The 57,609-nt window shown below is 37.0% G+C and overlaps 1 protein-coding gene across 4 annotated transcripts; it reads left to right on the forward strand.

The window, feature by feature from the left end:
- The first annotated feature begins 10,418 nt into the window (after positions 1 to 10,418).
- Positions 10,419 to 44,383, forward strand: MAP3K7 (mitogen-activated protein kinase kinase kinase 7). 4 transcript variants are annotated; one of them, XM_010024763.1, is made up of 17 exons: positions 10,419 to 10,529; positions 12,202 to 12,267; positions 13,192 to 13,237; positions 13,872 to 14,010; positions 15,331 to 15,455; positions 18,338 to 18,466; positions 21,034 to 21,164; positions 21,559 to 21,640; positions 22,819 to 22,970; positions 23,607 to 23,766; positions 26,405 to 26,485; positions 32,012 to 32,079; positions 37,683 to 37,791; positions 39,697 to 39,783; positions 40,611 to 40,672; positions 41,218 to 41,333; positions 43,326 to 44,383. In XM_010024763.1, exons 3-17 carry the CDS (start codon positions 13,204 to 13,206, stop codon positions 43,504 to 43,506), a joined length of 1,656 nt encoding a protein of 551 aa, XP_010023065.1. In that variant the 5' UTR covers positions 10,419 to 10,529; positions 12,202 to 12,267; positions 13,192 to 13,203; the 3' UTR covers positions 43,507 to 44,383. The 4 variants fall into 4 exon arrangements, with proteins under 4 accessions (XP_010023065.1, XP_010023066.1, XP_010023067.1 ...); XM_010024764.1 differs by lacking the exon at positions 39,697 to 39,783; XM_010024765.1 differs by lacking the exons at positions 10,419 to 10,529; positions 12,202 to 12,267; positions 13,192 to 13,237; ... (6 more) ...; positions 23,607 to 23,766; positions 39,697 to 39,783 and having other exon boundaries at positions 26,372 to 26,485; positions 32,015 to 32,079.
- The last annotated feature ends 13,226 nt before the right edge of the window (positions 44,384 to 57,609 follow it).

The raw sequence follows: 57,609 nt of genomic DNA on the forward strand, positions 1-57,609 counted from the left end.
AAGTCGAGGTGCCAGCTTACTTCTGCCAGCCCTGGTGCTGGGTGCTGTACTGTAGGGTTTGTTTAAGCGGGGTACATCTATTCGGGACCTTTAAATTGTGAAGTTTCGACGCCTGTTTTGCCATCTCCTTTAGTATGTGTGGCAAAAGCTGGTGTCAAACGCGGACAGAAGAGGGAACTGTTAATTCTGATACTTCTTTTGGATCTCTATTTCTGTATGCCCCTGCTTTCTCCTGTTGCCACATAACTGGACCATTGTATACATAATCATCATACCGGTGTTAATTATTTGCTAAATCTAGAGGTCTCTTAGCTGTAAGGACGTACAGATCTTTTTTTATTATTTTTTTTCTTAACATAGCATCGTGATTTTGCAGTCATGGATCTGTAACTTTTCGTTTGTGACCTGTGCATGTTAACCCAGGAAGTGACATTCAGTTGTCATGTAACATAGTTAGAAGCAAGTATTTGTTCTTCTTCTGTGGAAAGTTTCATAGTAAAGTTACTGTCCTAAATTCTTTGAGGCTGCAACGGGATTGGTAAAGTATAGAATGGATGTACCTCTCATCGGTGTCTGTTTCCTGTGAAAGCAGGATGGGAGTGATGTAGGACAGCTTACATGCTTTACTACAAAAGCTCAGTGGTATGCATGTATCACAATGTTGTTTACCTCTCAGAATCACAAAAATAATTGCTGCTGTTGAATTTCTTCCTCCCCTGCTAATTCATCTACAAGAATGATGTAGCTTCACAGAGATCCTGATTTTGATGAAATCAAAAATCCACACTGAATTTGATGAGGCCAGCTTGTAGATTCTGGACCTAACAGACACCCAAATTTGCTGAAACTGTCTTTGTGCTTTTATTCATAGAGGAACATATTTCTCTCTCATTAATAACTGCTCTCCTTAAGAAGTTTATGTGGAAGTGAATTTAGTTTTGAGGTGTAGGCTTCGTAGATATGACAGCCAGTATCTCACATTTTTAAAATTGTTTGTGTGACAGTATTTGTTTGTAATTACAGTGTTGGGCTCACATGGCCTGGGAGAGTTCGCAGAACATAAAATCTCCAATACTTTCATAGTACAACAGGGCACTTCATTGTGTTCAAGTAGTGTTGTGGAAACTTTGGTTTTCACCATAGAAGACACTGTCTTCCAAAAGATTGCCTTTTCACCTTTCCTATGGCAATCATGGCAAATTTTGATTCTAAGTCTGATCTTCCCTTTATGCATTAAACTGTTCAGAAGTGGAAAATTTCACAGTATTTGGGAACTGAAAGTATTTTTGCGTTTGATGTTTTTGCAACACTTAGTAATAGACAGGGATCAAATCACATGTTTTGAGAGAAATGTCATTTCTCACACGAAGAAAATAAAGTTCATATGAATTTATCCATCATAAAGAAGGTGCCCAGGGATGGCTCATAGAACAGAGTAGCACATATAATATGTTAGACATAGCACTTGAAATTAATAAAATGCTATACAGATCTTTAAGCCTCATGACACCCTTAGGAAGGCTCTTAGCAAGACTTATATTGCTATTTTACATACAGGAAATGTGGAGCTGCATCGTGTGTGATTGGTGTAACTAGAATTTGTCATTCTAAGGCTTAGTGTTTGGAGCTTGTCTGCATCCTGCATACCTGTCTAGCATCCTCAAAGACAGGGCTATATGCACTAAAATGTATGTAGAGACAATGCCTGAACAGTAATTTGTGCTTCATTTAATGTGATTGTTGCATTATCCTCAAAGCAATATCTCTGGTGGAGATGACAGAACTCATGTCATATAAGCAGGAGACCTCTGATAAAGTGTTTGCTCCATGAGAAACTGATGACAGCTGATGTAGCATTTTAAGTTATACTCGGTATACCTGTCTTACCAGAAATTCTTGTAGGCAACGAGGTTACCACAGTACTGAACACAGTCTAAAAGTCATTGAACAGAGGAAGAAATAAAATCTACTTTACAATAAAATAGCTGAATTGGAGACCATACTTAGACCTTACTTTTCTCAACTGTGGGTGTTGACCTCTTACTAATAATGCAGTTTCAGCACAAATAGTCAACTTTGCAGTCATAATAAAACACATAGTTACTTAGGATTTTCTGTGCTCTCACTTCAGGCTTGGAAGTTTTCAATGACTTTTAAATGGCTGTAAGGACTCAAGATGGTCAGATTTTAGTATGCTTGGCAAACTTCAGGTGTTTCAAAATGGATTGTCAACAGATCTACACTGTTGGGAACTCTAATGAATGCTTGTATAATCGTAGCTTTGCTGTTGTATTATCAAGGCTGTCTTGTCAGCAGATAGCAGTCCCACTCTGCCACTGGTTTATTAATAGATATCGAAGTTCTGGAATAGTTGCAGGCCCTGAGTACTTGCTAATAAATGTGAGATCTATAAGTGTGCTTTCATTTAGGTTTGGCTGAACTCTGTTGGATAAAACCAAGAATATACCATCTTTCGTTTTAGCTACTATGCATATGACTAACTGTGCTGTAATGTTGTTTCCCACCAGTCAAACATGTCTCCAACTTTAAGCTGCCTTTTCATTATTTAAAGTGCTTAGATTGAAGTAAAATATAGAGACAATTATGACAAACGAGTCAGAATCAAGTCAAAATCAGTGTGTCACTGTGGGAGCATCTTCGAAACTAGGAGAAAAACAGTATAAAACTTGGTTTCAACAGAAATAAGCCCTACTTTACCATGGAAATTCTCGACTGTTAGAATGTCCTTTCTGAAGTTTTCAGGTATTAAATAGACAAATCATTAGAAACTGCATAAATAAAACTACAGAATTTATCTGAAAACTTAATATCACTGAAATCAAGTTAATAGCCCTATTTTAAAACCTCATATTTAAATCTAGGCTAAAAATTGTTGTCTTTTCTTCCCAGAGGAGCTTTCACATCTAAGCAATGAACAGACTTTGGTTTTTGGATTGTTCTGGCAACCTGCTCCCTGCTACTCTTTCCTGAAAATCCCACAGTCCTTCCTCGGTCATGTAACTTGATAACAATCCCATACATGACCAAAACGCAGACCTCTGTATCACATGGTGTGTGTATGCCTTGCATGGCCAGAAGATACATGTCTGGTCATGTATGCTGTGGCCCTGCCCATCACTGTCTGATGTCACCAGGCTGAAAACCATTGCCATATTTGTGTAAGTGCAAGTTACTTTTGAACAGTCTGAAAGCATAAACTAGTCAAAAACTGTTGTTTAATGATCTGCTGGTAGACTGTGGTATTCCAGTATAGACTGACATTTATTTCAACAATCTAGTTAAACAATACTAGTTAATTCTATAGGGGGTTAGGGTAACTTTTTCTTTAAGATGAGCAGGCAAGCTTTCTAAATATTTATTTTAGAAATGCTACTTAAGGTGCCAGCAACTAAGGAGATGCAATTTATGGCATGTTCTCCTACCTGAGACATTTTCGAAACAGTTGAATAATTTCATTAACTGAGAAGCGTGCTGAGAACTGCATGTGTACCTTGCAATTACAGAGCACAGCAGTTCAGAGACGAGAATGAGGAATACATCGAGACAACTGGTATTTGCTCCCCTTTATAGTAGTTAATTTTTAAAAAGTTAATGAGATGCAGTGACTGATTAAGTCTGTTTCATTACAAGGTAAAGCAGATGTGCATCTGCTTAAGCTGCTTCTGAACATGGAGTTGTTACCCCCTCCATTGTTTTTACATCCTGGGGGATTGAGTCCAGTTGTAGAATACCAATCTTCTTGAAGAAGTTGGGATGAGAATCACAGGTATGATTGGAGATCTGAACAATATTCTTGGATATCTGACATCAATGCAAAAGGCTTGGTTCTCAAGAGCCACGGGTAGTTGTTAAGAATCTGTTTGAAGTCAATCACCTCTACAATTTCTCAGCCTTTTTTCAGAAAGTAAGCCTTCAAGATGCAAAGTTGGGCATCCAGGAGGGAAGGCAAAAAGTTAGTACATGGTGAAAATGTACTCCAGAATCCTCTGTGATTTTACTCTAAATACATTTCTGATTTAATTCAAATCACTATTTAAATTTAGGTTAGTTATACCAGTAGAAGATTCTGTTCATTCATCTACAATGAAAAATAGCTGAAGTGTCAGCTGGAATGTGAATTTATAGTGGCAGTTACACAACACCAATTTCATGCAGATGAAATTTAGTGTGCAGTAAGTGTTAGAAGATGGCTAGTAAGCTAGTTAAACTGTTAACGTAAGACTTCACACTTATTTCTACACATACAGATACATTCAAAGAACCAATTTGCTTTCTGTAAAATAAGCTTGTATTTTACTCTCATAAAGAATGTATGTGAAAGAAATCTCACAGGCTTTTCTATTCCAGTGATGAAAACAAGATGTGTTATTTATGAGAAAATAAAGTTCCATGTCTAATGCAGCAGCTAAGATCACAACTGAGTGACAGTGTAACTGCTATCAGAAACAGGAGTAGAAGGCCTTTCCCTAAGAAAGAACTAAAACAACAGAACAAACTCTGTGTGTCCCTTATTTCTCCCACCCCGTGGATCCTAGCAGTATTGTACTGACTGACTGCAGAATGATTATTTGTTTTCCAAAGACCAATCTTTCTAGACTGTACCAGCTCAATAAGCTCAACTCATTCTGGAGTCTCTCCAGTATTTTGCGTCTTAAACTAGAATCTCCTCTGGGCTGCTGTAACAGAACAAATGGGTTCATACTAGAACATGAGGCAAGTGTTATATTAATGTTTTTAACTCAAGACAGACGTGTAAAAGGCTATCAGTATGTAAAAGCTGGAATGGAAGTATGACCTTGATAAATTGTTATCTTCGCTTGAGATGTGCACGTTTCTTAGAATGACTGAGCTATCAGTGCAAGGGGGATTGGTTGTGTGTTTAGAGCAAGTGAAGAATTTCTGGAAACACCCATAACTTTAGGAACATATATGATGGTACTTTGATGCTCTATGGCATGTTCTGAAGAAGTTGAAAAGAGAGCGATTTCTTAAAACAGAACTGCATTCAGATAGCCAGGTTGCTAAATAATAACTGTAGAGTGCTGTGCCCTAACAGATGATGACCTAAATATGGACCAACTCTATTAGTTTTGGGCAAGAAGTTACGTATATTTGTTGAGAATATAACTTTTTTTTAATAACTGGGTTTTTTCATCAAGAAATGTGGGTTGGTTGGTTGTTTTTCTTTTCCTGTGGTGTTTTGCATAACTTTGAAGTTCAAACTTGGAAACTCAATCTAAACTAAATTATTTAGTTTACTTAAAATTAGTGGGACTGCTTATGGATTGGGGGGAGACAATAGACAATTTTGGGGTTTGGGGTTTTTTTTCTTGCTGTATAATTCCCAGAAAGTGAAAGCAATATTTAGAAATGTACAAATAAATTTAACCAAAGAACATAGCTGTAAGAATTGCCAGATCTGAACTCCTTCCTAAAAGTGCTGCCGGGTGATTGGCCACAGTCATTTGTGGCATGGGGTCGATTTGCTTCAACCTGCTTAATAAAGCATAGCACACAGAGAGGAACCAAAGTTGGAATTTGAAGCTGGTTGAATGAATGGTAGAAAATGTAGGCATGTATTTTTAGGGGCTGTAAACTGTTGTTCATGGCTTCTTTTGGTACTTCTTTTATCTATATCCTTTCCATGTGTTATACAGGCAGACGTGTGAAAAACTGAAAATATTAGTATGCTATATTGGTACTGCTTGAACTCTGGTAGGTCGAAAGAATAGAAGAAACTAAATTTAAAAATAGTTTCTGCTTTTACAAAGCACTGTATAATTTTTTATCTATTTACTTTTTTAACTTGCACAAAGTTCAGTTTGCATAAACCTTTCATTTGCAAGTATACGAAAGGGACATAGATAATAAAGATAATTTAGAGACTGCTGTCTGTTGGGAAGCATGGGTTTTGTTTGGTTTGTGTTATGTTGGGTTTTTTTTAACTGCTTGTCTTGCTTCCCAAATTCGTAAACAAACATGGCATGTAGATACTGCAAATTATGAAGGTAATTCTCCGAAGAATCTGCTAACCAGGGAGCTATTATATTTTATTGCTGTCTTATATATCCAGCAAGGTTTTTTTAGAATGAAAAGCACTAGGTATCCAGCATGCAGAGCTAACTAACATGGAAACTTCATGGATAGAGATGTAAACTTTGCATCTTCATATTTTTGAGTGAATGCTAAACCCGTGCTGTTAATGCAAAGGTGAAATTAATTCTTCCTGAGTTTCGACATTTGACAGGGGAATAGGGTACATCTGAATAAACAGATATGGTTTTGGTGGTGGGGGGGGCGAATATTACTGGTCACATCCCTTAGGACAAAATACATGCTAAGATATTAATGTATCCACAGTCTTTCCTGCATTTCTAGTCAACATACTTACTGGTCAGTATAGTCTACATACTTACAAGTCAGTATCATGTATCTTTGTTTATGTACAGCATTTGATACTATTTGTACACAGAGGCAGAGGTAATGTTGATTCCAGGGCTCTTGTATGGTTCGTATTCTTTAAATAAGACTCTAAATACATTATCTGGAAAACATGCACTTTTCTTTCACCATGTCACTCTGTTGCACAGTAAAACAAAACTTTTTATTGGTATGAGTTTTACAGGGAGAATAAATTTGTGTATACTTTTCAATCTTCAAAGCTCTTTAAGCATTTCTGCCAGTTTAAAATGTATCTGTTTTGTGTACTAACTAAGTGGTTCTTGACAAACTTAATTCTGTTCTGTGGAAAAGTAGAAGCACTGGTGTTCTATTTCTAAACATGTCATCTGCCCTGTATTTTCCTTTTTTCTCCTAGAAGATATTTAGAGGTCCAAAATCTTTTACCAAAAGAATGTGTTTATTTTTAGATCATTTTCCAAACATACACAGTGCTACAGATCAACTGCTGTTTATTGATTTGTTGTGTCAATAATTCCATTAACTGTGCTTCATATAATTCAGAATATGCACTACTGCACAAACATATGGTGTGGCACCAACAGCAGGGGACAAGGAGGAATGAGCATGAAGAAACTAAAGTTCAGGCAGTGCCTCCCTCCTATGCTATTAAGTTACTTAGTTCCAGCACACGGCGTTGAAGTGTACGTAGTGTTTAAATTGTTCTGACAAATTCTAAGACTTATTTTTTTAAATTTTTAGAGGAGTAAGTTCAGTGAAAACTTAAAGGAAGAAAATGAAATGTAAGTGAAATCCACCATAAGCTGCATTCTGTCAATTATAAGGGATGTTCTTATGATGAGTAAGGTACTTTTTCCAGGTTAAGTAGGAAAGACATACTGGGCTTTCACACATGGTAAACTCCAAGTTTGGGTTGGATCCGTCATTGCTTTTGACAGTTGCTCCTTTCGTATGCTGTCCAAGAGCTGAGCTGCTTTACTGGAGGGTCAGCTCTTCTCTGTTTTCCCTGTATCCTAGGTAAATATGCAGTGCATTCGTGTCCTCTTCTCAAGTTCAATCCTCTGCCTAAGCAGGCACCAAGTCACTGATAAATTGTTACGAAATCTTGACTGCACAGTCATTTATCAGGCTCTTTTCACCAACTGTAAAGTTTATATATCTGATGATCTCTCGCAACTTTCTATTATGTAATTAAGATTTAGATTGCCTGGTAAGCTCTTCCTCTTGATGCCTGACATTGATAATTTATTATTGTTGTTTTGTTATTTTGCTATTATTATTGGTTTTATTTTCAGTCATCAGCAGGACTTCATAAAGTGCATCTGATTGTTGCAATTTATTATACTTTTCAACTAGACCCCAAGTATTGTGACATTGGGAGGTATACTCATTTATCTTAGTTTCTTCATTGAATAGAAATGTTATTTAAAAATATGTCAAAATCAGAAAATAATTTTTTTTCAGTATATAAACTGGAAATACATGTATTATCTCTTGGTATTAAACTTTCAAATAGTCAGGGGAACAGTATGCAATTATACTGGCTTATGGGTTGAATTTGACCATAGAATCATAGAACAGGTTGGGTTGGAAGGGACCTTAAAGCTCATCTAGTTCCAACCCCATGGACACCTCCCACTATATCAGGTTGCTCCAAGCACCATCCAGCCTGGCCTTGAACACTGCCGGGGTGGGGCATCCACCACTTCTTAAGCAACCTGGTCCAGTGTCTCACCATGCTCATAGTTAAGAATTTCATCCTAATACCTGATCTAAATCTCCCCTCTGTCGCTTTAAAGCCATTACCCTTGTCCTATCCATGCGTGCCCTTGTTAAGAAGTCCCTCTCCAGATTTCCTGTAGGCTCTCTTTAGGTACTGGAAGCTGCTCTGAGGTATCAGTATCCCCAGAACCTTCTCCACACTGAAAGAACCCTAGCTCTCTCAGCCTGTCTTCATAGGAGAACTCATGACCCTTTGTTCACCAAACCAGCATCACTGGATTAAATGTAACTGAGCTGTAGTCAAAAACCATGAAATTCTAACAGGAGTCTCACTCAGCCTTGCACCATAAGGCCAATTGTATCTAGCTGGGAGAAAACATTATATGCACGCTTCCTTCTCCCAAAGTGGCAGGGAGAGTTTTTCACGGTTACTTGGTCAGTTTGGTTTCCTTCATATTGTAGGGGAACAGCTGTCTTGGAACTGAATTGCTGTTGCCAGTGCACTTTGTCCTGCCAGAGCTCCTCTGTAGCATCCTTCTCTTGTTAACTGTCCATTCTTAGTGCTTCCCAGATGTGAGCAGAGTGCTCTCTGAGTTATGTGTGCTTGCACGGTGGATGCGATCAGTAAATCAGCACTGCTGTGAAATGCAGACTTAGGGCACAGACACTGAGTGACAAGATTTTCCTTGAACTGTAGGCTGGTCATTTTCTATGTGAGGTGAATAGAGGGGTTGTAATGGGCAATTCTTGTGCTGGGGGCGGGGGCCTTGCCAACCCCAAGAAAGTGGGCAATTTTATTCAAAATGTGGTCTGAGAGAGAAGAGGAAATGCCAAGGGAGAATACTTGTACTTGGAACATTTAGGTTTTCCAGTGACTCACTGTTTCCAATTTGTTTGTATGTACTATTTTTGTAGGCTGCTTGACTATCTTTCATAAGGCTTGGTGTTTCCAACCTCAGTTGTGGACTGCAAGAAAATAGTTGGTGTGTGTTACACAAGTGAAGAATCGAGGCCCTCTACTGTAGGTGGGGGAGGAGGTTACACTCAGCAGGTGCCTTTTCACATGAGGCAGAATGGAGCATGTTCTGTGGATCTGCTGTGTATATCTTGTGGTAGACTCAGTCTATGAACCACTGTTGTTGGAGGGTAAAGGTGAGAAGCCAAGAACTCCTGGAAGGCTAAGTGCATGCTGTAATATAGAAGAGAAAAATAGTTATTCGTGTGTAGTAAGGAAACCAGAAGGGGAAAGTGCTGCTGATCGCCATTGCTGGGCAGCGTCTTTCCTATCCATACGAAACCCTTCAGAATATTGAGCATACTTACCCTTTTATCATCTTTCTTAATGCAAATTCTTGATTATTTTTTCAGTTTTTCTTTTTACCTCCCTTCAAATTTGGCCCTTGACTGCAGACTTCCTCATATTCATTATGAAGGTTTAGCAGGTCTTGAGCTATGCACCTGCAGACTTTTCCACCCCATTCCCAGGGGAAATCAGCTTCACTATTTATTTATTCATTCATTAGGAAAGCATGTAGTGGGAACCTAACCCAAGCATGGTTTACATAAATGATAGTCAGTTTGCTTTGACACGGAGCTTTGACAAGTACAGTCTGGTGCTTGTACATTCCTAGCTACTGAGTTGCTTTCTCTGGATCAGCACTGTTAATTTATGTTCCAGATTTTTACTATATTGGGGGACATTAAAAATAAAATATTAAATGTTATTTCCTCAAAGGATAAGCATTCAGGCAGAAGGCAGTTGGCACTGTTTCAGCATTGGGAATGTGTGGTCATTCACTGATCTCCTACAAATCGCTTTTCTTTTAAGAAGCCATCCTGGGAAGGAGTGAATTCACTAGTAGGCCTATTATAAGAATAACTTCAATCTCGTTGAGCACCTTGTCATGACTTCATCATAGTCTTGTGCAATTGTTTGAGTTCCTGTTACTAGCAATAATAAAAAAATACAGTAGATAGATGTAATTTCGCTGGTCAAATCTATAAAGCTAAATTTGCCATCATTCCACTAATTTTTTCCTGAGCAAATCTTTTTGACAAAATTAAGATCGTATTTTGCTGAAATGCTGCATGTTAATAAAATGTTTGTATGTTTTCCAGTTCTTCTGTAAATGATCTCTGGAGGAAGCTTAGCTAAGCACTATTTCTAAGTTAAATTTCTTTTGTGTTCGTAAAGTCCTATGTAGTAAATAAAACCATTTCAAGTTAAAACTCAAGTGTTTCATATTTTGTTCTAGGTTGTTGGAAGAGGAGCTTTTGGTGTGGTCTGCAAGGCAAAATGGCGAGCTAAAGATGTAGCCATTAAACAAATAGAAAGTGAATCTGAAAGAAAAGCCTTCATTGTAGAGGTACAGTAAGTTTGCTGGAAAATACAAGGTTTGGTATTTTCTTAAATTCATGGGTGCATTCAGTACACCCACCTACAGACATTTATCTTGTCTGTATTACAAGATAAATGCAGCCTGTGGTACCCAGTACAGTCCTGGACCCCTTGTCTTACAGAACAGGACACCTGTCAGAGCACATTGCAGCTCCTTTAGTTTGTTTCCCATAAAAACTGGAAAGCAAGTGGGGAGAGTGGAGGGCACACAGTTGGGGAAACACTAGTTCCTAGATTATGTCCCAGTGTAAAGTCAGGGTGCAGCTGAAATACTCACCAAAATCTCAGAGCTGATTAACACTTCCAGGGGCTACAGCATGGGGTCTTCATACAATCAGGCCCATACTCAAAACTGTTTCTTTGGTTTTTCAGCAGTTCTGATAATTTTGATCTTTTTTCTTACATACAAGTTCATGAATATGTGTAACTCATTTAAAGGCAATCACTCTTTTCATTCAATGTCTACTTCTTCAGAAAAAACTTGAGTAGTTCAGACATACTGATAAACTTCTGAAGATATGCAATGTTTTCTGAAATCAAAAGTTAGACATGTAATTTAAATGAGATATGATATGCTGCTTGGTATTTAGTCAGTGAGAGTCTAGGATATTCAAGATATACCAAATATGTTAAAAATAAATCTCAATTTTGGGACTAAAAATGTAACACACTGAAGGGTTAAAGGAAGCATATTTGTAATAGGCCTTTCTGTGTAAATGTTTATATGTTGTTCATTACCATGTAAAATTTTTAATGTTACTTATCTAAGTCTAATTTAATACTGAGTAGATCTGATCAGTGTCTTACCATTTTTGTGTTAGAAAGAGATCTGAGAAGATAATCCCGGAAATGCTACAGTAATTACTGGCATTCAGGATGCTGTACACAGTGCAAGCATCAGTTGTAATACTCCATTCCATTTTTTAGGATTTATAAAGTAAACAGAAAAAATAGCGTTAGCTCACTAGACAGTGAACAGCATAAGCTGCCTCAGAAGTCTGTGTAAAGGGGAAAAAAATTCATTTAGAATTTTTTCCTGTCTACTACCTACTAGTAAAGAAAAACTCAGTGGAATATAGTCAGATTGTCAATTAGTACATGCAGTAGTAGGTTCTTGGAACTATGTCACATTAATATTAAACTGGCTGGCTTATTTTACAGGGTTTTGGGTTTGGGGGGATGGTTTGGTTTGTGGTTTGGTTTTTTGGGGTTTTTTTTTTGGTTTGGTTTTTTTTTTTTAGAATAGTATTCTATATTGTGAATAAAGCCAGTATGATTCAGATTTTTTATGTAGTCAGACCATCAGGATTCCAAAATTGGAGGCTTCAGGAAGACCACAGAACTCGTAGAGGTCATAGTTGCACAGTGCTTATGACTTGAATGATTCTAGTACACCATGAAAAAAATACTTTCTTTAAATTTAATTTACTCAGAATTTCTTTTCTAATACAGTTCCAGTTAGACACAACCCTAATTACATAAATTAAAATGCAAATAGTAATACCTAAAATCACCATCTAGGGTTATGCAAATGTATAAAACTGTAATTGCTGTTATGATGTTTGAATTACAGATGTCAAAATAAAGCATTAACCTTATTTTTTCCCGTGATTTGAAATAAAGTGTGATTTGTATTGCAGCTTCGACAATTGTCACGAGTAAACCATCCCAATATTGTCAAGTTATATGGAGCCTGTCTAAACCCAGTAAGTTATATCTTTGTCAGTATGGCAAAGGTGACTAGTTTAACATATGCAAGCACCACTGCACCAGATGTGTATTTTATATACAAAAAATGTTTATTTTATATATATATAGTATGTTTTAGCCATAATAAGGAAACATACAGATACGTAGGTTGGTTGATATTTTCAGGGTTTTTTTTTTTTTTTATTTCCCCTGCTATAAGAAGTAAATTCTTTCAAGAAAACCTCAAAGCTATTTTTAAACACCAGTTATACTTCAGTTTGTCAGAATGGCATCTGGTGTATTACATATGTAATGTCATTCATATCTACAGTCCTATTAATTGCAAATCAGCAATAGGAAAATACATTAGCAACACATGATTCATAGCTTGTACATCAGTTCCTATTCTTACATATATAATTTTCAGGATTTGCTTTCTTTCTGCCACAGCTGCAAACAGTCCCACAAATTCTCACAGCAGAAAAGCAAGGACTGTGACAGGCCAGATGTATCCTTAGCTAATTCTGGTATGGGTGATTTAATTGGTTAAAGTAATGCTGCATCCCTTTTTTCTTAGTACTAGTGGAATTCTTTTTACATAGTGTTTAAAATCTGTTGTAAGCCACGAAAGTATAGGCAAATGAAGAAAGTATAGGCAAATGAATTGTCGTTTGAAGACAGCGTTTGCTTTTCAAGCTTGAGGGGAGGGAGGTCATTCTTTCTTAACTTACAGTGGGTACTAAGTATAAAACTGATTTCTGTTTCTTGTATGTAAATATGTACCATTCAAACTGACTCTTTATCTCATAGATAATTTTTCCATTAGCTTAGATATGGAGACTTTGCAGTTCCCCTTAAAGAACTTTTCCTTTCAGTTTAGAAAAGCTGTTTTCTACCCCTACGTTGAAAACATTCCTATTTTTTTTGCCCCCCCCTCCAAGGTGTGTCTTGTTATGGAGTATGCTGAAGGAGGTTCTCTATACAATGGTGAGTATCACTTCAACATAGTGACTCCTGCTAGTGTTAGGGTAAGCATGATCTAAAATATGTGTTGTTTCATACATATGTCTCCATCCTTGGAGATACCCAGATGCCACCGGGACACAGTCCCAGGCAATCAGCTGTAGGTGGCCTGCTTGATCCTGCTCGTTGGACCTCCAGAGGTCCCTTCCAACCCCAGCCATTCTGTGGTTCTTTGAAATTCTTAAAATAATTTTAAGGAGAATGAACTCCACTGATTTGTTGCTTGATACCAGTTTGTTACATTTTATGCAAGTAATTTAAGGTTTTCTGGTGGAACATCTTTAAAGATTCCTCCTTAACTTGTAAATGCCCTGAGCATTTGCTTAATATTGACTTTACCAGGGATAGCTGAGAACAAGCAACTCCTTTCATACTTAATTTTAACATAAATGGATATGAATAACATACTAAAAAATGGAAAATATTTTGACATTTCTATTATTTTAACAGTCTGCAGAAGGATATTTTCAGCTTCAGGATTGAGGCATTGATAATTACTTAGATTCCGTAGAGCTTTATGACTGGTATGTTGTTAACTCCATTGTATCTGTTGTAATATACAATAAAGTTCTTTTTAGTTTGTGCCTTTGTTTTGCAGTGCTGCATGGTGCTGAACCTCTGCCTCATTATACTGCTGCACATGCCATGAGTTGGTGTTTACAGTGTTCCCAAGGAGTGGCATATCTCCACAGTATGAAACCAAAGGCTCTAATTCACAGAGACCTGAAACCACCAAAGTAGGTTTATGTCTTATATTTCATATTTTCTTACAATTGGAATTTAAGATCATTTATAATAATTTCATTGCATTTGAAAGAAATACCTTTAATTTACACTAACTTTTTTGGATGTACTATATGTATGTGGGAGTGGTGAGGCACTGGAACAGGTTGCTCGGAGCAGTGATGGATGTCCCATCCCTGGCAGTGTTCAGGACCAGGCTGGATGGGACCTTGACCAACCTGGGCTAGTGGGAGGTGTCCCTGCCCATGGCAGAGGGGTTGGAACTAGATAATCTTAAGGCCCTTTCGAACCCAAACCATTCTATGATTTTATATTCTAAATGAAAGCTGTGCGTTTGAATCTTCAGTTACAGAATGATGGTGCACACTACAGGAAATGAACTGTACTGTTACTTTCTGTTGAACAGGAAAAACATCCTGCTTCTGCCCTGCATCATGGAAGAACATTTTGATAGGGGTAGGGCTTCTAATCAGAGGCATTTAAAATGCCCCAAATTTACAGTGGGCTGTGGTGTTCAACGTTAGGTGGGGGCAGTTTTTTGGTTGCTTTGTTTTGACATTATATTTAATCTGACATATTAGAGCTCTTTCCCCACATGACATCCTCTTCAATCCTCTCTGTCAGCCTGTTCCACTACCCCTGCCAGAATCTCCCATCATTTTCCACCAAAACACAAAAATAAGTAGCTTTGTGCCCAGGCAGTTTGTTGATGTGATTCATTTTACAGCTTCAGATCTGGCTCCACAGACTAGGTGGGAACAGATTTGGGGATCAGCAGGGTCATTCCCATTTGGTGGTAGCCTGCAGATATTACCAGATAAAATTACGATGTGAAACTACACTTCAATTCTTTCTTGCATTCCCAGTTTTGATTTAGAGAGCTGTTAACATGTAACTTCAAGTGTTTTCATTTAAATAAATAGCTACGTTGACTGACATTGATGGGAGTCTTGATTGCACTTCTTTTGATAAAATTGTTACAGCACTTGTTTTTCAACCTCTGGCATCAGAAAGACTAATTTTGTCAATTTATGCTTAGTGGCTTACTGTGTCTAAAGAATCTTATTTAAAATCTAGCATGTAGAAATATTAATGTATTACAACATATTTGATTATTTTAAAATGTCATCTGTTCATATTAGGCACAAGTGACCTTACTTATTTCTCAAGTTGTAAAGCTAAGCATTGAGAAGCAAAGCCATAGATATTCAACTGTATTAGAATGATAATTGTTGGGATAAAGAAAATTGGTTTATTACCAGATTATTTAATCGTATGATTAAAAATTTTTATTTTTTATTTTTCTTTGACAGTTTGCTCTTGGTAGCTGGGGGGACAGTTCTAAAAATCTGTGATTTTGGTACAGCCTGTGATATTCAAACACACATGACCAACAATAAGGGAAGTGCTGCTTGGATGGCACCTGAAGTTTTTGAAGGTAATAATAATTTACAGTGTCGATATTATGTGTTCTTTCTTGGGATGCAACTGTAAATTAATTGGGTGCAGGAAATAAGTTCATTGTGTAATCTTCCTTTCTTTCAATCAGTGTATTAAAGTTTGAGGTAAAAGTTGGAAGAGCCTTGACAGAATTCATTTACAAATCTGTGTGATTGTGTATTGCCAAATCATTATGCAGAGTTTCAAAGAGCAGCACTGAATTGACTCTGTTGTGTTAGTATTAGACAGTTAATTACATGAACATGTGGAACTTTCATTTGTGTTATTGCTGAGATTTACATGAGGAGTACCTTTAGACAGCTGCTCTTATTTTATAAGTAGTAAAACATAGCCAGAGGGCTATTTCCCCATGATTGTGCTGTTTCCAAGATTCTTAAGTAATTTCAAAGTCTTCTGACCTTTAAATATACTGTCATTACTTTAACTCCATGTTCTGATCAGCTTTTTTTATCTTTAGAATTTTCCTGTTAGTGTCTCTAAATTGAACATAATTGACTTCATTTTCAATCCTCTGCTTTCTTGTAACTCCGTCTGCTTTTTGTGTAATCTAGAGATTTGATGTGCTTCCTCTTTCCTACATACTGAGGAACTTGATATTAACAGTTAATTTAGTTAAGTAGGAAAACAAGCTATTTCTTGGAGTGTAGGTGGGGAAGACTGATGACACTTGGTAATTAGATAGGTGTAATTGCTGCATGATTATAAGAGAAATAATTTAGTCAATATTAGATTGCAAATTAAACACCTTTTAGCCAGTCAGTACCTTAAATTAGCACTGCAATTAGCAGAGTGGCCTGGAGAGGCCATCTTCCTGCTTTAGGAAGCAGGTGTCCTGGCTTTGATATAATATTTGGGAAGTGCCTCTGTGCAGCAGTGGTTTCCCAGATTCTGGATCTAAGTGGCCTCTTTTACTGTCCTTATTCTGGAGAGGAGCAGCAAGTTATGTATGTTTGAATTCAGCAAGCCAGAACAAAGAATTCTTTTATTGCAAATTTATTGTGGGACAGAGCAAAAACCTTCAGTTTACAGTTGGTTTTATGTACTTTTATATGAAAGCTTTTACAGAAAATGATACAAATCTTTACACAAGAACAAATACCAAGGAAATAATGGAATCTAGTAGCTTCTGTGATGTAGTGTATCAAATTACTCTTGAAACAGTCATGAAACTACTACAATAATCATATCAAATATCAAAATTGTTAAAATTTGTTTGCTTGTGCTACTGCATCAGAATTCAACAATGGAAACAAGGATAATATTATTTTAGTACTGTTCTAGTACTAACATTTTTAGATGAGAACAATAAAGGCACAAGAAGTATTGTTTGTAGATGGCAAAGGGTTCATTGAAGTAGTTGCCCTAATATTAAGATCTGTTCCCCTCCACGCACCCCACCCATATTAAATATTAGGGCACCTAAAGCCTTGTGCAGATCAAACAACCTAAATTAAAATAATATTTCGATCAGGATAAAGTGGAAGAGAGCCAAGTGTCCAATCTGGGAACTCCATTTAGAAGAAACTATTTAAAAATGGCTTTTGGATAATAGGATAAATCGAGGAATGACTGTGTCAATGTGTCTATCCTATCGTGGTCTGTTACGTAATGAAACAATACAGAATACTCTTTCACTTCTTTTGGACTCAGTTTTCAGAATTAATTCAAGGCTTCTCATCAGCAAAATAAATTTCATTAAATAGGAGAATAACACTTCACACATTCCTCTAGTTTGATAAAGGTGTAAGGAGTTTTGGAGATGCCAAGTTCTTAAATAATTTTGTAAATACAGTAGCTGGGAGAAGTCCAAATTAGTGCCTTAGGATCTGATATTTGTGCTGCAGCCCATCTCTCCTATCTGCCTTGCAAACTGGCTTGTGTGGAAGAACTGGCCTGAGAACGTGCTGCTTTCCTTGCACAGTTTGTCAGAGTTATGGGGCAGAGGAAGATGGCTCATAGGTAGAGTGCAGGCTGTTGCAACTGGATGCTGTATGGTGCATATCCACATGAAATTAGGCTTCTTTAATCCTGCTGTTTATGAAGTTGTCTCGATGATTTCTGATTACATATTAACAAAAAAATCTCCTGGCCACTTGATGCCAATTTGATCCTTGTTTGAAGACAGAAGAGCAAATCTCTGTCATATTCACACATTTATTATCATGTCATTAGCCATTCACATTTATTTTTAGTATGTGCATAAGTTATGGTTACACAGCATACATTCTTTCTTCACAGTGTCTGAACATTTTTATTCATTATTGCATATACCTACGTGTTTTCCGCATCTTCAGTGGGAGTCTTGGAAATACTGAACTTTTTGCTGAAGAACTTTTAGTAATGATGTGACAGGGAGGAAATAAGATGGTGAGGAGTTGAGGAATCTGCCAGTTTGTACATATGGTAATTTACTAGTACTGCTAAAGACATATAATAAAGAGCAGTGGATACAACAGAGATGTTGTTGGCTGGCATATTGTGACTAACATGGAAGAAGTGAATTGAAAAATATTTAGAGGAAGCAAGCATAGTCAGTTAAATCCTAAATGCAAGAGATCTTTGAAACTTAATAAATATTATAAATATGATATGAGAAAACTGACACATTTTATCATTTCAGGATAACTCCAAGTGAAAAGGATTGATTTCCAGAGAGAGGCATTCTGAATGATCCTATGGTTAAATGATTTCAGATTTAAGTTAGGGTGAATCAGCCATCTTTAAAAAACTATTTTTTCTCAGCAAAACAAATGTGAAGTGAAAGGAAGCATACGTAGAGCTATTTATCAGCTCAAACTGTTCTTCTATTTAATGCATTATATAGAAAAAAGACAAATTATATTAATGGCTTTCTTCCAGGTAGCAATTACAGTGAAAAATGTGACGTTTTCAGTTGGGGTATTATTCTCTGGGAGGTAATAACCCGTAGGAAACCTTTTGATGAGATTGGTGGTCCAGCTTTCCGCATAATGTGGGCAGTTCACAATGGTGAGTTGAAAATACTTTATTGCATTCGTAGTTGTGAATTTGACCTATGCATTTGCTAAACACTCTTAAATGTGTAGCTTTAAATTACTAGGTATTCTATTTTATACTTAAAACATGCATTTTTGTCATGAAGACTTAATGGTTAGACATTGCCACTTTTGTGTCAGTATGTGTTTTATGTTATTTGGCAGCTATAGTGCTTGCATTTCTTGCCCATGTAACAAGCGTATGAACAAACAAGCGAAACAAGTCATGTTCTTTTTGTTATGACACTACATTTTAAAGGTGATCTGAATCATGTGCTACAAAAAAAATCCACAACCCCTCTGTCTGGATGAAGATTTTATTTGCCAAGTTGTCTTCCCCCCCCAGAATAATAGACCGTAGTTATCTTCATGCTAATAATAGACCGTAGTTATCTTCATGCTAGTGGTGTAACTTTCTTAATAGTCTGGGTTTAGGTACCATGGCAAAGCAGTTTTCAGAAAAGTAATGGTAATGAAGTAGTTCAGTGAATGTCTGCAAAGAGTTTCTGCCATTTGTGAAATCAGCATCAAAGCAAGCACAGACTTGTTTGGAAGATGTAATTAACAAACAAGTAGTGAAGGTCTATACTCTGCCTAAGTGTCATTGCTTCAGTTCTAAGCGATAAAAGCATAAGGTGAGCACAGGCATCCTGTTTGATGAAGAAGAGAAAGGAGCAGTGTTGCAGATGGAATGATGCACTTCACTCGTAAGAGAGAAATAGCAGTATGTTTATTGATATAACCAGTTTATTTCTTTAACAAAGTTTGACAGTAAATGCAACAGTGGTTTAACAAGATTCACTTACAAAGTACGCTTGATTACATACTGCATAGAGGAACAGGGTCAGACAAAATTGTCAGGGAGACGTTCCATTGAGTCACGAGGTTCAGAAAGGACCTCTTTGTATTCTGAACTACTTCTCAGAGGGTAGTTTAGGTGCAGCTGAATCCAGACTTGGTCTATGGTTTATGTCTAAAAGATTGTATGTGCATAATGAATTGTTTTTATCACTTAGCTAAGATTTCAAAAGTTTCAGCGCACTTATTCCCAATTAATTTGTCAAGTAACTGATACAAGGATTCTCTCAACCTCGAGGAGTAACCTTGAGAGGCATCCCTACTCAAGGGGAGATCCTGGCTCGCAGCCCTCTGCCGTGCAAGAGAGCTTATGAGCCCTGGACTGTCCACTTCTTACGGAGTAAGAACTCCATATGAGTATGACTCACAGTGATATTTGCGTAGTGACTGCAGATATTGGTTTCTTCCAAACTTGGAACTTAAGTTGCACCTTGACCAACACTGTGGTTAGGTGGGTGCATTGCTTAAATTAGCCCTTGGCTATTGTGGTGTTACCAGTCTCCCCTTGAATCCCCATTGAGTCAGCTACAGCCATCATGACCAGATGCATCCAATATGACCGCCACTGGTGGTTATCACTTTAGTGGTGTTACAGGAAATAAAGGTCAGGTTGGTGAGGTATCACAGCATCAAAGGGAGGCAATGATATGTTGGATCAGCATTACAGTCATAATAATAAACAAAGATAGATGTTTGCGAATGGCATTTTTGAATGAAAGAACACATTCTCAATTTCATTTTTGCAAGGGTACGAGTCACTGTGGTTAAGAGTGATGAGTGCCTTGCATCAAAGCATTACCTGTGCAAGGAAGCATAAATGTAGTGGTCATAAATCGGAAAGCTTTGGTAAGGTGTGGGAGTATCCTTTAGGGGAAGACAAATTACCTATCTGTCCCTATTTTTGCTTCAAAAATGTCTCTGTCTTTTTTACACACACACCCCCCCCTTTTTTTTGTCTTTCTGTATTACTTGTTATGGTTAATATATTTTTAAATGCTTGCTGCTTTTTATGCAAAATGTCACTGCATCTCATGTATTGAGCACAACTAGATGTCTACTAATTGTAATTGTACTCATTGTTGAAATACTAAAAGGAGTAGAAACTTGAACCAAAAGACAGCTGAATAGTATTTTACTTTAAGCATTGTGTAACAAAACTAGAAATGTGTATAGGTCAGTGCTTAATAATTTTTCAGGAAATTCTTAAGAACAAAATGAGCCCTTAAAAACACACACTCCCCCCTTCTTTTTTTTTCTCCCCCCCCCCTCCCCCCCCCTTTCCTGTGAGTATGGCATTAGGAACCAAGTTACTACTTGATTCCTTTGATTCCTAGTTTGGTCTAAATCCTTATTCTTTAGAAAGTGATAACTTATTCATTAGCCATGGTGATGCGTTGTATTTGGTCAGTCCATGAATTTATTCAAAACATTACTGAAGGAAAACTTATTTTTCTTTCTATTTGTTTGTAGTAATTGTAACTTGTTTGAAATACAAAGGAACTTTTTCCAGTTTTTTATTTGTAAGAGAGAAAATCAAGTACAGGCCAATTCTTTCAGACTACAACTAACTGTTTGTTTTCCTTTGTTTATTTAGCAAAATACCAGAGAGAGATCAGTCTCTGACTGTCAGTCATCTTATAGTCTGTTTAACAAATCAAGTGTTTTTTCTAATTTGAATTACAGGTACTCGGCCACCACTGATCAAAAACTTACCTAAACCAATTGAGAGTCTAATGACCCGTTGCTGGTCCAAGGATCCCTCACAACGACCATCCATGGAGGAAATTGTTAAAATAATGACACACTTGATGCGGGTATAAAAATTTATTTTAGTATCTTAATAGTTTCTTAACCTATGAAGTTTGGAAGTGAATTATAAAGGGCATGCCTTTTATCGCACTCCAAAGGTGGGCTTGCATATTTTCTCTCTCCTTTTTGATAAAGATTATCAAGTTATTACAATAGAAAAGGGAAATCATTCCTCTCTTTATGGGAGAAGTATACTAAATCATAACAGATTTTTGGAAATTAATAAGAAGAGTCATAGATGTATTTAAATGCATTACTAAAAATGATTAAATTTATTTCTCTTCTAAATAAGTTATGCTGTAATTTATATTTACAAATTATTTTAAGAGTTACTATTTAAATAATTTTAAAACAATTGTTAATTACTTTTTTTATCAAATCATTGCTGTTTTTTCACAGTACTTTCCAGGAGCGGATGAACCTTTGCAGTATCCTTGCCAGTATTCAGATGAAGGCCAAAGCAACTCTGCCACTAGTACAGGTACATTTGTATAAATAGAAGAACAGCAACATGAAATAATGCAGATGGATTATAAAGCACATTCTCATACTGATTTTGAACTCAAATTGGGAAAGCCAACCTTTCCAAAAGCTTAAGCATTGGCAGGAATCTTTCTTTTCAAGACCACATGCAACATCATATTTAGTGTTCTCAGCCAAATGGTTTGCTGGAGAATACGCGTATAATACAAGCTGTCTCTGAATGTCCAGGTCCTCCTTTTCCCCCCCACCATGAAGGTTGCTAGCAGTTGACGCTATTTCATTCACATGTAATGTTTAGGAGTTGGCATTTTTAAATTTTTTGCCGTTCTTGAAAACTGCACCTGCTTTCAGTTATGTTCTCCACAATTGAAACTTACAGTCATTTTATGTTCAGATACAGGAAATGCAGTAATTTAAATTTAAGTGCAAGGAAATCACTAGAAAGGAGAAGGGAACAAACTGTGCAATAGATTTTCAGGTAGTCTTGCCTTCAGAGGAATCCTTTTAAGAATAGAAAATAAAAATTGTTTTCTCACTTTTTAGAATAGAGTTTTCCTACTTCAGTTGTTTTTAATTTTAGGTGTCTTTACCTTCCACTGCTTGGTTGTGTTGGTTTTTTTTGTTTGTGTTTTGTTGGGTTTTTTTTCCCAATCTCCAAACAAATTGCTGTTATTTTGCTTAAAGTTTCCTTGGCTATTTTGCAGCTTAGTGACCTATATATTTCAAAATCTTTTCACCTGTGACATTGTACTGACTCTGCTAGCTGTTCTCCACCTCTCAGCACATGACTTCAAGATAAAATTTACCACTTGAAACTTTGAATATATATTGCCTGGTATTTTTCAGGTATTTGTGCTCCTTTATGGTTAATGATGGACTTTGTGAATTAGATTGCTGGTCGTGTTGTTACTGTAACATCTACAGAAACAATCTGAGAGCAAGATAAAGATTGACTTTGGAATGTCATCATAATACTTACTCATGCATTCTTTTTTACTCTTTTTACTTCTTACATTAATGGATCTGTTGCAGTCTTGCAGCTTGCCTTTCATTAAAAGTTCTCAAAAGTCATGCTTTAAAGCAGAGTTAGGATTCTGAGAATGCTCAAGTGAAGAGATGCATTTTAGTATTTTTAATGGAAATTCTCAAATGTTTTTCTTTGTTACTGCATTCTAGGTTCATTTATGGACATCACTTCTACAAACACAAGTAACAAGAGTGATGCTAACATGGAACCAAGTGACTTCCAAGGGGCTTCTACAAATGACACTATTAAACGTTTAGAGTCAAAATTGGCACAACAAATGAAAAATACTGCCAAGCAGCCGGTAAGCCAACACATGCATTTTGAACCATAATAATGAAATGGACAAAGATTGTCAAAAGTGTTGTAACATCTTTCAAAAATACTACAAAATTGGAGCCAGTTAGTTATAAGAAAAGAACGTGAAAGTGATGAAGAATAGTATATGAATTCAAAAAGGAAAATTGGAAGTCTCTAACATCATCTCAAATGAAATAAAAAAAAACCCAGTTAATTTTAGAGGGATTCCTTAGGTTAAAAATATACGTATATATGTTTGAAAATCACTGCATTAATTTAGAATTAAAGTATTAGTATAATATGAAAGGATTAAACAGTTATGTGAGTTTTGAAAATGCTATGGCTTATTTCAAGTAGGATGAAAAAATACAAAGATTCTCCTGTGACAATATCAGCCTAATTCTACTGTGTTTTTATGTGCATGAAGTTATATTTTTCTGAAAGTTGCAGATACTTGGTTCCTGTGTGCCACTAATAGCTATATTATTACCATTATTGAATTATAAATGTTAAATCTTGTCACTTTTAAGCAGCACATTATAGAAATAGATTTTAACTTACATACTGTGCATGTTATGGAGGGGCTTCTGCAGGTTTTGGGGTTTTTTTTTTTTTTTTAAAAATACAACTTTTGAAACAGGGTGATCCTGGCCGCTTGAGTTTACCCCCATCTCGTGGGAGCAGTGTGGAGAGCTTGTCGGATGTTCGTGCGCGACCACAGTCAGCCCTTGTTTCAGGAGAAGCCAAAAGGATGAGTGCTGACATGTCTGAAATAGAAGCAAGAATAGCTTCCATCACAGGTAAAATTAAAGGATGTTTGGGGGATAGACGAAGGAATTGGAAGGAGGGAAAAGAGAAAGGAAGATGTAAAACATGCATAGTCATGCAGAATGTTAATACCATTCACTTTTCATGTTGTCTTTATAGTCCTTTATTAATTGTGGGGAAGAATGGCTTCATTCATGGCTGTATACTTGACAAGGCTGAGTATTTTAATTGGATACTTCTAAGGTTGTGGAAGAGATTACTTTTGCTGAATTATGCTTTCATCTTTAAAAAAAAAATCATGAGACTTCTAAATATCAGTTCTATTCCAAATGCACAATTTTCTCCTTTGCATCTGAAATCAAGTTATTCCATATCTGCTAGGGTAATTATTTCTAAAATAACATTTCCTTCAAGGTTATTCCTATAATATTTTGAAATTGAGATGGGTTTAAAGTTCACATGTTCCCAGGAAAGTTTTAAAATTCACTTTTGACAGATTTCAGAAAGAGAAACATAATTAAATTTTTTAGTGGTCAGATTAACAAAGCATTGATATCTTTTGTTTAAAAACAAAACAAAAGCTACAGGTGTTTTGCCATGCTTGCTTCCAATATTTATAAACTGTTGTGTCTAAACATTGACTCCTTGACTGAATTGGAATTGATGTGTAAGTATAAATACATGCTTTTATGGTGAAAACAATCTTTATTCTTCCCAGAAGAGCGAATTAATAAAAATGTGTATACTTGGCAAACACTTTCTTGTCTCTTTTCTTCATCAAATACATTGTTTGTTAATCTATGCGAACTCCAGGTGATAAGTTTCTTTTATGAAACTTTTTTGTTATGGTATATAACCACAGATTTAAATAAGCAAACTAAACTTCTTTGGTTAGTCCAGGGTTATTTAGCTGTTCTAGTATTTTCATACTGATCTGAAAATTAGGGTAATCAAGGAGCAGTAATAAGGAAATTACATCATATTCTGGCTTTCTTGTGCACCACAACTATTTTATTTTTGTCCTTCATTGTATTATGATTACTCCAGAATCTTGTTTTACTAAATACTGAAGTTACTCATTAAATAATATTTATCTTGCTCTAAACACTTTTTATTTTATGTTCTTATTTAAAAGCCTTATTTCAAGATTTGTCTTTTGTATTGTCAGTCTTTGACTGGATGATTGTGTAGTACATCTCACCACGAATATCTCTGTAGGTTTCCTAACACAGAAGGCAGCTGTGTACTTACCTGATAATAACAACATGCTGGTTTTATTTTAAAATGTCAGGACTCACTTTGGTCACTGACACTCTAAAGTCAATGTAAGTTTTTTACCTTAGTGGAGATAACCTGGCCCTCCTTTGTGTGAGTTTTTAATTTTCCTGGTTTGTCTTCCTTAAGTGCATTGTCCTGAATAGAAATTATTATTTCAGAATATGCTAAGGTTTGTTTATTTATTTTTAATTACTGTAGTTTCTTGAAACAAAACTATATACTGAACACACTAGATTGAGGTTTTGTTTGGGTTTGGGGTTTTTTTTTTGTTTCATTTTTTGGGGTTTGGTTTTTTTTTTTTGTTTTTTGTGGGGTTTTTTTGTTGTTGTTGTTCTGGTTTTTGTTGGGGTTTGGGGTGTTTTTTTAAGAAATCACTCCAGGCCTTAGTGGACTACTGGAAATGAGGTCAAACCATCTGACTGTAACTTTTTGAAAAAGAGCTGAAACAGCACTCTTGGTTTTGCTTTATTGGGGTTTTTTTTAATTCTTGTTAACTGTGTGACAGAAATAATATGCTGTGAACCTGAAAAAAAAATTGTGGGGCTGGGAGAGTCCTAGGCTGTTGTTAAGAGTAAATCAGGCCAAGAATTATTTAATCTTCTTGTTCCATCTATTGCTAAATATCAAAGTAAATCACATAATGCATATCACCATTACTTACTAAGTTTGAGATGGATACACTGCAACGTTCTAACTTTGGGAGATGTATTCAGACTTTTCCCTAAATGGGAACTACTTATCTTAAACTATACAAGTAGTAAAATAAATATAACGAATGTATTATTAGATATAATTACAGAGGATATGATGTTTCTTGAACATCGAGCAAAAGTCTTCACTAATAGGTCAAAAGAATGAAAGGCAGGAACTATTGTCAAATGTAGTTAGAGTAAGCATTTTTGCAGAGACAGATGAGACTTCCTTTAAGATGAGGTAATTTAAAGAAACAGAAGTACCCAACTATTAATATTGTTTATAAAATAGTTTGTACCCAACACTAAAGAGAAAACGTTACATAAATTCAGGCAATCAAGAATTTATTCTGAATATGCAAGTGATCTGAAATAATTTAATTTGTTCTCTGTTTGGATAATTACATTTGGTTTTCCCTTCCTTGTTGCCATGCTGCTTTCTGTGTTTGACTTTTGTGTTGCTAACTATAACTAATTACACAGTGTTGTAATGATGGCTAGTTCTGCATTTTTTGCTTTTTAACAGTTGCTTTACTACATGTAAGCATGAGTGGAAGGCAATGCAGTTTATTCTGCATGACATTTTTGCATGAATTATAGTTTAACCAAGTTTATGAAAAATGCAATATTAGGAATTTAATAATTTTGCTATTGCTATTTTAGTGTTTTGCATGTGTATTGTATATGTGTATTTTTTCAGCCTATTCCAAACCTAAACGAGGCCATCGTAAAACTGCTTCATTTGGCAACATTCTGGATGTCCCTGAGATCATCATACCAGGTATCGCAGACCAGGTGAACGGGTCAGTTGGTTAAGATGCAGGAATAATGATCAGACTGCTAAAATACTTCTTGCTCCAGTTGCTCTAGGACAGAACTAGGAATTATCCCAGTAATTTTTTTCAATAATGTCTCTATGGAGAGGAGCATGATACATCAGTATAAACCTACTATTATCAATAAAGGATTCAGTCTTCTAGTTCAACTTCACTTTTATTGATAAATGATTTTTCCTTTCTCATCTTGGTGTTCAGAGGCATCTTACAGAGTAAAACTATATATGCAGTCTTTTATTACGATACCAAAGTTGGTGAAAATGGGCATAGTAAGTTGAAAGTTGCTGCTCTGGGTAATTATCTCGCCCTGATCTTTGTTGTGTTTAAGCACCCGTTTTTAATCAAATACTAACAGAACAAAAACTGTAGATACCTTACATGTAGAACTTCAAATTCACATTGGACTTGTGATTAAATAAATTAACACTTAATCCATGTAATTCTTATATTTGACTACGGTTTTCCAGAGCTAAAATGTGTCTGCATGAGGTATTTCTGTTGTGTTTAAGTTAATGCAAACTAAAATTATTAGGAGAGGCTTCTGTCAGGAAGAAAATCAGTATAATGAGGCACCGTAACTGATAATTTTGGTTGGGGCATTAATGAATAATTCTCATATATCCCAAGTCTATATTTAGTTAGTAACATATCGTTTTCCTTTCCCATTCCTCCTTTCTTCTTTGTTTTTGTTTTTTTTTTGGGGGGGTGTTTTTTTTTTTCTTGCAAGTTTTTTTGTTTGTGGGGTTTTTTTCCGATTAAAGTGGATTTATTTCTTTCATTTCATATTCCTCAAAGCCTAAAAATAAGTATAATCAGTCCCAAACTGGTATACCATTAGCAGTATGCAGGTTGCTTCAAAATTATTTGTCAGAGGCAGGAGATGCAAGTAATACTATCTACCGCTAGTCTAGAGAGACATTAAAAACTGTAGACACCCTATTCTAAATTTGTGTAATCTGAGGAAGTTTCCTTCTAAATCTTGACATTCTTTGGTATTTTGAGGTAGAATGCAAAAGATAATTTTTTTTACAAAAGTTTAGTTTGTGAAATAATTTTATTTTATAAGTAACTTTATTGAAGTTTACATATAAAGACACTGAATGTAAAAAAAAAAAAAAAAAAAAAAAAACCAAAAAAAAACCCCAAATAGATTCCAAAGAACAATAGCACTACCCATGAAAAGAAAACTTACTTGGCATTAAGGCTAACAAATCAGTTAGAAAGTTTACTAGTGTACTAGTATACCATGTAGCTTTCCACTAATTTTCAAACAGTCCTGGCCTGTCATGACCGAGACACTACTGGCACTACAGAAAAAATAATAAAAATGTAAGTTGTCTGCAGATAAGTGTGGGCTGTATATTAGAAATTTTCTGGTTGTCAGAACAGCTTTTCCATAAGAATCCCAAGGCCAGAAAAAGGGATTAATCGTTATGTGGCAGGGATGTGATCATCAGCCCAGTAGATTATATTTTTCTGTATTCTTAATGGAGTTATTCAGAAGTACATTGCTCAGTTACTCTTTTAGAGACAGTATAGCGTTGCCTATTTCTCACCTCTCCTTTCCTTACTCTCAGCACAAAGCTTTCAGCCTTGGCCTTTTTAACATGCTTTTCCCCTTTTAGTTATACTTCCAAGACCCCCAGAGGGGCACCTCCATCTCAATCGCGCCCCATTTTGTTCCTTAGCACTTCTGCCACATACCCAGCTCCCCCGATCTTCCCTGGGTATGTCCATTCGTGAAGTAAGCAGCTTATCTTCATCCTTGGAGCAGCACAAGTGCCGACCTAATCTCTGCTGCTGCCTGAAGTTCTGCTGAGCACATGGTAAAGCAGCTGCTTCCCAGAGAGGGGAGGCACCACACAGGCATGTTACCATGAGTCAGCTGCTTTGGGGCAGGGCTATTTAAGAAGTATGAATACTACATCTGCTATCATTGGGGGTTTTCGTAATGTGTTGCCTCAGCTGCTTTTCATCCATGAACTGATAGGCTACCAAGGTCATAAAATGCAAATTTTGATCAGTTGAAGGCAAAATGTTGGCAAACTGGATTTTTTTTTTAATATCTATTTGATCATCTTTCTGTTCACCCGTATTTAAAACTGTTTAGAACTTCCATTCATTTAAGATGCTATTTTGTGTTACTAGCTTACAAAACTTAGAAACTGAAAAAGCGATCAACTAATTCTGTTTTGGTGTAACAAATTGGCAAATGAGTTTTTAGTGGTGGTATTCTGCAACCAGATAGCAAAGTGAAGTATCATCTTTTGTTTGGTTTATTTTCAGTTTATAGTATATATAATATATAGTATGAATAATAAGCACCAACATTTTTACATATATTTATGAAAAATAAAAATATAGTAAGTACAGAAGGCTTAAGTAGGTATGTGTTTAAAGAAACAAAAAAATCTAAGTATAATTCGTAATATGATCAAGTAAAATAAGAACACCTTTTCGATACAAACCAATGAAGCAGCATCTTGCAAATACACCTTCAAGTACAGCCTTTTCTTCACTGGCAACATTAGTCATCTCATGCGAATGGCATGCATTTGCCTTTGTAATTTTGTCATCTGAAACTGTGCTACAGCGTTAAAATTTTTATAGCATTGACACTGCATAAAATTCTCACAATAGACACATTTTGTTCAGTGTCTTTAGATAGTGGATAGGAATCATAGATACTTTAGGTCTGTAATTTTTCTGTCTACTTTTAAAATCAGTATAAGCCAGAAATCCCACCTTTGTCTCCCCAGATCACTTCGTTCTTCTGGAATTCAGACCCATGTTCTAACTTTAAAATGTCTTCTGGCACTGTTGTATTCCCTGATCATCCTGCACTGTGAGAGAAGTTTGGGTCTTGTAGGTGCGTAAGGAAGAGAGAGTACTGTGCACAAATGGGAAAGTGTAAAAGGAGAAGCAAATAACTGCTAAAGGGCAGGGAGAAGAGTTCTTGGCTGGTCTGAATATTTGGCAGAGGGAGTGATCAGAAGCCTTAAGAAGTCATAGAATTTGTTTTTTCTGGAGTACATAGGGCAAGACAAGGTAGAAGTTTCCTGTTTCTTTTGAATTTCATTTTTGAAAATAAACAAGTATGTGAAATGTGTTTGGTTTTGGGTTTGTTTTTTTTTTCCCGAGGCCAGGAAGTGTGTTTATCATGTTTGATTATCATTTTTTTAAATCATAAACTCCTGTAAACTGCTGAAATCCTGACACAGCGCATCAAGCTACCATATAATAAATAACTTCTGTGCATTTACCAAATCTCTTAGTTTCTATAATGAGAAAAAAAATGGCTTTAAGTGGACATAGAGGTAAAAACAAAATCAAAACTGTGAAAGGAGAGCACAGATAAATAGTAGTCATCATTTCTAGGATTCCAGGATTACAAATAAAGATTATGTATTGTATAGTGTTTCAATTGAAATTTGCTTTGAATCTGGAGCAATAAGTATTTGTTGATTTGTAGTCTGTTTCTGCTTTGTCTAAGCTATTTGCCAGATGTCTGCAGTAGTTAACTAATTAAAATGGCATTGCCTAATAGAGCTTGCTCTTCTCTCATGCTACTAATATGAAGATATTTCATTTAAAGGTATTCATTTATTGCAACACAGTAGTTTTGGCCCCTCCTTCCCTAACTCCTCCCCCCCCCCCCCACCCATTTCCTTTTCTTTATTGCACCCCACCCTGATTATTTTAACTTTTTGGCAGCCATGTCTAATATTTCAGCAACACATGTCCCAGGTTCTTTAAATTCACAAATGTTGCTAATCTGAAATGAGAATTTCAGATATTTTTGCAAGCCTATTTCAGCTGAGCTAATTTTATAACAGTGTTGTTGAATGAAATGTGCACATAATTTTGTTTCAGTTGTGGGTGGATCACCCATATCTTGAATATTGAGATGAGCTGTGGCAGCCAGATGAAGTATCCAAAGCACAGAATTCTATTAAATGTAAAGTCTTGTTTGCTGTATAATTAGGTAATGAAAAAGTTCACTGCAAATTAACAAGTGCAGAAATTTTTATGTAATTTGTCATTCAAATGATTTCTAATATCAAAGTATTATACATAATATAGACATTGTTGCTTCGGTAAGTATACATTGGCCTGAATTTCAGAAGCAAAAGATCAAGACCACAGAAAAGTTGCAATTAAGATTTACTTGTAGTCAGAGCAAAGAAATACATTCCTATTCTAGAATCCTTTTTTATTTTCTTATATGTTTGTTTCTGATAGTACTATAAATTTTAGACTACAAAATGTCATCACAAAGTGACACTGAGAATTTTGTATTGCTGGTTTGTGGTAATGTGTTCCTACATGTAATAGCGTCTATATTTAAAAATCTAAAGTATGATGCCATTAAATGTATTGATTGCTATTAAATAGTCTTACATTTTAGTAGTAACTGTTGGAAATCAAAACACCTGTCATGATAGGCTGTGGAGTCTTATGGAGATGATGCTGGATAGGAAGTATCTAAAAGGTTAAAAATGCATTGCCTGTTAGAGCTGGGTTGGTTGCTGCGTGCAGTGTCGCTGGGCGAGGGGCTGCCATGGCTGCAGTACATGTTTCGGATGCTCCCCACCAGCAGAAAAGTTATGTAATGCAGAGCTAAGAGCAAGAATTTTGAGCATTGTCAGCTGTTACTCAGGACGTTTTGGTGTTTCCTTTTGGACAGCTGACCCGCTCTCAAGAGACACTATAAACAATCACCGTAATAAAAATCAAAGTAGCAAAGGGGATTCTGTTGCATAATCTCCTTTTATTTTTAAGGAGACTGTTTCCTGGAAATGCCTTTGATTGCGTGTCAGTGTGAAAATTTAAACTGTTTTATGTAGCTGTCACTGGTGGATAATTGCTAACAGGTGGAAGGGGAAAAGGAAAAGATTACAGCATTGTGCGTAGTAGGTTGATGGTGAGATGTGATTTAGCCAAGCAGTCCCCTTTTCACGCTTCTTGGGGCATGAATATAGGATGTAGAAGGAAGCAGAGACCAGCAGGAAGCATTTTCGGTGCTTGATTTTTGTGAGGGGAGCAGCACATGGGCAGAAGTCTTTGCTGTGTTCCTTAAGCACACCAAAGAGCAACAGGTTAAAGCTGGCAGCCTGTTATCTTCGCGGTCTAGCTTTTAGAAATCCCCATAACGTAACGCACTTGAAATAGATGTCGTCATCAGCTCCTGCCCTGAGTACTAAGCCTGACCAAATACATGTGACAGAAGATGGTGGAGTAGAGTGCAGCAGCTATTCATGTGGTAGGAGTGGTTATTGTGTTAGGGTATACTTTTTGTTGACAGGCCAGCATGTTTTGAGTTAAAATTCTGCAGCTGTCTCTCTCTCCCCCTCTCTCACTTTCTCTCTGTGGATTTGTACAAATTCCAAGCTCCTCTGCAACAGTCGCACCCTTCTTAATTTGTTCTGAATAGATTTCACTGGTTTGTTTTTGTTTTGTTTTTTTCCCAGCAGGAAACGGACAGCAGAGGCGTAGATCCATTCAAGATCTTAGTGTTGCTGGAACAGAGTCCAGTCAGGTAATGTCTTGTCTCTTCTTTGTCTCTCAGTAAAGTCAGCACTGAATCTGTACAGGGAGAGTGGTCTGGAAATCTTCACCTTTGATGCTTTCATAGAAATTATGTGGAAGCTTGGCAGACTGTAGTGTTGTTTGTATTGCATTTAAATGAGATTCCATGAGGATAATCTAATGAATGAGCTTCAGATGAGAAGTGTTTTCTATATAGCTCTTTTAGCAATTTTTATGTATGCAGAGTTTTTGTGTACCACTTAATTTGGCAGAGGGCAGATGTTATGCAGGAAAGCCTCCTCACCTGTCTACATGTAGGAAACAATTGTAATTGCTAGTTACGATTTTCTGAAGCAGTTACACGTACATTAGACTCACTTTTTTCATAAAAATAAAAAGCATGTGCTTCATTATTACAAATGTTTTTATTGTCAATCTCTGAACCCTGAATTGCAATTTATAGTATATCTCTCCATTTCTTGTGAAGGTTTACAGGAGGGTGCTGTCACAAAGTTTTGTTTAAAAAAAGACTGTCTCAATAGGATATTTTATAACAACATAACTTCTTATCTCGTATTGTAACTGCCATGGTAACAGACATAGTGGTACAGTACATAAAATTGAAATTAAACTAAGAACAATTGAACTAAACACATTAGATGAGAAAAGTACAGATAATGCCTCATTCAGATGTGTCTATTTTGTGTTTTTTAGTTGCTTCATTGTCTGTTTCAGGAATTCACAGAGGCTATTTGACCATTAGTGTGAATTGGCAATTTTGAGATCTCTACTGTTACTTAGATGTAGAAAACCAGAGCAGAGAATATTCATCAGGTTAATCGGGTTTCCATGTTTAACAGCCTTCTGCAGTAATCTAAAATACGTGGTAATTTTGGGGTAAAATACATGTAGTTATCAGGAGATCAACATTTGATCCTTCTGAAATTCTGTGGAGTGTGGTGCCACAGAAACCTCATCAGTCCCCCAGATATTATTGGTAGAATTTACTATTACTAGTAGAATTTACTAGATATTACAACTATCAGAAAATAAGGAATTGGTCCTAAACACATTTTAATATCTTCAGAGGATACAGGTTTGTTAGAAAGAAATGCAACTGCAAAATTTAGTCAAATAGGTTAGCCTATTCAGTTAATTGTAGCACTGAAATTATGCAAGACTTAAGAAAAAGATATGTGACAGTACATCAGTTATGCCAAATGGCGCTGATTGATGTATTAATATATTTAATTATAGCTTTTTTATTTAAAAATTTTCATTCTGTTAATTTTAATGAATAGTTAATATTTTAAAATATACAATTTCAGCATTTACTTTATATCTTAATAACTATTATAATCCTCTTTATTTGAAAGCTATTCTACTGCTTGTATGGATGTTCTACCTAAATTGTCCATGTGACTATGAGGATGCAGAAGAGATTTTCTGTTTACCTCACTGATTTCTGATGAGGATCTACAGAAGTACTAGCATCACATTCTACTTTCTTGCTTCTGATGTGTACATACTGGAAATCTAAGCGTAGGAGTTACAATTAAATGCTTCTATCTTGCAGGTTTTGGAAAACATTCTGATAAAATCTAGAAAACGTAGTATTTTAACAGGCATGAAGAATGCACTTGGGAAGAAATTTTTGCACTGTCCCTATAAACGAACAATGTATTTTCATCCGCTTTTTAATGCAAGAAGAGATAAAAAAGTCTGCTGAAACTAGTACTCACTTTTGATGTCCATAGTTTTGTGTATTTTAAAAAATAGGAAAAAATGAAGAAAGCAAGCACAATGTAATTGTGGCAAAAGATTTAAGATGACGCATTATGGGTTTCTGTAGCTCTGAACCTCATTGTCTTGAATTTGTTAAAAATCTTGAACTACTATTCATATAAGCAATCTACTAGCCAGAGCAATGTAAGTATCTGTGATTAGTGTAGCTCTGGTGAGTTTATCCTGTTTCTCCATTCACACCAGACCATATATAGGTTATCCTGTCTAATGTGAATATCCTCTTCCCCTTCCCTCCCTTCATTGCAAACATCCTTCTTCCCCACACTGCGTGCCTCCACTCCTGCACCCAAGCCTTGTAAGCCCGTATCCTGCTCAACATTAAAGGACTGCAGTGGTGCCACTTTTGGGGGTTTTTTTAGACTATTTGACTGACACACGAAAGCTGATCAGAAATCTTTTTATTAAATGTGATTTTCCTGAAAATTGCTGCTGTGTCGATAGAGAATGATTCTGTAGTAATTAATTTTATTTTTTTTTTCTCAATCAGGAAGATTAATGCGTTTTAGAATTGATTTTTTTTTTTTTTTTTTGTTAAGGTGAAGAAAACCACCTTATAATAGTAATACCAATAATATACTAATAATAAATATACCATAGTTTGGATTGCTTACCTGAAAGGGTAGACCAAGACTTGTTTCCCTGCTTAACTGCTGGTCTGTTTTAATCTGACCTTCTTGTATGTTTTATGTTTGTGTGTATATTTTATTTCTGTGTACTGTTAGAAGAAATTTTGGGGGGGGTGGTTTGTGGCTGTTTATTACTTTTTTAATGCTGTTAAGACACTTCAGTCATTTTCCACCACTGCTCTTAGTAATGTTATGAAGTACAGACAGTCATAGTGCTTTCCAGATGATTTTACTACTCAACTGAGCCTTTTACACAGTTCGGATAGGAAAATACGTGAAGCCAAAGGTTTTCCATCGTTGGATGAGCTGTTGGAGTGGTTTGGTGTTGAGAACATCTGTTTAAGTTTGATTTTTCACAGACTTCTCTAGTGCTTGGTGACCTTAGACTGGACCTTACTCCAAGTGACATGAGCAGCACTGATACAACTGTCTCTGTCCAGTCAAATGCTACATTTCCATTTGTTTTCATCCATGTGGTGCTCTATTCGTTTTTTTCCACCTATTTTTTTTTTTTTGCACTGAATTCTTTCTTCTGTATTTCCATTTCCCTGTACTCGCATTTTAAAACATTGTATTGTGCTGCCTGTCCAGTGCTGCTGCTCTTGCCTGAACACCTTTGAAACACAGAAGTAGATGTGCAGCCGTAAAAACCTGGAGGGCTTGAAGGAACACAGAAAGCCTGCTATTTACACTGAATAGATTCTTTACAGGATTTGGTATTTTATACAAATACTGAGGTTATTTGGCATAATCACTCAAGGACTGCAGGTTGTGATCAGGTGTCTAGTAGGATAGACCTGTCCTTGCCTGTGAATCTTTTGTTGGGTTAGGTTTTTTGGTACATCCTCTTTCACAGCTAATACCAAACTATCTCCTCTTTCATACTTTTTTTAGATTTTGGGTTTTTTTTTTTTTTTAGTAACTGTTGCTGGGCCTTCATAACTCTTACAGTTTACTTTGAAGTGGAATAAAAATATATTTAAAAAAACATGTACTGTATTAAACAGTTGAGAAGCAAGTTTAGAATGTACATGCCCACATGCATGCAGGCTAAGTGTGATATTTTAGGGGATCTGATATTATACAGATGAATCATTCTGTCTGCATCATTTTCACAATTGGTCACAGATACACTTTTTTTCCTCCCCTTTCACAGCAAGATAAAATCCACAGTTGAGGAGGGCTAGTAACAATGATTTCTTTAAATTGGGTTGCCCATTTAAATTAAACTGGGGCAAGATTATTCCTCAGAGCATGACAGCTTTTCAAGACTGGAAGCCTGAGAAATGAAAGCTACGCAGCTAACCATGTCATGCGGGTTTGGCCACCTGGCAGAGTTGATTTGAGAGTAACCTGAAAACAAGTCTGTTTAGTGTATTGAGGCACCTGGAGGAAGAAAGGGTGAAAGAATACCTGTGAAAGAGTAGCAGAAGCTGATGGATGAAGAACAGGCACTGGCTTACCTGTCAGAGGGGCTTGGTGTCTAGGAGGCCTAAAGCAACTCAGTAACACACAGTTCAATGCTGTAATTTAACACGTTCAGTTTGAGGAACTTCCCTTGAACTTTGCAATGCTTTTTATACATGCTTCAGATACCAATCTATCTATCTCTAGTAATTTTGTCTAAATAATGTTATCAAGGAAAAGGGTTTTTCTCCTGTTGATGAATCAAAACAATCTGGTACAGCAAGCAGTCTAGTACGGCATTGAGAAGTTACTGTAACTAGAGTACTTTTCAGGTGCCCTTTGCTATCAACTTTAGATACTCAACAGATCTTTGCTTAAAGGACTTACATGCTGTTAAATACTTTCTCTGTCTTCTGATCTTTCACATCAGCAGTGTTTATCATTCGTATCTGAGGATAATGACAGTAAGCAGCTTAAACCTTGCTTAATGTTAACAAAGACTTCAAGACAAAAGCTTTCTGAGAATGTCTGATGCCATCGTCCTGATATCATCCATTGGATTATTTCTACAATAGTTTATTGCTCTTTTCTGGCTACTGACATAAAACACTGAATGGTTAATAAAAATTACAGGAGAAGCATAATGCAGTTGAAATAATGGATATTTCAGCATGTAAAATCTTAGTACTTTTGGGATTGTTAGTTGCCTGAAATCCTGACTTTTAGAAGTCAAATTAAGACAGGATATTTGGAAATGAGAGTCATGAAGAAATACGGTTTCTAGGTAATGTATATTTGAGTGGTTCTTTTGAAAAACAGGATCTTTAATCATTTCATGGTAAATACACCATGTTGAAAATGGTTGTATTTTAATAGCATCTTTTTACTTTTTTTTTTTTCTGTAAAACTCACTGGGGTTTGTAGTCTAAAGTCCTTTACTGTGTTACTTTTATGCCAGTGAGGGGTTATATGAGATACAAGAAATTGTAACTAATAATTCTGAAAAAGCAGCTTAGTAGAATAATGAAGTCTTCATGATTATGTTTTTGCACTTTTGGTAAATGAAAGGATTGGAGGAGTTAAGCTGTGTATATAAAGGAACTTCCTACATAATTTTACTTTAGTTCTTAATTTGCTTTGTGAGAGAGAATGTATTCATTTTCTAATTGTTTTGCTTTAATTTCTTGATCCTTATTGATTAAACATTGTTTTTCATGTTTTCTGAAGATGAATCACATAACCTCTGAGTTAACTTAAGAACCATAAGAAAACCGTAGATTAATATGCTGCAATATAGTATAGTTACTAAGCTGCATTTGTTTAGTTGAATTTAGTTCCATTCATTGATTAAACACTGGAAACACACTTTATTTCTTCCTTATGTTACGAAGCTGCTAGATTTCACTGAATGGTAGTGTGACTAGACATCATGTCACATATTTATATAAAGATCTTGAACATACAGTTCAGCACTGCTTTCTATTATGCTGAATAGCAAAATTATATCCATTTATTTTTTATGGTAAAGATGGAGCAGAAAGGGAGATGAAATTGTCCATGCAATGCATGTGAAGTTTATCAAACTACCTGGAAAGCTTTCAGGGTAAAAGCTTGGAGAGGAGAGTATTTGGGAGGACTGTAGGTTCAAGTTTCTTCACATTTTTTTCTTTTACTAATGTTTGGGGTTTTCTTGGGGGGGAGTGTTGTTTGTTTTAAATTAACCCTTAAAAAAAAATCTTCTGTTAACTTTTGTCATTTTATTTTATCAATTTAGGAGAGTAGAAACAGCAGTAGATCATCTAGTCCTAGTGTGAGAATGATCACTACCTCGGGACCAACCTCTGAAAAGCCAACTCGTAATCCATGGACACCTGATGATGCAGGTACTCCTTTGTTCATTAGTTAATTTTTTGCATTTAAAAAAATATAAAATAAGTATTTGACTATGGTGTGGGATGTGTGCCTAAACATTTAACAAAATTACACAACGAAAGTCAAAGTCCATTTTAGTTCTGCTTAAATTAAAACGTTACATTACTGCTTTGTTTTGCACACTGGCTTGAAGGATTTTTTTTATACAGATTGTATTAAGTTAAATAAAATTACAGGCATTTTGCTTTAAAGAAAGTACTGTACATACTGTGATAGTAGTATTTAATGCAGGTCTTTTAACACCAGTTTTTGAGTGTAGTGTGGTTTGGGGGAATTAAGAAAATAGAGATTTTTAGAGTATTATAGTCTTGTGCATTTGTAGCATGAATGCACAGTTAAAGCTTTCATTGCTCTGACTTCTGCAGTGAAATGTTGTGTAGGTGAGTATCAGCTGGTTAATTCTATTTTTGATCTGTGTTGTAATTTTGCTTATGCAGAATGTACATGTGCACACAATCTTACTGGGTTTTAAAAGAACTAACATAAGTGTGTCTGCAGAAATGTTGTAAATACTTCCATAGTATCACTGTTCGTTATGAAATATGATTAAGAATTAATGTAATTTACATAGTAGAATTTAATTTAAAAAGTCATCACACACTTCATTATGAAAAGAACCAGTACGATACTGCATGAAAACAATGGAGCCCCACAAATTCCCTTTTAGGATACAGATAAGAATTACCTTTTGGTCTCTAAAATGTACATGTTGACTCTTAAGATGGTACCTCTCAGTGCCTCAAATTTTGAGATCTTGTGATCTGCTTCATCTTTGGCTGATCAGACTCTTTCATTCTTTTCCTGTAACCAACTGCGAAATGGAAACTTGCATGAGGACTGACTTTTGCACAAGCATATATATATATACATACCTATGTGTGTGTGTGTATAAATGTGCACGCTTGTATTTTACCAAATACAAGATGATTATGTAAGATGTCTACTTTCCCCTGACCCCGTTTTAGTGGGAGAGGGCAACATACTCTTGTACTGTGTTTCTGTGCTTTCTTCTTTCTGTCCGTTGTCACTTTACCTGATCACGCTCTATGCCTTGTCACTCATAATTTCCCAAAGTTCTTGCCCACTGCCACAGCCCACCCTATGCCCTCTTTTGCGTAGCGTGGGTCCTGTGTTGCTTTAGGCAGTGAGCACTTACAGCAATTGCTGCCCTACATAGCAGCATGTTCTTACACAATCAATAGTTCATTGGGAACTGAAAGTTGCTGATCATATGCCAGTGCAGAGACAGTTTGCCTCAAGTCTTTGGCCTTATGTGCAGCACAGAAGTAGAGCTAAAAGTCAGGTCTGTTTTCTGGCTCACAGAAATCACTCACCTTATACTCAGATAAATACAAAATGTACAACATACATATATTTTTCCTTGATAGGTTTATGCAGTCCATGAACAAAGAATTGTTTGAATTTCTAAAGAGATAAATAATTTTAGTTTTCTGTAGAAGAGGGTATGTGCTTAAGTTAATGCGGCAAAATGAGAAAATGAGGGTGCGGCCAAATCTGGTCAATCACAGGTGGGATTATAGTTCTGTGACACAGTGCTGAAATGCTCAGGAATGTCATCTCAAAGTATTTTGCATGTATTGGTATATTTGAAACATTGCAATAATTCCTTTGCTGTAGCAGTATTCCACATATGGTAATAGTCTCATGTAGAGAAGGACTTTTTATACTGTTCTTACTTAAGATACTGTGGTTTAAGTCTCTGGTTTTAGGGTTTTGTTCTTTTGGTTTTGTTTGTTTTGTGTTTTTTTTACCACCTTCCGGTTTCCTTACAAGCATACATATACTTAACCACTTTTTCTTCATTCCCACCCTCTTATTTCTGTTTCCTTTTGAAGCTGCTCTTGGAGATAGCATAGTCTTTGAGGGCAACACCTTAGTTTCTCTACCACGACTACTCTGTGGCAGGTGCTATTGGGGTATGGGTAAGCAGCCCCTTTTTTTTCCCCACCTACCCTCCTCCATATAATCCTCTAGTAGCGATAATGCACCTATAAAATCGCTAGTTTCTTCATGTGCCTTTACTCCTATATCTCTTAAAGCTTAACAGTAACCCTGTGATCCCCAGATTGTGGGCTACCAAAAGATAGGATCTGTAAGAATTCAGAACCATGTTAAATCTGGAATGAAAGAACTAGAGTAATACAGAGTAATTGCAGTGCAAGAAGAGAGCAGCCAGGCCCAGGGGATGGGTTGGTTACTGGGTTCCTTGCTACCCACAAGTATCTCTACAGAGCAGAGAAGATGCCCTAGAGCATGTTGTGAGGAAGATACTAACAGACCTCACTGGGAGCAGGTTTCAAAACCGAGCAGGAGGTTGTGCTTATTTTATTTTGGCAGAACTGGTTTGCACAGCTTCTAATTTTAAAATCATTAGATGCATGGGCTGGCTGGCTGATCCTTCATAAACAAGAATGAAATGACAATTTTTTTATAAATAGAGAACATGATTGCAAACTGTATAAAAATAGTATTTAAAAAATCTGTATGCTGTTACATGGCTTTTAGAAGTGTAGGCTGATAACATTAATCTTTATTTCTTCTTGGTGTGATAGACCATACTTTTGAAGTTCTTAACTTTTATCAGAAAAACAAAATGATTCATCTGCCTTGGGATTGGAGTACTGCTATTTCTGTTTGCCTTTCCACATTCAGACTGTGTATTGTGAAATTACTTAGAATTCTTTTTTTTTTCCTATAAGAATAGAATTAGCTCTCAAAATACATTAAAATTTTCTTGGTATTGTTACAGAGACCAATGGGTCAGATAACTCCATCCCAATGGCATATCTTACCTTAGATCATCAGTTACAGGTAATAAATACATGCTTTATTAGATTCTTTATCTTGTATTTCATTCTAATGTGTGAATTTTGGGCTGCAGAGTATAGTGCTACATATTTACCTGTGTTTATATTCTGTCTAACTTTTGACCAAGGCTAAAAAAATATATTATGTAATCTGAGATTGGTTGACTCAGATTTGATCAAGCTATTATTAAAAACAAGCCCCGGGAAACATGATCCCTAAAACCAAATGTAAGCTGAGTTTGACTGTCAAAATAAGACATAATTTGCTTGAGTGTTACTGAATTAAACTGTTGTATACACTTTATTTATTGTGTGGGGGATTAAACACTACTTTGACTTTTGTAATGGAGAGACTGTTGGGTCAATAACTGTAGTTTGAGTCAACTTTGACATCCCTGCAGTAACATTTTCCAGGGCATGGTTTAACACTTATTTTTAATAGCTTGCTGGTTTTGAAAAGCCGTTATAAATACACTGCAGAGACATTCTAAAACACTGTATACTAGGATATCGGTTCATTAGTTTTTAACATGTCTGATTTATTTTCAGCCTCTAGCACCGTGCCCAAACTCCAAAGAATCTATGGCTGTGTTTGAACAGCACTGCAAAATGGCACAAGAATATATGAAAGTTCAGACAGAAATTGCATTGCTGTTGCAGAGGAAGTAAGTTAGATGTGTTTAACCTTTTCTGTTCTGTATGTTTCTTTTACACCAAGTCTGTATCTGTGGCTATTATTTCCAGCTTTATGAAGTAACATTTCATAGAAACATTAGTCTCAGAAATACTGAGCTGTTCAGTACAGGTAAGATGCTTAGAGCAGGTAATTGGAAGTTTTAATCAATATCAGGACTCTTCTAGACAAATTGTACTTCAAAGTCTGTGGCACATCTGCGTATTTAACATACTAGTAATATTTGTATCATCTCAAATGAAGAATCTGGACTGTCAACGAATGTTGGAATTTTATTTCCAATACTGTCCAGTAAAAGATTTTCAATTTTAGTTTCTAGATAACCATTTGATTAATGGATTATAGAATTTTGAGTAATATGTCAGTGTTACTCATTTTACTCAGTTATATCTGACTTTCTTCAAGCATCACATTTACAATGATATTATCAACACACATCTTATGTTTTTCTACTGGGGACATAGGACCACTACTTAAAAGCTGTTATGTACCTTCTTACCTTTGTGCACTAGAAATAAACTCTTTCCTCTGACATTGTGTTTGCCTATAAGTGAAGCAACTGCATGTATTGTTGGATTAGGGCCAAAGTTATAGCTGTTTCAGAACTTCAGTTCTACTTCTTACCATTTCTGTTTCCGGATGCTTGGGAGAAGCTCTGAGAGGTCATGTGTATTCCCATGCTAGACCAAGTAACCAGCTTGTTACCCACCAGTGTCTAAGCCACTGCAGACAAGCAGTTGTTAATGAGGGGTTTGCGTTGGTGTTTGTGGAATAGCTAATGAGAAAAATGTGTGTATAAACCTCTTCTACATTAGAAATAGCGTACAGAATAGGAGGGAAAAGTGACTGTGAGATTGACCTATCTATTTGCTTTTGGTTTAGCATCCTTAGTTTTCAAGTGCAACTACAATTTTTAGACTTCATGAGGAGATGCTGAAGCTTGTGTGAATAGCTTCGTTTTGGTTTTATTTCCGTTGTCTCTAAAGGTCAATAAATTACATTAAAATGTATTTCTGTTTCAAAATTATTGTTACCTTTAGATTCCTACTTTATCTTTTTTTGTAGGAAATTTGCATTCATGTTTCTCCCGAACTATTTTTTCTTAGAACATAATTGCTCATAGGTGTTAAAACAAAAAAACAGTGTTGTGATTGATGAATTTAGTGCTGTTTAAAGTAGTTATTAGTTCAGCCTTTATAGAATGATTAAGTTTTCTTTAACTGTAATTACAAACCATATGGCAACAATTAATTAACATGAACTTTCTCCTCTACTATTTTGTTGCTAAAATATTGCTGGCAGCTTGCCTTCTTGTCACCTCATAAACAAATAGTAAAGCAAACTGCTACATCAGTTTTGCAGGATAATTTATAGTAAGTTTATCAGTGTGTTTGTTCCTCTCAAATTATTGCTAAAAAACATATTGAGCACTTATGGCATCAATTAAGTGAACTGACAGTTACAAAAATAATTTGTTTGATTCTGCTTTTCCACTGCTTTAAGAAGTTCAAGTCCAAATCGAAAACAGCACTTCACTAAAAAGTTACCAAAATTATTGCAATTTTGTCTTTTTAAGTTGCCTTTTGAGTTTTTAAATACACATGTAGTTCAGCAAAATTAGAGTCGAATAAATTGATGAAATTCTGTGTGGATCCTTAGATGTTTTACTGTGACCTGCAGAAATACATCTAAAAGACATTATATAAAGGACAATTCCAGAGATTGAGGGTATGGCAAGCAGCTATTTTAAAGTTTAAATACGGATTTGATTTGGAAGAGAATTTTTTCCCTAGACTACAATAAAGAATAAGATTTTAATTTTTTTTTTTTTCCCCGCACAAAATATCACGAGCCGTGAGTTCAGACTGATGATCAAATACTGATTTGGAACATGTGAAGTCATCTTACACACAAATAGAAATAGATTATAAATGACAATTACTTTTTTATTACTTTATTTTAGACAAGAACTGATAGCAGAACTGGACCAGGATGAAAAAGACCAGCAAAATACGTCCCGTCTGGTACAAGAACATAAAAAGCTGTTAGATGAAAACAAAAGTCTCTCAACTTACTATCAGCAATGCAAAAAACAATTAGAGGTCATCAGAAATCAGCAACAGAAACGGCCAGGCACGTCATGATTTCCTGGGACCTTTCAATTGAAAAATATGCACAGAAAAGACTGATATTTTTTTTATTGTTATTATTATCCCTTATTATGACAACTCATGAGTGTTAGCTTCTTGGTGTGATCTGTATTTGTCTGCTACACTTAACATCATTTATTTTTTTTTCTATGGTGGACATCCAGTTCAACGGGTTAATCAGATAAGGTGAGAGAACAGTGACTCAAATTAACCAACAGCCCTCAATTTAAAGCAAGAACAGTGGCTGTATGCATGCTCCTTGTGTGAAGGCTAGCCTAACAAGTGTTAAAGTGGCTGCTAAATTGTAAGATCTTGGTTTTAGTTTTTGGTATTACCTCGATATGAGCAAAACAAAAACTTCCCTGTTTAAGAATGGTTTTGTTCCAGTGTCTCATCTCAGACTATTAATATGATGATTATTTTCAGGACTTAAACATGCATCAAGCTGCAAAGGTGATGCTGGCTGACCAGAGTAATTCGTGATGCATTAGTAATGCCTTTTACCTTTAGACATAGTATATTTTTTCCACATGCAAAATGGTAGGCAAACTGATGCCAGCAACCTTGGTTCAGTGCTTGATAAGCCCTGCATTCTGACTAATATATTTCTTGTAATCTTGCTTTCATAAAATATTTGAAGTAAAAGTCTGTATTTGCTTTGCTTTCTTGGGGGGAATGACATGCAGTTTCACTCAGTTGCTGGGCAAAAATTAGGAAGGAGATTCACTGGGCAAAGTTGGTCCCTTCTATAAGAGAGAAAGAATCAAAAATGTGTGAAAGTTTTTGTTTTAAACCTTTAAAGCTTTTGTCCCTACAACATCTTTGGAAGGAAATTCAGAAAGCAAATTAATACAAAACTTTAAATACTTGCTCCTTTATACCACTTCTTGGGTTTTGGTTTGGTTTTGGTTGTTTTTTTTTTTTTCTTACACCTTATTTGCTGAAAAGCATTTACCATAAATGTAAATACATTTGGCTCAGATAGGGAGAGAAGGGTTTGGGGAAATGAATTTATTTTAAATAGCAAATTATGAAATGGAGTCAAGTATGCAAATAGCGGAAGCTATTAAGAGAATGAGGGAAATGGCTTAGATCTCCATCAGGAATCTCAGTTATTCCACTCATTTGAACGTAGTTCAGAGGAAGTCCATCACAGAATGCCTGCTGTCTTCATGACTGAAGAATTGCTTTTAATGAACTCAAGCAGAATATGTAATGATCAGTGTCATTATTTACTATTATTACGTGGGAAAAAATAAGTACTTGTTTACATTACAGATTGGTTATTTGGACTATGAATTAAATTTTAACTGGTACAAAAATGAGACACTTCTAAATATAATGAGAAATTATTCCTTACATAAGCTCTGGGGGGGCTCAGTTGTGGGCAGGGTTTTAATAACAAACATTTTTCCAAAAGGAAAACAGAAAATTGCCATTTAGCTGCTGAGCTCTTGAAATACAAGAGTAGTAATCTGAAGTTGGACTTACTACAACTGAATAATTCTTCACAAAAGCCCAGGAGCAGAACTTGGGAAAATGTTAAGGGTAAAAACTTGACAAAAAATGTCATTACTATCGTGCTTCTCTGTGAACAAGAAAGATGACAAACAGTTTACTGAATGGTGTCATCCTGTCTTGAAAATAAATTTATCATTGGCGAACTTTTGGGAGTTAGAAACCCTTCCCTCATTTTATTTAAATAAAGGAAGGATTATCATTCCCAAAACCTTAGCAGATAATTTGATTAGTTAGCTGAAATTGATATTGGGATCAACTTAAGGGCACACATATTTATAGCAAAATGTAATTGGCAGAGAAAATAACTGTAGTATTAGGAATAGCACAAGTTATCCAGAGCATTGCTGTTCACATACATCTGTCCTTCTACCAAAATGGACACATGCAGTGATCAGCTTATTTAACGTATGCTGAAGCATGAAGTAGGGCAGCATAACATCTGATGCTCAACTTCACATGCATGGTTGATAATTACATGCACAAAATCATTTCCCAGGACAGTTTTTACAGTTTGCTCGGTCGTAAAACAGACACCGTTTTCAGGTAAATCAGTATTGTATATGAAGAGTCACTTTATGGGAAAGTTAGAGTAATGAATGTAATGCTAACTTAATGGTACATAATACAAAAGGCTGTTCTAATGGTTACTTATGACTTGCCAGGGTTTACATTGAAAAGGGTCTCAGATTATAAAATAAGTACTGTGCTAACATGCACTGTTGAACTCCGCTCCAATCAGTAGTTGAGTTATATTGCTCTTGTTCAGATTTTCAAAGGGAATCTGGAGTTTGACCTTTTGCCTCCAAATTGTCCCTTTCTTAATTCTACCAGAAGTTGAGAAATTATTTGCCCAGGTTTCGCAGTGAAGTGTTCTGTGTGGCTAAGTCTCTGTATCATTAACAAAAAAATACTATAAGGGTAGAATGTAGTGGTTTGGGCTAAGAAGAGTTTTAACAGCTTGACTTTCAGTGATCTTTATTATTTTCGTAAGGCTCTTGTTTTAAAGTTGTTTACAAATGTACTTTTTATTTTTCTGTTAAACTCTGGAGTGTTCAGGAATTCTTTCATGGTTTTTTGTTTTTTTTTTTTTTGTCCAGTTAAAGCTGTTCCTCTAATAATAGAGGTGAAACATCTAGTTTTGTTTGGGCACTGCCTTCTCAGAAAAGGTAACAGGCTCTGTTTTTTGCTACAGTATGTGTTCTGTAAGATATTGTGTAATTGAAAGTATGCTTCTGTACACCATGTAGTTCTGCCAAAAATGCTTTTTTTTTTTTTTTTTTTTTTTTTTTAGGCTTTTTGGGGTTTTTTTTCCGATAAGAAGTTGAAGATTGTAATTCAAAACTTGTACATAAAATGGTGAATGATTTCATATGATACAGGAATGAAGAGTGTGGCTTTCTGCTACAGGGTTTTATTGCGTTGCCAGGAATCTAATTAATAAAAGCTGAGAGACTTCCACAAACATGTAGTAATGCCCCACCACTTGCCAGGGCATCCTTGATCTCCAGTGGAATCCCACACTGGGTGGGGGGATAATCATCATGCAGTTGTTCCACCACAGAAAGAAAATTCTTCTGCTATTAGCTCTTCCCTTCCTGTGTGCAGAAGTAGAGTGTAGGATGAATAGTCCTACTTATAACTGAGTATCGAGATATTTTAAGAATGCCACATCTTTCATAAGTGTGTTCCACAAAAAGATAAGCACTCATCTTTCATTGTTCAGTTTGGACAAATTCCATTCCATGGAACATCCCTATTTTGTTTGTAATGGATTTTACTGCTTGAGAATTTCCATTGCCGTACCTCGGACACAGACAACCCCCCTTAATTGTCTCATGCCTGGGAAGAACACAGAATCACACTTCAAATCTGTTCTGAGCTGTTTTGAACACCTGTACTGTTTCAGTGCCCTGCTCCAAACAGCAGGGAAGTTAGAATGGATAAGTGCAAAAAGAGGTGTGGCACACTCAACCCTCAAAATACAGATTGCCCTGTGGTGAACTGGTTAAAGAGGAGGATCTTACAAAAGGAAGTCTGTGGATAGGTGTAGAGAGCTGGATGTATTAAATCAGAATTGATAGATGTCTCTGTTTCCAAAATCTGAGCTTTCTGTAGTTAACTTTAATGTCACTAGATGAGTGGTTCTCTAAGCCTGTAAAGATCAAGTTCAGTAGAGGCAGATAAATACAGGTGTGCATACATGAGAGTGCATCAGTTATTTGCTGTGCCTGTAGAACCCTTTTCTACTTGCAGGGATGATTCGTATCTCCCTCTGCACTTGGACAGATTTGCTACAAATGTTTTGACTTTGAACCTGTATCCTAATTGCAGGTGATGGATTTGCCTTTAATGAAAGGGCAAAACTGAATTTAGACTAAATACTTTAAGTTTTTTATTATTAATATATATCTTAAAATACTTGAAGAGCACTGCCAATCCTGGGGCTTTAACCTAAACAAGCGTTAATGAAAAAGGGTTTTATTAATAGTTGTGTGCTTTACACTAAGTAGCTAAAAATTTTAAATACTCCAAAGGATAAAAAAGGCTTGTGTTAACATAATTCCACATGCCTTGTTGATACCCCCCTTCTAACTTGGCCAAAGGCAGCCCAGCTACTCTTACACTTGGCTGCTGTTGCCTTTTACTGATGGAAGATGGGTGCAGATCATTGTAACACGTTACAGCCTATCAGTCTTGTGAAGCAAAAGGCACAGGGAGAGGGGGACCTGGAAGCAGATGGAGTGGGGCGTTTTGGCTTCTCTAAGATCTCTTCCTGTCCTTAAGCAGTGGGTGCTCCCTGTGAAACTACAAATCCGTTAACGCTGACATGCAGGCTGGTGGAAATGCTATCATAGTTTTCCCTTTTCCCAGCCACGCTTTTCTCTCCCACTGCTGGTGAATGGGAGAGGCTGTGGAGCAGCTGCATGTAGGCTGCTCTTCTGTGGTATTTAGGCAGAGGACCAAGGAGTGACTTGCATTCATATAACCTATGGGCTCAGTGTATGGGATGGGTCATGATTTTAGCTTATGGCAGAAAACTAGAAAAAAACAATTCCTAGTGGTAGGAGTCTTGAAGATCATATGATGAGGTAGATACATCTAAGAGCGGTATCTGGGTCTGTTATTTTTCATGAGGAGTAGCAAGGTGGACTTCACCTGTTGGGCCACCTTTGGGCAATGCGCTAAAAGCCATTGTGACAGTCCCGGTAGCTCCTTCAGTGCAAAAGAGGGGTGGCCAAAACGCTACTTAAGAAAAGGAGGAGAGCTGTTCGCACTGAACCTGTTCTTGCAGCATTGCTGATGTCAATACATGTTTAAGACCATTCAGACTCAGTTACAAAGATGAAGCCAAGAGAGGGACTAAAGTGTCCTAACAACCAAAGATGTCCGTATTTGCCAAGCCACCACTGCAGAAGTGTTCCTGTGAACGTCTTTGTTCTCCAAGGAAGCCTGCCTGTGCCCATCACCATAGGACTCCTCCAACAGCTGTCTCTGAAGAGTTAAACCTGCTTCATGGAAATCACAGTCCTGTTAGATCATCATTAGCAATGTGTCTAGAGCATAACTGGGAATTGTTGTGAGGCAGGAGGTGAAGCTAATTTAGCTTGTCCTGTGAGTGAGTCTGCCAGGCATAAGCTGCTTCTGTCAGTGAAGTGCTCAGATAGGATCTAGGAGGCAGAGGCAGCGCAAGGAGCCATTTTGGTCCATGCAGCTGTGCCTTACATCAGAGCACAGTGCCATGGCTGAATGTTAGCAGGCCTGCTTCTGAGGGCCCTGCTGGTGGCTTTTGTTAGAAGACTTCAGGCACTGCTCCAGGTGTCTGTGAGTGCTGGCAACACACTGAAGCTGTACCAAAGTGTGAGGCTTATGGTGATCACTAAATGATCATCATCATGAAATGATCATGATGAGCATCAAAAACAGTAGATACCAAGTAATAGCTGAGGAGCGATACACGCTACTTGTTTTTGAAAAGAAAAAAACCAAGGGTACTGATCATTGAGTGCACTGTACCCTGGTATCTCTGAGTCAGGGAAACACACCCTTAGCATTGGCATAAGCCCTCTGAGTGCGCTACCAAAGGAACCATGCAGTGAGACAAGTGGTGTGGTGGAAGCTTTCATGGCTGCTCTCCTGAGTGCTCTGACTTCTCAGACCTGAAAGAAAAAAAGAGGAAAAAGCCTCACCACACAGCTGGGTGTTCTGAATGTGGCTGGCTTGTTCACTTGGCATATTATGGCATGCTCCAGCCAAGAAGTGCTACAGGTCAAACTGAGTTTTCAATCTCAATTGCTTTAATTCTATGGTTTTAGGACCATGTAACCTGCTCCTCCTGGGCTGCACCTCAGCCTTGGCTGGCTTTGAGCAGGTACAGCTGAAAGGTCTATATTCCTTTCCAAGAGCAGAAGGAGCCAGCGTACTCATGTGAGAGCTACCAGCAGCAGCAACTTCTTTTCTCCACGTCAGTGTCTTCAGCAAGGTGGAAGAGCAGGGAATTTGCTCCTCCATAAACCTTTTTTTTCTTTATCTGACTGCTTCTGGAGTAGGACCTCAGGCTAAGAACATGATTTCTTTTTAATAGAATCCTATTGTGATAAATCATGAAAGAAGTGAAAAGGGATGAATATTAAGAATCTAACTTGGTTTTAATTGTCTGAGAGCTCAGATTCTGGGGATGTGTTTTCCTTCCCTGGTGCCCAGTCTCAGAGCTAGAGGGGGAGCTAGCTGATACAACACATCACATGGTTTTCTGTATTCTATTCAGCTCCTACAAATCTAGTCTCTGCTGCTGAGGCTTATGTACAGAGATTAGGCAGTTGCTGAAGAAAGTCGTCAAATCTGATTACAAAGAAGATGGCTCTAGAGAAGTTTAGCCTTTACTTGATTTATTTGGAAGCAATTTTTGAAACAGTGCAGTGAGTCATTTTCAGAGTATCTTTAGTAGGGAGAACATCAGTCTAATGGCAGGTGTTGAAATTACAAGTTTATAACCAGCACTATGTCTTTGAGTGCTTACTTTAGTCTGTGTATTGAAATGGCTGGAGGAAAGCAGGGCTTTGGGTTCACAGAAAGTGAACCTACAAAGTCTCTTTCTGAAATCAAACAGAATGCAGAGATCTCCAAAATTTGCAAGAAAAATAAAGGAGAGTGCCAGTGTGGAAAATGAATTAGCAGTCGATTTGGCATGTTAGTCCAGGTGTCTATGACTGTCTGGGTAGGGGAGCAAATGATGTATTACCCTCACACCTGTAGGAGGGAGATGGTGTTCCAAAAAATTGGCTTCTTCCAACTCTGGCAGTTGGTCTGAGAGGTTGTTACTCTTCAAGCAAACCGTGCCTGGCCGAGACTCTTTCTCTGTCACAACCAGAGATACTATTGTGCTCTTCGCTCTTTAACAAAGATCAAGCTCCCAAAATGGTAGTCCTTGGTCCGCGCATGTGCAGGGGCAGGAAGAGGGTAAGTTCTTCCACATTTCCCACAAAGTCTCACTGTCACAACAGCAGCTACAATGGCCAAGTTTCTTGGGAATGGTTTATAGTGCTGAGCAACTTGCTGCTTTTAAGGTTTCTTTGTTTGATTTTTCTTCTTGCGCCAAAAGGCAGCATTTCTGAGAATTACTTATTCCCCCCCAACCATAAACGATTAAAAGGTAATCTGTAAATTAATATTTAAGAACTTGTTGCTGTTAAAACAACAGAGCTGTCCACTGTAATGTAAAATTATCTTTAGTGCTGCCAGGTTCCAAGAGCCTTTTTTGCTTGCAGGATAAATGAGCTGAATGTTTTAAAAAGTACTTAAAAGAAGTTTAAAAGTGCTGACTGATTATGTTCTGCTTCAGTGTCCCTCCTGCTGTGTAATGGACAAGTGTGCGGTAGCTCTAAAATATGCCTTAAATACAGAAGTGATCAGGCAAGGCATTTATTCATCTGTATTCAAGCCGCTACAGCAGCACTTTATGTTGTGAGGATTATTGCAAGATCATCACAGCAGATTTCTCAAATCTCACAGCTCCACTGTCTGCCCTGTGCTCCGGCCTGACAGTGTCCAGAGAAGTGGCTGCCTCCACAAGCCAGTTAAAAATTGAACGCAACATCAGTGTTACTGCAGTCAGATGCATAAAATATTGCTGTACAGTATGGCAATGACTCGCAGGCTGTGATGTTCACTTACTAACTTGACATAGATACAAATCCCTTGAGAATCAGATGATGAACGCTGAACACTTTGAGCTCTCCTGAACCTTTATGATCCAGCGGCTGGTATTTACTTGGACTAATGTCCCCCATGGTATCTGCTCAGACGTAATCATTGTTCTGTGAGTGATAGTAATGCACTAATGCTGCCTCCCCTTTCTTTCAGGCACAGCAGAGTTCAAAAGTTTTCCACATGATTTTAAGCAAGCCATAACTCTGGAAATGGCTTTTGATTTGCTCTGAAGAGACATGGGAAAGAAAGCTACAGGTTTCTCTTTATTTTCAAGAGCTGAATGTGCTCGTCAGGGTCAGAAAACCTACCTGCGAATCAAAGAAGTTCCCGTGGACTTGAAGATACTCAACCTACAATGTAACAAGGATCAGGGTTGTAGAGGGATGGTGCTGTCTCTACCCAGTTTAAGGCTATTCCCATAATGACCATTTTCTCAGAGCTCAACCTCAGAGCAGGTAACTGGAGGAGTGGTAGAAGCAGTCACAAAGATTCTTTCTCCTACTTGCTTTACAGGCAAGGGAGAGATGTATTTTTCCTCAGTAATTCAGTATTTAGGCTCCTGAAGTGGATGATGCAGAACATACATGTGTCTGCCTTGCAAGTTAGCCTCCCCGTATGCTACACAGGTGAATCTGGGAGAAATTATTCTTAGATGCCTTTAGCATTTGTTAATAACCCAAGAACTCACTATTTGTCAGCATCTGCCAGTGAGGAAAACCAGAGATGATACCTACACCCATTTGACACATCTGTTGTGTTTGTGCTGCTGAACATGCAGCATTTAATAGACAAATATATAATTGACCTGCAGTTCTCCCAGTAAGAGTGCACAGCATAACTTTTCCTGTTATTTGGGTGAAGGCTAATGTTTGACATATAATAGCTGGGTGTATCTAATTATGCCTAGAATTAGTAGTATGAAAAGCAGCACAGGCTATGTGTCGCCTTAGTGTGTGCCTGCAGGCAGGCTGCAGGAGGGCCTGTGATACAAGAAGTCTTGTAGCCACCCTGACTCCTCGCCTCAGAGAGCAGCAGGGGTGTTTACTTGTGGCAGTGGTTTTGCAAGGTGAATGCCTATAAATGAGGCTAACACAGCCACTTCATTCTGTGTTTGCCACCCAGCAGAAAAATTAATGGTGTGAGTCATTGTCGACTCCTACTAAATAAGCCAGTGACTTAGAAATTAAAGGCTCTGTATCCAAATTGTTTTCATTAATTCCACTGTGGGGCAAGGATAGATTTAATTTCAAGGACAGGAATATTAACCTCAGTTCCTTTCCTTACTTGAGTGTGAAGAAACAAGAGGCGTAAGCAAGGGAAGCAGAGAACAGGGACATGGGTCATCAGCACTGTCGTCTGGTCTCACAGGCAGCAGCATCTTGTAAGAAATGTCACTGCAGCAACCAGGAGTCAAAAGCTTATTTGGCAGCATACAGAGCACAGGTAGTAAGAAAATCTACAGCACTGACTGGATTTTCACCTGTATTTAGGTGCACAAGTCTCTGTACAGGCTTATAATGATAAACCAGCAACTAGAGCCCATCTTGCAACGATTCATAGGGTAAAAACACCAGCAAAATGCTGCGAACAGTCTCCATGGGTGGTGCTGGCCCCATGGGAAGCCTGCAAGGAAAAAAATTGTGGTCATTAAGCCTACTTTTATTACTGATATATAACACTTGCCAAGTATTTCTCACCTGAAGGCTTCAAATCACTTTCCAAAAAGCATGATTACAGGAAAACAGAGTCCCAAGGGATCATAGCTGACCTTCCAGAAGGTCAATACATAATTTGGGAGTATTATTCAAGTTTCCTGCCTGTTCATCCAGGAATTTATGTAGTTGGCCCCAGTGAGTCTGTTGCTGATTAAATATCAGTTAAACAGCACATTTCAGGAGAGGTTTCCTGGATCTATCTTGGCCAGACAGTGCATCCTTTTAGTTAACAAGGATTAGATAGTTCTTATTTTACTTTTAACTAGGTACTATTTTTATTATTATTTTTAACTGGTTTTTGCAGCTAAGATGATTAGACTGATATAAATGGAAGCAAACCAATTACAAACCAGGTCAGCTCTTGTGAAAGTGGGAAAGCAATGGATGAATGGGTACATCTGGATATGCATAGCAGAGTGATGAAATTACATCTTAATATGAGATAACATGTCTCCTTCATATAAAAAGCTTTTATTAAAGACCATGTTTTGGGGGCTTGCTACCATCTAGCTGACTCTGCTTAATCGTGCTCAGGGTCATAACTTTTGATGAAATGCAACAATCTAAGAGACAAACTTTCTGGTAATGCTCTAAAGAACTTTATAATTCAGGGAGATGGTAAAACATTCTAAACCAAACACATTATTACTTGTTAAAAATTCTGTAAAAGTTCTTAAAAAGTATGGTATCTCTTTTTTTTTTTATGAAAGAGAAAAGAGAGCTTAACAGAGATCTGTCTATGCTATACACTTCGTGATTGTCCTTACTGTGCTTAATTACATTAAAACGTTGTTCAGTTAGGAAAGAATGTGCCTAAAGCTGTATCTCCACACGCAGTCTCAGAAGAAAGAATTTCTCACCAAGCTCAAATTCTTTCTTTTCTACTATGTAGAACGCAAGAAATGCAAGATCAGCTTCCTTTTACAAATCCAGCAGTGACTGCATAACCATAAATATAAAAGCATTACTTTCTTGTGACACCAGTGAGCGAGCAAGCAAAAATTAAGTAAGTGCATGTTTCACTTATATCTGGAGAAAACCTTTAAAGCTCTACATAATAATAAATTCTGCTAGTCTCTTGATTAGCTCAGTTACTCCTGGCTCCCTGGAGGCCCGTCATTTTGAGAGAGCTGTGGCCTACTTGGCTTGAGAAATGAGGCCAAAGCCTCTTTACTTTAAATATATAAAAAATCAGTGCCAGAGTTTCTTGCGATGATCCAGTAAATACAGCTGAATTCAGGAGGGCACAGCCAAAACCCAGCGCGCTACAGGATGTCACCGTGTTGGGTGTTTGCTCTCAGCGTGCTGCTGCTGTTAGTGAAGTTCGGACTCTTGCTGGGGGGATTGCTTTTTTGAGTCTTGCAGAAATTTCTATACATGCTTAGCTTGGGGTGCTGCCACCCCCCTGAGGACTCTTGCCCAGCCCCAGCCAGTGAGCCAGTCAAGGCAAAAGCCTGTCCAGTGGAGTGAGACCAAGATCTGCACCATCAATACCCTAAATTATGATTGAAACGATCAGTCATTTTTTTTGATCAATGGCTTCTTCACGCCCAGCTCAGGGTTCTTTTTTCTGTATTCTTTGTCACTGAATTTTAAGGAAGTACAGATGTCTTACACAGTCATCCTCGTAACCTCTGTTGTAAGATTGGACATGGGCAGAGAGGGGTTATAAACTTCCTACTTACTGACCTTATTTTCCAATATGTAGAAGTACATGATAGATACAAATTGGCCTCTAAATTCAAGCAAAGTGAAAAAGAAAAATGTATTACTCCTTTTTTTTTATTGTGCATGCTAGCAGGCAGGAGCAATATATTTTCAGTATGTAAGTGGTAATAAATACATGCAGTTTTTCTGCAGGATTTCTCAGTGTCAGCTTTGCGGTAGCCAAGACGTAGCATTTACGCTGGATCTGCAAGAAGCCGCAATAAATTTGAAACAGTTAATTAAACAATACTGAGACTGCCAGCACAGGCTAAATTACATCATGTATAACCTGGGTTTCCTGGAGGCGGGAGGGACTTTTGCTGAAGGAGGACTGAGCAGCAGGAGAAAGCTTCTTTTTTGAGCTGTATTGCTCACAGAGCCCTTCAAACCAAGACACTATGCTCTGTAACTGCGATGAGACCCCGAATAAAGACCTGGCAACAGAAAAATGGTGCCGAATAGTCTCATCTGTGCAAGGCAATTTCTCCCTGGCATTAACAAGTCAGAGCACTGAGGACTTCGTACTTACTGAGGCTTTTTGTTTTGCCGTGTCCCACAGAGCAGTGAATTTTGTACTGCTGAAAGCTGTGATTATGCAAAAATATGGCTTGGGTTTTTTTCCCCTTGCCCCCGGAGGAATATCACTGCTTTTGAAGAAGCATCTCTGCTCTGCAGAGAGAACACGACAGGCCTGGTAACTTAAAAATGTGATTGTCAATGAGTGAGTCTTCAGTTATGCGCACATTTCATTTCAACGCAGTGGCCTGGGAATGTTCCTGAGCTAATTAAAATGCACTAAGTAATCATCTGTGGTGCTGAAAGCTGCTTTACAGCTTGGAAATGGGAATTGCAGTGGTATGGTATCCTCCTTCTGGTCTGGAATTGGAATTGTTGGGAAGGAACGTTGCAGAGCCTGTTCAATGCACAAAGCCTCTCTAATGGGTACAAAATGGTTTTGTGTCTGAATTTAGATATTGTTAATAATTGAAGAGCAAAGAAAATGTGTGCTTGGGGAGAAGCTAGGGTTTGCAGCTACTACAAAGAGCCTGCTTAAAACCCATGGCAGTCGGACAGGCTTAGACACAAAAAAGAAGTTGGATTCTAGCAGTTAAGAAATTGGCTTCTATTTATTTTTAATAAACACCTTGGGTGATACTTTTGATTTAATATTTTCCACGTTTAAAAAAAATAAAGAAAAGAGTAACACAGTACCTGAGTCACCCAGATTAATTACTTGAGTAGCCTTTGAAATGACTTAAGCAGCCAGAGAATGCTTCCAGGATGTGCAGCTGCCAACAAAGAGAAGAGGGACAAGTGCAGGGGTCTCCTGCTCCAGGTGGTGACAGCCATGGGTAAACCCTGGCATAAGCCTCATACCTGTAATGGCATCTTAGCTTTAACCCTGAAGGGTTTCCAAAAGAGCTTTTTGTAGTCCAGCTTCTGCTTCAGCAATGGACAGGGCTCTTTTGGAGGCCCGAGTGTGGCATTTGCACTACTCATCCTCCTAGCTGGCATAAAAGCTGCAGACAAATCACTTAGAGATGAGGCATCGCTGTGTTTAACTACGGTCCCCCTCTGACTGTTTTTTTGCAGCAGTGCAACCTTTCTAAACTTACCAGTGATTTACCTGAGCATGGCAGAGAGGAAAACAAGGTGTGGTTTTGTATTTCCTTCTGCCAAATGAGCATGTAGTCTCACAGTCACCTACGGAAACCGGCGGGGTGGAAAAGCGAATTTTCCTCCTCTTGTTGTGATTTAAAGAAGGTATATGGAAATTATTCTGGTGGATCTGCAGTCTGTATCTTATTAAAAATTGAAATTGCCCATTGAGTAGATTTCTACTTACTCTCACAGACCTCTGGTGATTTGCATCAGTTAAGAATCAGCTCATCGTTTCCTTTAAAGTTACTTACATCATTCTGTGGTTATGAGCACTCTACAGAGCATTTAAGCTGCATTTTTAAAGAGCAGAAACCCTCAGAAAGCTTTCTGTTGCAAATACAAGTTTGAAGTGATATTTCACAGTGAAAACATGGTTAACTTTCCTCTTCCGGAGGTTCAGTGCTATTTTAGATATAATAATCTGTTTAATAAAATTGGAATGTTTCATCCTGTTGGTCTCTACATCAATTTGTACTTCCTATTATGTTTTACGAAAAGTCATTATCACAAGCCATTTTATTTAAACTCAGCATGTCGAACATGGCTTTCCTGAAGCTCTGATGTACTATCAATTATTTAATAAGCATGAAGTTTACAACTTAGCTGAAGGTTATCATCTATAATGGATACATCTGCTTGTTTTCCCCAAAGCCATGCATTTTGACCTTTTTGCTATACAAAGGTGTAAACTATTTCTCTGTCTGTACAAATTATGATGAGACTGTGGTTTTCCTCTGGCACTGCTCACTTTATATGATCTTGAATTAAAAAAATAAAAAAGGTAAGTTACAGGAGGTTTACCAGGAAAATATATACAAACACTGCTGTACTCTGTTGAACATTGTCTTGAACACTATATTAAAACCAACTTCGGGTACTGTCAGACTGCAACATGGACTACACTCCTGACGACAACACTCCTTTCGGAAAGATTCAACTTTCTTGCAAATGAGGCCATTTCTGGAAAGACAACACTTTCTCAAAAGAGCCAGGTGACTTACTTATCTGAGCTGCAAGCTCAGAAGGATGTTTGGCACCTTGATACCTAGGTTTCCACTGAAGTCAATGAGACTTAGTTTCCTACAAGATCAAGATGCTTTTGAAGGTAAGCACTAGTTGGCCAAACCATTTTGAGCTTGTATCACAGTGCTGTAAAAAAATGTCAGGTTGTTTTGACATCTATCAGCAAGGCCAAGACCACCTTGTTTGTGCTCCTTCTGTTGTCACTGTCTCCCCTGGAAATGAAGCCCCTGACCTGGGTGTCGTGGTTTAAGCCCAGCCGGCA

The sequence above is a fragment of the Nestor notabilis genome, unplaced genomic scaffold (genome assembly GCF_000696875.1).
Source record: "Nestor notabilis isolate BGI_N333 unplaced genomic scaffold, ASM69687v1 scaffold4792, whole genome shotgun sequence".
Taxonomy (NCBI): domain Eukaryota; kingdom Metazoa; phylum Chordata; class Aves; order Psittaciformes; family Psittacidae; genus Nestor; species Nestor notabilis.

Coding starts and splice junctions, on each gene's coding strand:
- MAP3K7 (XM_010024763.1), top strand. CDS start 13,204: ATGGAGTATGCTGAAGGAGGTTCTCTATACAATG. Junction 23,767..26,404: donor AAGAATAGCTTCCATCACAG/GTAAAATTAAAG, acceptor GTATTTTTTCAG/CCTATTCCAAACCTAAACGA. Junction 26,486..32,011: donor CCCTGAGATCATCATACCAG/GTATCGCAGACC, acceptor TTTTTTTCCCAG/CAGGAAACGGACAGCAGAGG.